Source organism: Lactuca sativa, chromosome 2 (assembly GCF_002870075.4).
Source record: "Lactuca sativa cultivar Salinas chromosome 2, Lsat_Salinas_v11, whole genome shotgun sequence".
NCBI lineage: Eukaryota > Viridiplantae > Streptophyta > Magnoliopsida > Asterales > Asteraceae > Lactuca > Lactuca sativa.
In genome coordinates this window covers 180,815,168-180,887,256 of record NC_056624.2, presented here as the reverse complement: position 1 = coordinate 180,887,256, position 72,089 = coordinate 180,815,168, and the positions used below count along the sequence as shown (strand labels likewise).

Sequence of the window (72,089 nt, the reverse complement as noted above, 5' to 3'; positions counted from 1 at the left end):
GTGTGATGCCTCAAATGTCTTACAACAAACCAAGAACAAGAGGAGGAACTTGAGAGAGAGGTTCGGAGACACAAAAATCATTTAGGGCTTCTAGGAACACATAGTGCACGATTTTTTACTTTAGAGGAATACATATATAGTGTAGAATTCCAAGAGTCATAAGCAAAACCTAATTCTTACACTTTGGCTTATGTTCCATAATTCATATGGACTAATATTTCATGGAATTTCACATAAGCTTTGTCCATCATGGATCAATAGCCCAAACCATATGTATCACTGATTTACATATATAATCAGTCTCCGTTAATTTAATTAGTCTCTTTTGATCACTAAATTAATTCCAGTTAATTCTTGATCAATAATAATTAAATAGTATGATTTCTCAATTAATATATTATACTTATAATATATTAATAAATCATAGATAACCACTTTCTCAAATATCCATCCTATTAAATTGCTCCATAGAGTTGCAACCCAAATAGACCATGCTTATATCGGGTCAAGTACATACCAATCATAGTTAAGGGCTTATACACCTAATCCAACAATCTGAGCCTCCATGTTTTCCTAATAAACCCTTCATGACGAAGTGCATCAAAATTGTCCATATCTCAAGAACTGCAGATTTCTTGAACTCCCTTGGATTTGTAAGCCCCTTTGAACCCGATTTGGTTCAAGAACTCTTGAAACTCTTCTGCAGTTGGTTTAAAGACCGAGATTCTTTTGGATTTGGGGAAAATCCAATGGTTCTTAGGAATGCATCTTTCGTTATACAAAAAAGTAAACTAAGTTTTTTGAGTGAAGAACGTACCTGTAAAATTACTGGGTCGTAGTGTTCGTCTTCTACGTTGGAGATCGAAATGGCGTTGGAAAGTCGGAGCAAGATCCAAAATGAAGTCAAGGGTCTAGATTTTTTCAAAATATATTTTGAATTTTGAAATTCAAATTTCTGATCCGGAACACATACGAAAACTCCGGAATGAGCATTCCGAAGGCAACGAAATGGGCCGACACATCCGAAATAGGTTCCGAAACAGCCCATTCGGCAGAATGTGGTTATTTTGCAAAAAAAAAATGAGTTATATTTTTAAAAACACACAAAAAAATTGATTAGTTTACTCAATTTCCCTATGGCAAAGGGGAGTGGTAACACTCTTAACACCTTGCCACGTCAGATTTTGGAATGCCACCTCATTTTTGACCATTTAGCGCCTAACATTAGCATTTGGTAAGGAGTGGTAACACTTCTAGCACTCCATTTTTTTTTATTTTTTTCTAATTTAATTTAATTACTTTGTTTTAATATAGAAACTTTTTGTGCATAAATATTAAACATTTTTTTTTGAAACCACAAACAATTAATATAATATCAATTATATTTTCTAAAAAAAATATTTCATATTAAATTAAAAAAGTAACTATAAATTAAAACTTAAAATACTGAACACCGACAAACACGATTTAATAATTCACACCAACGAACAATTAACAGACCCTAACTGTAACATCCCAAATTTCGAGTCCAAAATTTCATTTTAATTAACTGAGTATAAAAACATTCATAAGAAAACTACGTAGAAATATATCCTTTCGTAAATCAACATATCATGTCTGAAAACCCAAATCATAAGATAGAAATATGTTAGAGTATAATCCCAGAATATCACAAGTGCGGAAAATCAGTGCGTGTGTGTATGATGTGCTGCTACCGCACCAGCTCCTTCCCCTTCGCTGAAGAGGTACCTGAAACCAAAATTGTAAACTGTAAGCACTAAGCTTAGTGGGTTCCCCTATCATACCACATAACATACAATCACATAACATACATATACTTTTAGGCATATCTGGGTGCCCGACCTACCCCTTCGGTCATGTCGACCGGATACTGCCTAGCATATCTGGGTGTTGGCCTCCCCTTCGGTCCTGTCAACCAGGATACTGCCTAGCACATATGGGTGCTGGCCTACCCCTTCAATCCTGTCGACCGGATACTAGGGACTATTTCACCCCTTTACTACTACCACATAACATGAATCACATAATCATATTTTATCTAGTATGACTGGGTATGACTACCCCTCTTTGGTCCTATCGGCCGAAAATCTTGGGGACTATCTCCCCTACTGCTACTGGCATATAACATCATCTGATACTGACACATAACGTATCAGGTAGTAGCAAACCTAGATGAATATCACAAAGACAATCATCTAACATACAACTCATACTAGTGGGCCGACATTGTGGCCGTAGACCCACTGCTACTAGACGGTAACTCACCTCGAACGAGTAGCTGCTGATAACCTGCGCGGGAAATCTCTGTCTGCGGCTGCTCCGAAAATCCTCCAGCTATAATCCCCACAAAACACTCAGTCAGAACCTAATATATACTCTTAGGGTAAAATGACTATTTTACCCCTGACCAAGTCAAAGTCAACTTCCAGTTGACCCGACTCGTTGAGTTGGGCCGCTAACTCGTCGAGTCCCTATCCTTTCATCTGTCCTTCTTCACGCCTCTACTCTTCGAGTTTGGCAACGACTCGACGAGTTCTCCTTCTAAAACAACCCCGAATGAAACTTCATCCGAATCGCCGAGTTGTATGAACAACTCGTCGAGTTCATCTCCATCCTATGAACAAGTCCTGCCCTCGACTCGTCGAGTTGTATGAACAACTCGTCTAGTTCATCTTCAAGAGTTGGGAGATTGCCTTGTACTCGCCGAGTCTGCTCATGCACTCACCGGGTCCAACGAACTCTAGGACTATGGCTTATCCTAATACATTGGGTCACTCCCCGGGACCCTCTAAAACCTTTCCAGCACTCCACTGGGTCTCTTTGACCCATAACAGAAAAGGGAAGTCTAACCTCGGACTCGTCAAGTCCCAAGAACGACTCGCCGAGTCGACACTGTCCAAGTCTATTTCTTCGATTTTTGGTGTACAACTCTTGTCCAAATGATAGATCTAGGTCCCTAAACTCGATCTAGCACAGAAAGTTACAAACTTTACGTGCATGCATGGGACTTAGAGCCTAAAATGCTCTAAAAGAGACTCTTAAGTTGCATGGGGGCTTCCATGGGTGCAAAAGCATCCCTTTTCTGCCTTGTAACTCCTTCATGGACCTAGATCCGAAGCCTCAACCCCCAACCATGCGTGCAATCATGGTTGGTTACCAAGAATGGCTTATAAAAGCCATAAATCTCCTCAAAAAGGGATCTAGCAAATGAAGAAGCAAGGTGTCGACTTTATACCTTATGGGAACGGCAAATGGCGAACAAACTTGAACTCCCTTGGTCTTCTCTTGATTCCTCTAGGCTTTTCCTTCTTCTTTGAGTTCAAAACCACCAAAAAGCACCACAAATGCCTTAGCTTTTTACACAAACGGTTAGGGTTTGCTATGGGGGGTTTCTGGAAGCAATAGGGACGAAGGGGTGGCTGGATGAGATGCTTAAATAGGGTGCAAACCCTTAGGTTAGGTTTTGTCCAGTCAGAGTCTACTCGTCGAGTCTGGGAGCCGACTCGACGAGTCCGTCATTTAAATCTCGTATCAAATCCGCTTCAACTCGAAGAGTTGGGCCTTCAACTCGCCGAGTCCCATGCCAAAAATTCAAAATACTTAAATAGAATACATACCACGAACCAGGTGCTACAAATCTCCCCCACTTATTTTAGACTTCATCCTCGAAGTCTGCTGCTCGTTCCTGAAAAAAGCTATGGGTAATGCTCCATCATCTCATCCACCGGCTCCCAAGTCCATTTTGAGCTCTTCTGGTGCTGCCATTGCACCTTCACCATCTCGACCCTCTTGTTCCTCAGATCCTTCGATTTTTGGTCAAGGATCGCCACAGGCCGCTCAATGTAATTCAGGTTGTCATCGACCTGAATATCCTCTAAAGGTACCACTGCCGAATCGTCCACCAAACATTTCCAGAGCTGGGAGACGTGAAAAGTGCTATGAATCTGACTGAGTTCGGCTGGCAAGTCCAGCTTATACGCCACTTTGCCCATCGGGGATATAACCTTGAAGGGTCTGATATACCTGGGACCCAACTTAGCCCGTTTCCTAAATCGGATGACGCCCTTCCATGGCGACACCGTCAGGAGAACCATATCTCCGACCTGGAACTCCAGGTCTGATCGGCGCTTGTCAGCATAACTTGTCTGCCGAATCTGAGCAGTTTGAAGCCTGCTCCAGACCTGCTGAATCCTCTATGTCATCTTGAGCACCACTTTGGTGCTCCCCATGACCCTCTTTCCAACCTCACCCCAACATATCGGGGTCCTACACTTCCTCCCGTATAACATCTCGAAGGGAGGACGGTCAATACTCGCGTAGTAGTTGTTGTTGTACGAGAACTCAGCCAATGGGAGGTAAGTATCCCAACTACCACCAAAGTCCAACACGCACGTCCGCAACATATCCTCAAGTGATAGATGGTCCGCTCGCTCTGCCCATCCGTCTGCGGGTGAAAAGCGGTGCTAAAGTGTAGACGAGTTCCCAACTCGTCGTGGAATATCTTCCAAAATCTGGAAATAAACCGCACATCTCTGTCAGAAAATCATGGAGACTGGCACTACATGCCTAGCCACCTCCTCCCGAATGTAGATGTCGGCCAGCTTCTCGGCCGATATACTCTCTTGGATCGGTATGAAATGAGCACTCTTGGTCAATCGATCCACGACTCCCCGCGCGGTCGTGGGAAGTTTGGTGATGAAATCTACGATGACCCATATAGAATCCACTTCCACATGGGAATATCTAACGATTGCATCTTGCCGTGTGGTCTCTGATGCTCGGCCTTGACCTTCCTGCAGGTCAAGCACCACTCCAAGTACCATGCCACATTCCGCTTCATGCAGGGCCACCAATAGTTGAGACGAAGATCCCTATACATCTTCGTCGCCCCGGGATGGATAGAAAACCTGGACTTGTGTGCCACCTCCATCAATGTCTGATGCACGCCTCTATGAAAGGGGACCCACACCCTATGGTGAAGGGTCAACAATCCTCGGCTATCATAGTCGAAAGAGGAAACCTGACCTACAATACACTCATTCTTCTGATGTTCCTCCTTCATAGCTTCCTGCTGGGCCTCTCGGATCTGCTCCAACAGCGGAGTCACCACGGTCATCCGCATGCAGATATCCCTGATCGGCGCTGCCTTGCGGCTAAACGCGTCGGCCACTACATTGGCCTTCCCCGGGTGGTAAAGAATCTCACAATCATAATCCTTCACCACGTCCAACCACCGACGCTGCCTCATGTTCAGATTTGGCTAGTCCATGAGATACCTCAGGCTCTTGTGGTCCTTGTAAATGGTACAACGAACCCCATAGAGGTAATGACGTCAAATCATGAGGGCGAAAACCACCGCCCCCAGCTCCAAATCATGTGTCGGGTAGTTCGCCTTGTGAGGTTTCAGCTGCCTCGAAGCGTAAGCAATAACATGTCCTATCTGTATCAAAACTGCGCCCAAACCCGAGATGGACGCATCGCAATATACGGTAAAATCCTCCATGCCCTCTGGCATAGCTAAAATTGGCGCCTTGCATAATCTTTGTCTCAAATCCTTAAAAGCAGCTTGCTGCTCAAGCCCCTAGCTAAAGACCACGACTTACCTCGTCAGCCTGGTCAGGGGTACGGCTATCTTAGAGAAATCCTAGCTGAATCTCCGACAATAGCCGGCTAATCCTAGGAAACTCTGAATCTCAGATAGAGACCTCGGAACCTCCCATCTCATCACGGCCTCCACTTTGGCCGGATCAACCGATATCACGTTTTGGTTGACAAGGTGCCCAAGAAACTGCACCTCGCGTAACTAGAACTCACACTTGAAGAACTTAGCATACAAGTTCTCCCTCCTCAAAGTCTCTAGAACCACTCGCGGGTGCTCCTCATGCTCCTCCTGCGTCTTGAAGTAAACCAAGATATCATTGATGAAAACTATCACGGACCGATCCAGCATCGATCTACATACGCGGTTCATGAGATCCATGAACGCGGCAGGAGCATTGGTGAGTCCGAAGGGCATCACCACGAACTCGTAGTGGCCATAGTGATTCTGAAACGCAGTCTTCTGCACATCCTCCTCTTGGACCCTCATCTGATGATAACCTGAACGCAAATCGATCTTGGAGAACCAAGATGCTCTCTGTAGCTGGTCGAAGAGGTCGTCAATCCTCGGGAGTGGGTAATGGTTATTCACTGTTACCTTGTTCAGCTCCCAGTAGTCTATGCACATGCGATGCGACCCGTCCTTCTTCTTGACAAACAGAATCAAGGGCTCCCCAAGGCGAGCTACTCGGCCTGATAAATCTCTTGTCTAGCAGCTCCTACAGCTGTGTAGACAACTCCTGCATCTCGGGAGGAGCCAACCGATACGATGCCTTGGCTATCAGAGCTACACCAGGGACTAGGTCAATCCTGATATTTACCACTTGTTTGAACGAGCATTACGCATACCAAACATACATATACGAGTTATCAAACTATTATCTTGAAATCATTTATGTACTGTGTACACTACCATGAGATTTACCACTTGTTTGAACGAGCATTACACATTTTTATGGATTTTCTTATCAAGTATAACAGGTTTTTCATGACAAACTCTAGTTAAGGGCCTTATGAGTGAGACATTATTCATTACCCTAAGTACAAACAAACACTTAGAAGACCCACACCACTATAACCGTTAATCTTCGGAGCTGAGATACGTATGTATAGATCTATACGAGTAGACATCCCCACTCGTGGTTGCTAGCTACAACCTCGACCGATCAATCGAAGCGGGTGATAAATATCTAAAACAGTTTTACGACGTCCAATGAAGCGTCGTAGGGGTAGGTACAGTCACGTAGCTCGGTTATAGGACTCACTATAAGCATTAACTAGATCTCATAATCTAGAAACCACATATCTGGTTTCTCTGGTTATCAAACATTTTGAGTATGGATTTACTCACGGTTTTCTTTAAGCACCAAACATTTTGAGTATGGAATTACTCACGGTTTCTCTGATTACTAAACATTTTGAGTATGGATTTATTCACGATTCTTTGAGTACCAAACATTTTGAGTATGGATTAACTCACGATTTTTCTGATTACTAAACATTTTGGCCATGGATTTAATTATAAATTTCTATTTTATCAAACATTTTCAAACATGGCTTAAACTATAAATGGAATACTTTTTAATATTTTAAAGTATCATTACTGCGGTTAGCAGAAAACCTGTAAACTTTCACCAACCTTGTGTTGACCCTCAAAATTTCATGTATTCTTAGAGTATCACTAAACGAGCTTTCAGTCAGAAGATCAGTCATGGATTTCAGGCGACCTAGATTTATCTAGCTTTTGATAAATCGGCCTATCCGTTAAGGGAACTTTATGAATTTCTTATTATGAACTTTGTATTCAAACCTTAAAGAGTAATGTAATTGCTATTTTGTTTGTAGGGTTTCAAAGCACTCCATGGATGATCGCAATGGGCCCCTTTGATGAATTGTAGGTTAAAAGCTCAACACTTGTCTTTTCCCTATAAATGGTCATGTAATATTCATTATTAGGGTTAAGAGTAAGGCAAAATGTAGTCGCCACGTGAGGTTTCTTATGTATTGTTAGATTCTTTAGTCTATGTTGAAAGTGTAATTTATTCCTCTTGTTTGAATAAATCGAGTGATCATTTGACCTAATCTTCATATTTGTGTTTGTTCTTATTTTCCGCATCTTGTTCATCAAATCTTAATTAGGGTTTTCATCCCAACAAGTGGTATCAGAGCGGGTCTTTGAAGATCTATTGATTTTTGAAGTATCGGTTCTTAATTTGGTGATTTTCTGCACAAGTTATTGAAGATATTGGTGTTTTGACGGTTTGGAATCAAAGTTTTTTTTTTCCACTGTTCATGGAGATTTACAGTGTTCACTATTCATCTGGTATTTTTTTTTAATCTATTCGTTTTACTATTCGTATCCGTTTGTTAATTCGTCAAATATCAACAACGATTCTACGGTTTTAATCTGGCCCAAATAATTGGTCTGTTGCTATTCATGATCCATTCCCTAAACCCATTGTTTCGATTGCTGTTCGTGCGTTTTTGGACCAACCAATATCGATTTCTGTTCATTGATCTTATCATTCCATGAAATCGTTCATCGCTAATCGAATCATCTGTCATCAAAAACGATTCCAATCTTATTAATTGATTTTGTGTTTAAACTAAATCAATTTGTTCATTCATGTTTCTATATCGAATATCGATTTTATATCGTTCTGTGAAGCCAAGAACAGATGAAGATAGTGATGAATTTAATTAGAAAAATCATTTGATCCTGAAATCAATATGAGAAATGTTGATATTGGTATTTGTCGATAATCAATTTGGATGGTCAACCCTGGAAGTCAAAATCAGATCGAAAGGTTTAAAACGGAACTACAAAATCACTTTGTTGAACAGAAATCGGGGTCAAAATCAGATCTTGAATCCTGTTTGGTATTGATTGAAATAGAAAGAATTAGTCGGATCCTACACTGAATCAATCTTTGTAATCGGAAGTGTGATACGATGAATGAAGAGTCACACCTGAATGTCAAAATTTCTTTGAAAGACTTTACCTGCGAATGATCTTAGTTTCAGTGATTGGAAATCTGGGCTTGCATGCTTGTTACCTGCGATTGTTTGGGTTATGGTCAATTGTGTTTCGACTTTAATGGTCAAAATCGTAAAGAATGGTCTCACCTGCGAAGGTAATTGGGAGTATGGCTCGCATTCTTGATTGGAACTCGGTTGAAATAGGTGTGTATCTGTTCGAACGTGGTAGTCAATTAAAAAGTCAAAATTGACTCTGATTTGGGGTGAACTATGAAGGAACATCTAACCTGCAAACGATCGAAGCTCGTTTTTTCTAGGCTCGCACTCATAACGTTCGTCGACGTGGATTTGCATCAGGTTTATAATCGATGGACTTGGAACGAACCTGGAATGAACTTGGGTTCGCATGATTATGCTTGGAACCGAATGGAACCAAACGTTCAGTTGGGTTTGCTTTTTGGGTGTGTAATCAACATGAAACGAACCTTACAATCACAAGCGAAACTCATAGAAGCAAAGGTCACAGACGCGAACATTTGAAGCGAACCTAAGGTCCGCTTCCGGTTGACAATGATTCGCATCTAGCTTCAAATAGGTTTGGAATTGGAATTGGCCTGGATTCCTAACTCCCACAAACATAAGAAATGTGAACGAAAGGTTTGATCGGAATAGGATTTGTGGTTCCATCTGTTTGAAGTCGCCATGCCAGTCGCTTTGGGTGTTGATTCTTTTACACCCTGCTCCTGAGTTCATTAAAGGAAAGAAAAGAAAAGAAAAGAAAAAAAGGAAGAACAAGGAGGGAAAAGAAAAGAAAGGGAACAGAAAGGATAAAGTATTCCATGCTCCCGAGTTCAAAAGAAAGGAAAAGAAAGTATACATTTTAGGTGCTCCCGAGTTGAAAGGAAAAGAAAAAAAAATAAATAAAAGACAATTATACCCTTCATGTTATTAAGTAAATATTTTAAGTGTTTACAACCCCACATCCATTCTAACACCCCCCGCCCCCACCCCCACCCCCCCCCCCAAAAAAATAACCAACTCTCCCCTCCTCCCCGTCTAGTTAAAACATTAACAAAACCTTTTTTGAAAAAGGAAAACCGCATGTTATTCAAAACCGCATGTTATTCAATTGTTTTCAAGATGCAAAACAAAAACCACAAACAACTTTAAAAAAAAAAACCAAAATCATAAACGCATAAGATCAATCCAGTAACAATCACTCAAGGTTATTCAATCACGTGCACCCATCATATCTTTGAGGACACCCATCCGTATCTGAAGGGGACAACTGAACAATGTCCTAGCTTTTGCTTGATTTGCTGCCAAAAAATTTAGAGCCCTCGGTAATTCATGGGGTTCCAAACCCACCAACTCCAATTCTCTATAAATTTCGTCCCCTGTATACTCCCGAGGATAAGCTTTATCAAATATTACATTACCCTCCCTGATAGCACCAGCCACATTATCAACTGATTTCATTATCTTTGAGTTAAAATCTTCTTCTTCTTCGTCTTCTTCTTCAAATTTCCTCTTTTTACTCTTACACTTCTTTGCACCTGAAGACTGCCCTTGTGAAAACGGAGTTGGAATAACACCCTGAATGTCATCATCAAGATCAACATATTCGTTCTCCAAATGAATTTCATTGTTAGCTAACAAGTCGTCAACTTCTTTAATTGTTTCAACTTGAATTTTTACATTTTTATTTAATCGGTCATTTCTTTCTTTCGCCGTTTCAGCATGTGCACCAGATGCCCTATCCCTTGCACATAATATCAACATATCATCAAAGTTTGCGATCTTTTTTGTCCTTAACAACGCAGCCTCAGGTTTTGACTATTTAACAACACAAAAATAATTAATATTGCAAACGATAACATAAAATATTTAAAAAAATAACATATACATAAAAGAAACACTTACATTTATTAAATTATCCCATACTTCTTCCTCTGCTTCTATTAGTTGAGTAGTTGAATTCCAAGCGAACCCGCTCAATGAAATTCCCCTAAACAAATCGTACCATTGCGAAAAATGTTTTTTTTAAGGTTTTGTAGCGATTCTTCAAATGACTTTTGGTAATATCCATTTGATGCTCTGTGTTCAACTCCTCAACCATTTGAGCATATGCAGTTGGTGTGAAACTACCATTCACCCTATTTCCTATCTCTTGTTGTTTAATCATCGCTTTGATGTACGCATAATCCATCTTATCTGACCATTTAACTTGTTCCTTTTCACTACCACTAGCTTCCTGTTTGCTCATGATGACTTTGCACATAGGAATAAAAATTAAAGAATCATACATTGTTAGACCACAATACGAAGCATAATACTAATGAAAAATATGAAGGGTAAAACACATAATTAATCTCAAAAACCAATCCTCAATAAAATGTGAAATTGAAAACAAAATGCATCAATAAGAAACTAGTTTTACATATTAATTTAATTGTTTGAATGTGCCAAATAATTTGCCCACATTTCATTTGCAATTGAATTCCTTAGTTGATCTGCCCTACTATTATCCTCATCTGTTTCTGTTGAATTACGACGATCTTGCTCTTGTGGTTCGTTTAAGATCTCCTGCATCACCTCATCTTCAAGATTTGTGCCGCGGTCTTCATCTAGTAAAAAGTTGTGTAGAATACAACATGCCAAAAATATGGCAGATTGTGTTTCACAAGAGTAAAATGGTTCCGTTGTACTTCGAATGATAGGAAACCTTCTTTTAAGGACACCAAAAGCTCGTTCAATGGCGTTACGTAACGAAGCATGACGAAGATTAAACAACTCTTTAGAATTTTGTGGACCACGCATGGAGTACTCTTTTAAATGATATCTAACACCTCTATATGGCGCCATTAGTTTATTCGTATGAGGCAAACCCCCATCTACTAAACAATATCTACCTATAAAGAGCTTAATCAATATTATTGAAAAATATTAGATATTGAAATTACATTGGTTTAATAAATTACCTGATGGAATTAGTAGTTTATCATCTCTAGTAAATGTGTTCTTTATTATTCTCGAGTCTGATGCAGTACCCTCCCAACCCGTTAACACATACGTAAACTTCAAATCAAATGTGCAAGCAGCTAATACATTTATTGTCGGGTATCCCTTACGACCACGGTATCTAGGGGCATCTCTGTTAGGCACATGGACACGAACATGTGTTCCATCTATTGCCCCTATACAATCCTTGAAAAAAGGATAAAATCTCCTATTTTCTTGAATTTCTCTCGGGACAACATCACCTGTAGGTTGCTGAATATAAAGACCTTCTATTGCTATAATCGATCGTAATACTCTATGGAAGCACCTACTCGTTGTTGATCTAGAGCGACGATACATCCACGAGGTAAACCGAGTTCGCAAATCATTACTTACAATATGCAAAAATCTAGCAACATGTTCCTCAACGGACATGCGTTGCGTACGTCGTAGACCACCTACAGTTTGTAAGATTTCACACAATCTCCTAAAAGCATTTTCACTCATACGAATAAGGTCACGACATTGACCACCTTCTAAAAGATTGTGTAGCAACTCTTCCCGTACAGCTTGTCTTTCTAAAATAACTTTTCTAGTGGGTAACCTAACCCGCTTTTTGTTGGCCATATTACGTTGTGTAATAAAAGTCAACAACAAGCAAATCAAGTTAACGACTTGCAATTGTCGGGCTCTTAAAGCATGAGCAGGGTTGAGTACCGGAGTATCCATAAGGACTAAATATGAACTAATCCCTTTTTCTTATACATGATCAAATAGTTTGAGTTAAATTTAAACAACATTGATAAAAATAACATGTAATTATAAAGAGTTGATTTATTAATTATAATTAATAAACTTTTTTTGTTATAAAAGTTAAATGTAATCTAGGGGCAAAACAGTCATTTTGATAAAAATAACATGTAATTATAAAGAGTTGATTTATTAATTATAATTAATAAACTTTTTTTGTTATAAAAGTTAAATGTAATCTTGGGGCAAAACACTCATTTTGATAAAAATAACATGTAATTAGCTTTAAAAAATAACATGTAATTAGCTTCAAAAAACAATTTTTTCTTTCTTTTCTAAAACGAGAATCTCTATATGCTAATAATCTTGAAAATTTCACTTTTTCATCTTTGTGTGAAGATAAAAAAATGCAACCTGTGGCAGCATATTGCTTGTGAAATTTGTAGACTTGGACATGCAGATCCATAAGTTTACTCCATAAAATTATATATTTTTTTTTCTTAAAATCCATGTAATATATACAAACTATATAATTCATCTTCTGTTTAAAACTTTGTTTAATTTTTTAAAAACTTTATATGCAGATTCTGGGTAACCATGGGACATCCTTTATGTCCTGTGAAACTGAGTATTGCAAATGTCCCTACAGATGGGTTAGTTTATAACCTATTAACTCTATATTATCTTTAAGCAGTTTGAACATTTCAAGTTAAGGGTATTACCTGTTACAGGTAAAATTCTCTGCTATTATAAACAAAAGATGGACAAAATATTATAATTTTTAGGAGGGACAAAATATTACAATTTTTTGTCCCATTGATAAAAAAAATTTGTAAGCAGTTTGATGGGATTAATTAGTGCTATAATACAACACATATACATAGTCTAACCAAAAAAAATGGCAGAAGTCATAACAGAAGCAGAATCCGTAACACAAATAAGAAGAAATTGGGCAACAAACATAAGGCAGAAGCCTAATCAGGTAGAATACAAAAGGATATAAAAAAAAACAGTTGAAGAAGAAATTGGGTACCTGGTGTTTGTAACAGAGAAGAAGACGAGGCAGAAGCTAATCGATTAGTAGAATCAGTGAGCATATCTTTTTATTGTTAGGCTAAAGGGTATTTTCGTCATAATCTACCTTTTTATCTTCCAACCGTTTTCTTTCTCTCCAATTCCGCCCATTTTGGGAGGAAAGTTTGGAACGATACAAATCCTCCCAAATCTGCTCTCTTCATCTCTTCTCTTCAAAAAAAAAAATACTAGGGAGCACCCAAACTTCTCTTCTTTCCTTCCAAATCCTCTCAATTCCATTCTCTTCTTTCATTAAGTGATACTTAGGAGCAGGGTGTTAATCAGTTGATATATGGGGAAGAAGACACAATGTTACATTTTTGGTCCCTGCAACTTCAATGATTTCATACCTTTGGTCCCTGTTGTTTTCACAACTTGGCTATTTTGGTCCATTCCAGAAATTGATATAATTAAAGGGGGAATTGATGTAGAGTTATATTTTCAGTCCCCGACTTTCAGCAGTATGACAGTTTCAGCCCATTTTTCAAAAAATTTGCAAATTTGAAGGCTGGTGAACAGTTTTGGATTTTTCAACGCTCATATTTTTTTGTGAATAGAAAATTATGGATTCCATCAAGTCTTGGCGGTTCGAAAAGTCGTTTTTCGTGATAACGACAAATTTTCATGACTTTTTCGGGTTTTATACTTCATTGTATATATCATTTTGTCGCGGGGGAGCACAGTAATTTTTATCCATTCAAGATCATTCTCATGACCATAAGAAGACTTTATAATTAGGTTTTCGATTATAAATCAGGGGAGAATTTGGTATGGCCATTCGAAATTGGATTTGTGACCTTTCAAAGTTGAAGTTTTTATTATAAAGCTTGTGGTAGAATTATGAAGGTAGCTTTTACAGTGGAAGTTCTTTATCGAGCTCTGCTAAAGCTTTTACAGAGAAGTATCCTTTACAGCGGAAGTTCTTTATCGAGCTCTGCTAAGGACTTGTTATATCTCCGACTTCTAGTATTTTCTCGATCAAGTGGCATTACGAATCTTAAAGTTTGGGTTGTTACATGATATTTTTTGATGGATTATATCATTAGCTTATTTGAAGATCATTGTGACTTGGAGGGGAAGCTCTTCAAAGACAAGAAGTGATTCGGTTTCTTTGTTCTAAAATGGGTTTTTATGGTGGGCTTGGTTTTCATGAAGATTTTATTTGGGATTACATTCGAAAATGAAGTTTAAAGACATTACTTCAGTGCTTGATTTATATATCCTAGCGCCCGTGTTTGAAGACTATTGAAGAATCAAGATTCGTGGATTGTTTCATCTATTCCTTGTTGCATGATCTTTTTATTTGCTAGATGCTTGTTTTGGAAGTTAAAGCATTGTCATCCATTCCATACTTTGAGGGGGAGATTGTAAGGTTTCAAAGCACTCCATTGTCATCCATTCCATACTTTGGAAGTTAAAGCATTGTCATCCATTCCATACTTTGAGGGGGAGATTGTAAGGTTTCAAAGCACTCCATGGATGATCGCAATGGGCCCCTTTGATAAACTGTAGGTTAAAAGCCCAAGACTTGTCTTTTCCCTATAAATAGTAATGTATTATTCATTATTAGGGTTAAGAGTAAGGCAAAATGTAGCCGCCACGTGAGGTTTCTTATGTAGTGTTAGATTCTTTAGTCTATGTTGAAAGTGTAATTTATTCCTCTTGTTTGAATAAATCGAGTGATCATTCGACCTAATCTTCATATTTGTGTTTGTTCATATTTTTCGTATCTTGTTCATCAAATCTCAATTAGGGTTTTCATCCCAACATTGTTATTGTTGTAACTTATGATGTATATTTAATTTGCTTGTGATCCATGACTAAGTCGCACAGCCCAACGTATTCTGCCGCCTCGGTCGGGGGTGTGACAAACGAGATTTTGCGGACGTATTCCCCGAGGAGTTTCCTGGAATACCTCGGTAGCAATAGGTGGAGTTCAGGATCGACCTAGTCCCTGGTGCGGCTCCAATAGCCAAGGCACCGTATCGGTTGGCTCCTCCTGAGATGCAGTTGTCTACACAGCTGCAAGAGCTGTTAGACAAGGGATTCATTAGACCGAGTAGTTCACCCTGGGGAGCCCCGATTTTGTTTGTGAAGAAGAAGGACAAGTCGCATCGGATGTGTATAGATTACCGGGAACTGAATAAGGTAACGGTGAAGAACCGTTACCCACTCCCGAGGATTGATGACCTCTTTGACCAGCTACAGGGAGCATCTTGGTTCTCCAAGATTGATCTGCGTTCAGGGTATCATCACATGAGGGTCAGAGAGGGGGATGTACAGAAGACAGCGTTCCGGACACGCTATGACCATTATGAGTTTGTGGTGATGCCCTTCGGGCCCACCAATGCTCATGTCGCGTTCATGGACCTCACGAATTGCGTGTGTAGACCGATGTTAGACCGGTCTGTGATAGTGTTTATTGATGATATCTTGGTTTATTCCAAGACGCATGTGGAACGTGAGGAACATCTGCGAGAGGTGATGGAGACTTTGAGGAGGGAGAACTTGTATGCTAAGTTCTCCAAGTGTGAGTTCTGGTTGCGCGAGGTGCAATTCCTTGGACACCTCGTCAACCAGAACGAGATTTCGGTGGACCCGGACAAAGTGAAGGTCGTGATGAGAATTTAGGAATGGCAACGGGGCGGGTTCGGGGCGGGGCATGGATTCCCAAACCCGCCCCGATAACTTTCGGGTATCTTATCGGGGCGCCCCATTGGGTTTCGGGTTTCCCCGTCGGGTTTCGGGTATCTTATCGGGTTTACAACAATTGATAACGAAATCTTTATTCTCTTTTAGGGTACCCCAATGTCTTATAAAATATACATGTTCTAGCAACTCTTTTAAATTAAAAACATGGTGCATCACTTTAATAAAATAAATTGGACGTTATATTAAAAATTATTTGATTTAAGTTTTTTTTAATACGTCCAAACACGTAAAAATGATCATTAACACCAGATTGTTAATAACAAAAAAAATTGTCCACGATAAGTATTTTATATTCGAACGCGTACAATTAACAACAAAATTTTTTGAACATATTATATATATATATATATATATATATATATATATATATATATATATATATATATATATATATATATAATCGGGGCGGGTCGGGGCAAGGATAACCCACTCCCTGCCCCAAACCCGATAAAAAACCCGATAACGACCCGTTACCCGACCCGAAATGATCGGGTTTCGGGTTTCCCCGTCGGGTTCGGGTTTTTTTGCCATCCCTAGATGAGATGGGAGGTTCCGAAGTCTCCATCTGAGATTCGGATTTTCCTAGGATTAGCCGGCTACTATCGGAGATTCATCCAGGATTTCTGCAAGATAGTTGTACCCCTGACCAGGCTAACAAGGAAGGTCGTGGTCTTTCGTTGGGGGCCTGAGCAGCAGACCGCATTCAAGACACTGAGACAGAGATTGTGTGAGGCACTAATCTTAGCCCTGCCGGAGCGCATGGAGGATTTTGTGGTGTACTGCGATGTGTCCATCTCAGGTTTGGGCGCAGTACTGATGCAGAGAGGGCATGTCATCGCCTACGAATCGGGGCAGTTGAAGCCTCACGAGGCGAATTACCCGACGCATGATTTTGAGCTGGGGGCTGTTGTATTCGCCCTCAAGATTTGGCGTCATTACCTCTATGGGGTTCGGTGTACCATCTACACAGACCACAAGAGTTTAAGGTACCTCATGGATCAGCCGGATCTAAACATAAGGCAGTGTCGGTGGTTGGACGTGGTGAAGGATTACGATTGCGAAATCCTTTACCATCCAGGGAAGGCCAATATGGTGGCCGACGCGCTTAGCCGCAAGGCAGCGACGATTGGGGATATTTGTCAGAGGATGACAGTGGTGACTCCGTTGTTGGAGCGGATTTAGGAGGCCCAGCAGGAGGCTATGAAGGAAGAACATCGGAAGAGCAAGCGGATAGTGGGGCAGGTCTCCTCCTTCGACTATGACAGTCGAGGATTACTGACACTACACCGTAAGGTGTGGGTACCGTACCACGGGGGTGTGCGCCAGGTTCTGATGGAGGAGGCGCACAAATCCCGATTTTCCATTCATCCCAGGGAGACAAAGATGTATAGGGACCTTCGTCTCAACTATTGGTGGCCCTGCATGAAGCGGGATGTTGCATGGTACGTGGAGCGGTGCTTGATCTGCAGGAAGGTCAAGGCCAAGCATCAGAGACCTCATGACAAGATGCATCCGTTGGATATTATGATGTGGAAATGGGAAGACATTACAATGGATTTTATCACAAATCTTCCCAGGACCGCGCGGGGAGTGGATTCGATTTGGGTCATCGTCGATCGATTGACCAAGAGTGACCATTTTATCCCGATTCAGGAGAGCATTTCGGCCGAAAAGTTGGCCAACATCTATATCAGGGTGGTGGTGGCGCGACACGGGGTGCCGGTTTCGGTGATTTTAGACATGGGTGTGCGGTTTACTTCCAGGTTTTGGAAGAAGTTTCATGATGAGCTAGGTACTCGTCTGCACTTTAGCACCGCCTTTCACCTGCAGACGGATGGTCAGAGTGAGCAGACCATCCAGACTCTTTAGGATATGCTGCAAGCATGCGTGTTAGACTTCGGAGGTAGTTAGGATACCTACCTTCCATTGGCAGAGTTCTCCTATAACAATAGTTATCATGCAAGCATTGATTGCCCTCTTTTCGAGATGTTGTATGGGAGGAGGTGCAGGACCCCGATATGTTGGGGCGAGGTTGGACAGAGGGTAATTGGGAGCACTGAAGTAGTGCTTAAGACGACAGAGAGGATTCAGCAGGTCCGGAGTAGGCTTCAGATTGCTCAGAGTCGGCAGAAAAGTTATGCCGATACCCGTCGATCAGACCTGGAGTTCCAGGTCGGGGATATGGTTCTCCTGAAGGTGTCGCCATGGAAGGGCGTTATCCGATACACGAAACGGGGCAAATTGGGCCCCAGGTACATTAGACCGTTCAGGGTTATAGCCCGGGTGGGCAAGGTGGCGTATAGGCTGGATTTGCCATCCGAACTCAGTCAGATCCACAACACTTTCCACGTTTCCCAGTTGCAAAAGTGTCTGGTGGACGACTCAGCAGTGGTGCCCTTGGAGGACATTTAGGTTGATGAAAGCCTGAATTACATCCAGAGACCTGTGGCGATCCTCGACCGGAAGACGAAGGATCTGAGGAACAAGAGGGTGGAGCTCGTGAAGGTGCAATGGCAGCACCGGAAGGGCTCGGAATAGACTTGGGAGCCGGTGGACGAGATGATGGAGCATTACCCAGAGCTGTTTCAGGAACAAGTAGCAGACTTCGAGGACGAAGTCTAAAATAAGTGGGGGAGATTTGTAGCACCTGGTTGTTGGTACGCCTTTCTTTTTATTTTTGTCTAAGTGTTTTGCATTTTTGGCCTTGGACTCGGCGAGTTGAAGGACCAACTCGTCGAGTAGAAGCGGGACGGAACGCGGGACTTAAGTGATGGACTTGGCGAGTCGGGTCCCGGATTCGACGAGTAGGCCCTAGCTGGACAAAAACCCTAATATGAGGGTTTGCACCCTATTTAAACATCTCATTCAGTCACCCATCCCCCCATTTGCTCCCACAAGACCCCCATAGCGAAACCCAATCGTGTGAGTGAAGATCTAAGGCCTTTTAAGTGATTTTGGTGCTTTTGTGATCTAAGAAAGGAAGGAAAAGCTTGAAGAAACAAGAAGAGGTTAGAGGGATCCGAGATTGAGCATCTTCCTCGGTGCGTTTGAGGTATAAAGCTTATACCTTGCTCATTATTATTATAGATCTATTCTTGAAGGAAGTTAGGGCTTCTAAGAGTCATTTTAGCTACCAACCATGATTTCAAGCATGGTTGAGGGCTAGGGTTTTGGATCCAAGGTTCTTGAGGGACCCTAAGGCAGAAAGCAACTGTTTTAGAACCCATGGAAAGCCTCATGCATGTTGGGAGTTCCTTTTTGAGCCATTTGGGCTCATTCTTCCATGCATGCACGTAAAGTTTGTAACTTTACGTGCTAGATCGAGTCTAGGGGCTTGGATCTGCCTTTTGATCAAAGGTTGTACATTAAAAATCGAGGATTTAGAGTGTGGACATGACCGACTCGGCGAGTCCGTTCCTAGGACTCGACGAGTCCAAGGCTTTGAGTCCCATATCTGTTGAGGGTCAAAAGAACCCAGTTGGGTGTTAGAAGGGTTGTAGCAGGAAAAAAAGAGTGACCCAACGCATTGAACTTAGTTTTAGACCTGGAATTCATGGGACTCGACGACTGCTAGAACAGACTCGGCGAGTCCAAGGCAATCTCCTTAAGATTGAAGATGAACTCGGCGAGTTGTTCATACAACTCGACGAGTCAAGGTAAGACTTGTTCATCGGATGAAGGTGAACTCGACGAGTTGTTCATATAACTCGGCGATCGGATGAAGGAACATTCGATGTTCTTATAGAAGAGGAACTCGTCGAGTCATCGCCAAACTCGACAAGTCGATTCATGGATAAGGATTAGGGACTCGACGAGTTGACGGATCAACTCGGCGAGTCGGGTCAACTTGAAGTTGACTTTGACTTGGCCTGGATTGGAGGTAAAATAGTCATTTTACCCTAAGAGTAGATGTCAGTTTCTGACTAAGTGTTTTGTGGGGATTGTAGCCGGAGGATTTCCGGAGCAGCAGCAGACAGAGACTTCCCACACGAATTATCAGCAGCTACTTGCTTGAGGTGAGTTACCTTCCAGTAGAGGTGGGTCTACGGCCATAATTCCGGCCCACCAGTAGGAGTTGTATGTTAGATGATTGTCTTTGTGATATCATCTAGGTTTGCTACTACCTGATATGTTATATGTCGGCATGATATGCGATAGTAGTAGAGTTCGGTTGTTAGGACCAAAGGGTAGGTCAGACACCCCAGATATGTCTGATAATATGTGCTGATATGTTTATATGCTGACATGATATGTTATATGTGATAGTGGTAGTAGGAGGGGAATAGTCCCCAAGTTCGATTGTTTGGACCGAAGGGTAGGTCAGCACCCCAGAATGGCTTGACATGGGTAGGTCAGCACCCCGAAATGGTTTGACATGGGTAGGACGGCACCCTAGGATGGCCGCATGGGTAGGTCGGCACCCCAGAATGGCCGTACCGGGTAGGTCGGGCACCCCATAATTTCCCAACAGTATGTATGCTATGTGATTGTATGGTATGTGGTATAATGGGGGAACTCACTAAGCTTCATGCTTACAGTTTACAGTTTTGGTTTCAGGTACCTCTTCAGCGAAGGGGAAGGAGCTGGCGCGGTAGCGGCACATCATGCACACATTCTTTGGTTTCCGTACTATGGATATTCTGGGATTGTACTCTGACATGTTCTTATTTTATGACTTGGGTTTTCAGACATGATACATTGTTTTATGGGATGATGTGATTTCACAGTATTTTCTTATGAATGTTTTTATGAGTCAGTTAATTAAAAAGAAAATTTTGGTCTTGAAAATTGGGTCGTTACAGTACTAGTATCCAATACTAAGCTCATACTATCAGGCATAACCTAAACAGGCTATCCTACTATTGTCTACTCAATACTAGCATGTAATTCTCATAAGCTGAAACACATAAAACATGCACATAAGGCATCCTTAGTCCTATTCTAGCATGTTGTTCTACTGAAGCTGATAAACATAACATAAACTTGTATGGGTACTTTGGGGAATACGTACTTGATCTCGGCCGGTCGCGCACATCACACACTTTGTTCTTTTTCCAAAACTCTTTTAACTTATCTTTTTGAAAACCATTTCCTTCAAAACAAATCTTTTGATCCCTCGATTTGAGTCCAGACACCCCCGAGGGCATGTCTGAATCCCTCAAACCAGGGCTCTGATACCAACTTGTAACATCCCAAATTTCGAGTCCAAAAATTTCATTTTAATTAACTGAGTATAAAAACATTCATAAGAAAACTACGTAGAAATATATCATTTCATAAATCAACATATCATGCCTGAAATCCCAAATCATAAGATAGCAATATGTCAGAGTACAATCCCAGAATATCACAAGTGCGGAAAATCAGTGCGTGTGTGTATGATGTGCTGCTACCGCGCCAGCTCCTTCCCCTTCGCTGAAGAGGTACCTAAAACCAAAACTGTAAACTGTAAGCACGAAGCTTAGTGAGTTCCCCCATCGTACCACATAACATACAATCACATAACATACATATACTGTCAGGCATATCTGGGTGCCCGACCTACCCCTTCGGTCCTGTCGACTGGATACTGCCTAACATATCTGGGTGCTGGCCTCCCCTTCGGTCCTGTCAACCGGATACTGCCTAGCATATATGGGTGTTGGCCTACCCCTTCGGTCCTATCGACCAGATACTGGGGACTATTTCACCCCTCTACTACTACCACATAACATGAATCACATAATCATATTTTATCTAGTATGACTAGGTATGACTACCCCTCTTTGGCCCTATCGACCGGAAATCTTGGGGACTATCTCCCCTACTGCTACTGGCATATAACATCATCTCATACTGACACATAACGTATCAGGTAGTAGCAAACCTAGATGAATATCAAAAAGACAATCATCTAACATACAACTCATACTAATGGGCCGGCATTGTGGCCGTAGACCCACTGCTACTAGAAGGTAACTCACCTCGAACGAGTAGCTGCTGATAACCTGCGCGAGAAATCTTTGTCTGCGGCTGCTCCGGAAATCATCCGGCTATAATCCCCACAAAACACTCAGTCAGAACCTGATATCTACTCTTAGGGTAAAATGACTATTTTACCCCTGACCAAGTCAAAGTCAAAGTCAAAGTCAACTTCCAGTTGACCCGACTCGTTGAGTTGGGCCGCTAACTCGTCGAGTCCCTATCCTTTCATCTGTCCTTCTTCACGCCTCTACTCGTCGAGTTTGGCAACGACTCGACGAGTTCTCCTTCTAAAACAACCTCGAATGAACCTTCATCCGACTTGCCGAGTTTTATGAACAACTCGTCGAGTTCATCTCCATCCTATGAACAAGTCCTGCCCTCGACTCACCGAGTTATATGAACAACTCGTTTAGTTCATCTTCAAGAGTTGGGAGATTGCCTTGGACTCGCCGAGTCTGCTCATGCACTCGCCGGGTCCAACGAACTCTAGGACTATGGCTTATCCCAATACGTTGGGTCACTCCTCGGGACCCTCTAAAACCTTTCCAGCACTCCACTGGGTCTCTTTGACCCATAACAGAAAAGGGAAGTCTAACCTCGGACTCGCCGAGTCCCAAGAACGACTCGCCGAGTCGATACTGTCCAAGTCTATTTCTTCGATTTTTGGTGTACAACTCTTGTCCAAATGATAGATCTAGGTCCCTAAACTCGATCTAGCACAGAAAGTTACGAACTTTACGTGCATGCATGGGACTTAGAGCCTAAAAGGCTCTAAAAGAGACTCTTAAGTTGCATGGGGGCTTCCATGGGTGCAAAAGCATCCCTTTTCTGCCTTGTAACTCCTTCATGGACCTAGATCCGAAGCCTCAACCCCCAACCATGCGTGCAATCATGGTTGGTTACCAAGAATGGCTAATAAAAGCCATAAATCTCCCCAAAAAGGGATCTAGCAAATGAAGAAGCAAAGTGTCGACTTTATACCTTATGGGAACTGCAAATGGCGCACAAGCTTGAACTCCCTTGGTCTTCTCTTGATTCCTCTAGGCTTTTCCTTCTTCTTTGAGTTCAAAACCACCAAAAAGCACCACAAATGCCTTAGCTTTTTAAACAAACGGTTAGGGTTTGCTATGGGGGGTTTCTGGAAGCAATAGGGACGAAGGGGTGGCTGGATGAGATGCTTAAATAGGGTGCAAACCCTTAGGTTAGGTTTTGTCCAGTCAGAGTCTACTCGTCGAGTCTGGGAGCCGACTCGACGAGTCCGTCATTTAATCCCGTATCAAATCCGCTTCAACTCGAAGAGTTGGGCCTTCAACTCGCCGAGTCCTATGCCAAAAATTCAAAATACTTAAATAGAATACATACCAGGAACCAGATGCTGCAAATCTTCCCTACTTATTTTAGACTTCATCCTCGAAGTCTGCTGCTCGTTCCTGGAAAAGCTATGGGTAATGCTCCATCATCTCATCCACCGGCTCCCAAGTCCATTCTGAGCCATTCCGGTGGCGACGCTCCTAGCGAGAGCTAAGGAGCGGTGTTCCTTGATTGCTGGCGAGTGTAGCAAACCCGGTGGCGACCCCCACTCCTATTAGTCTAAAAATAATATTTTTTCACCTATATACTTTGTAAAATGTTATTTTTATCTGTTTAATTTCGAGCTTTCAAAATATGGCTTATTCTACCTCTATATATATATATATATATATATATATATATATATATATATATATATATATATATATATATATATATATATATATATATATATATATATATATATATATATATATATATATATATTTAAATATCACTTTTATTCTTAAATGTTGTTTTAAAATCCTAGTTAATATTTAAATACAATATAAAACATTAGAACTTATCAAAGTTGTTAGAATTAGAAAAGAATGAAATGAAACGCCCCACTGGTTCCTACCTTCCTGTACAGACGTGAAACTTCGATAACTACGGCCCAAATTTCATTTTTGCAAAATCAGATTTTTCTGTACATGGAAATGAAAACTACGTTTGAAGATTAGGGCATGAAATTTATGCATCGTCGGTCATCACCATCAAATCGGCCTCGTAGCTCCTTCACGGATCGTCTTGATTAAATTAACCTAAAGGTAATTTCCACTTCCTTCTAGGGTTTCAATCCAACTGTGGTTTTCCAACATAATTTGACTTCTCTGAGAAATTCGATTTCCCCCATTTTGCATTTAAGCCATCTTGTTACCGAGTGAAGCAGTGTAAACTTATTTCTCATCTCCAATATCATTATTGCCCTAAAGTTGCATCTGTTAAAGTCTGTAAATTGTTGAGTTCGGAGGAAAACGAGTTGTTGATTGTGTTTTAGGAAGACCGCGAAAATGGAGTTAATTAACCATCAGGTTATATATGTTGATGAATTAAAACATGGTTAAGAGACTTAATCATCAGCCTGTTTGCAAGCACATGTGATTCCTGGAAGATCTTCTGTATGGAAGTGTAGATAATTACTGCACTGATACTGATTATTCATTTTGGTCTCCTCTCAGTTTCATCTATTTTACCATTTATCACCATGGGAAGCAAAGGTAGACTTCCTCCTCCTCATCATTTAAGGCGTCCACTACCTGGCCCTGGAATCGGACATCATGATTCCATTCCTCCTGAAATCCATCCTCAACATGGTCGTTTTCCTCCATATGATATGTTACCACATCCAGAAATCATGGAACAAAAGCTTGCTGCACAGCACATGGAAATGCAGAAACTTGCAACAGAAAACCAAAGGTTAGCTGCTACTCATGGAACCTTGAGGCATGATGTTGCAGCCATACAACATGAGCTACAAATGTTACATAACCACATAGGAGGTGTAAAATCAGAAAGAGAACATCAAATAATGGGGATCTTAGACAAAATCGGGAAAATGGAAGCAGATCTCCAAGGTGCAGAGCCACTTAAACTAGAACTGCATCAGGCACGAACAGAGGCACAGAGCTTGGTTTCAGCTAGGGAAGAACTCGTTACAAGAGTACAGAAACTAACAGAAGATCATCAGAGAGTTCACATGGATTTGCAACAGGTTCCTGCTTTGATGTCAGAACTTGATATGCTTAGACAAGAGTATCAGCATTGTAGGGCAACTTATGAGTATGAGAAGAAAGTTTACAACGATCATTTAGAGTCTCTTCAGGTGATGGAAAAGAACTATATGACAATGGCAAGCGAAGTGGAAAAGCTTCGAGCTGAATTAAAGAAACACGCTGAAAACGACAGGAGGGCGGGTACGTCATTTGTGATATGATATTTCTGCTTTTAAATTTGTTGATTTTTTTTTTCTTCCAAATTACATTGCAGGTGGGCCCTATGCTGGTTACAATGAGAAAGAAGCTTCTGGACATAATCCTGTAGGACAACACACTTTTGAATCAGCCTATGGTGTTGCGGGTGCTGCTCCAGGTTATGGACCTGGACCAGTGGTTCCAGGTTATGGTCTTCATAAAGGACCGGGTCCTGGTGCACCACCTTATGAACCACAAAGAGGACCAGGGTATGAGCCACAGAGATATGATCCGCATAGAGTAGGACCTGGTTATGATTTGTACAGAGGACCTGGTTATGATATGCAACGTGGGTCCGGTTATGATGCACGGAGAGGATCTAATTCTGATGCACAAGATGCGGCTAATGTTTCGTATGGTTCAGTGGCGGTGACTGGTCATGGTGGAAGTGGGTTTCAGGGAATACAGCCGCCACCGCCGCCAGTGGTGGATGGTAACCACCCTGCCCGGAGATAGAGTAGCTTGTGTTTGGAAAATGAACTAATCTTGATTTTGTTTTTTTTATTTGATGTGATATTCTGGGTTGATTTGAAAGTTACAGTGATGAGGTTGCTTTCTTGGAAGTTATTTGGCAAATACTACATAACTTTATTTTTTCGAGCAGTTATATGGGGGACGAAAATACTAATGGAAATAAATAAAGATATATAATGGTTATAATGTATTTTTGACAAAACTGCAAAAATGGTCCCTATGGTTTGTATTTTTTCCAGTATTCAGTCCAAACCTTATGACATTTGTAAAATTAGTCTTTTTCAGCATATTTCTTTATGTATTTTGTCCCTTCCGAAATTAAATTTACTAAATTGCCTTATTTAATTTATAAATTAAAATTACTAAATTGCCTTAAATAATGTATGTATTTCCTTCATTTTATTTCTTTATAAGATTGATGATTAAAGTTTCATTTGTAACATAGATGACGTTGGTAAGAGTATATTAGAATTACAAGGTGTAAGACCTATATATTACATAGGTTGATTAAAAAAATTAAATATGAAGGTCTAAATAGACAAAATTGCAAAAATGGTCCCTGTGGTATATATTTTTTTGGGGTTTTAGTCTAAACCACGACTTTTTTGGATTGGTGGTCCTTTTGACCTAGTTTCGTTGCGTTTTTGGTCCCCCGCTAAACTGAAAAGACTATTATGCCCTTCTGATATATTTTTTTTATGCGTTTTCTATTTAATTTAAATGAAAAATAAATTAATTAACTAATTTGGCCCACATCTCTCTCTCTCTCTCTCCAAAAAACCCAAACCACCGTCTCTGTCAAAGTGGTATAAAATGCAGAAAACCGCATCATCTTCAACCTTGGATCAAGAAGGTTTAGACATAGCTCAATCATTCTTCAAGCTCGTTCAAGGCGTTTGACCACGACACATAATTCAAAAGCTTCTCGCCGTCACCCACAAACTGATTCAGAACAAGTTCTTCCGCACGGTCACACACTTTGGGATCCTTGGTCGCAAATGGCTGGTATCCGAATAACATATTCCCTTCTTTCACTTTGAAAATGGCGTCATGTGATTCGATTGTAAGACTATAGGTGATTCGATTCGAAGAGACTCGTAGACCACAGATTTCATCAAGGGCATCTGCTCCATTGCCGCCATCGTCACCTTCCCACCATCGTGGGTTTTGATCGCACCTATGATCTCCTTCGCTAACTGGGTATGTAAATTAGTTCCGGCACGGCCGAGCCATTTCAGTATATTGGGAAACAAAATCTTGATCCCCCAAAAGTATTGAAACAAAACTGTGAATAAGATGTTATGAATCGCCTCATCTTTTGAAATCCCTAAAGCTTATTCTAGTTCGGTGAGAAAGGGGTGAGACGATAAAGGGGGAAGAAATCTAGAGGGGTTGTTGTAGGGAACTGCTCCGGTGGCCGATAAGGGGGGAGAAATTGACATGTGAGATACGAGGGGAGGAAGGAGTAAGGGTCGGGGATGTTTGGGGCTCCTGTACTAAGCAAAATAAACCCAGTAGTGGTGGGTTTTTACCATGGCAACAGGGAGTGCCGGAGGGAGCTGTTCCGGTGGGGTATTCCAGCGAAGATTGGAGATGAGGTGTTGGGGTCGAGTTCAGGTGGGATAAATCCCATCGGAGCTTCTTTGGTGGGGACCTCCCCTGTCACCGCAACCTTGATGGTGGTGAAAGGGGTGGTGGGTTTGGATGGTTTGACGTTGTTGAAGGAGGTGAGTTGCGATTATTTCCATGGGGAGGTTTGATTGGGGATTACGAATGCAAAGAGGGAAGCTTGGGTAGCCATGCCATCAGTGTTGGTGGATGATTGGAATCAAGAAGATGAAGATATGGGAAAATATTTTTCATACAGTAGAATACACACTCAAAGAGAGAGAGAGAGAGAGAGAGAGAGAGAGAGAGAGAGAGGAGGGAGAGAGAAGGATGGGTGGATAAGTGGGCCCACTTTTATATTTAATAATAATATTATTAAAAAGTGAAAGAAAAATGAAAAATAAATTCATTAAGGATATAATTGTCTTTTTAGTTTGGACAGAGACCAAAACTGCGAGCAAAATAGCTCAAAATGATCACCAATCCAAAAAAGTCGGGGTTTGGACTAAAACCCCAACAAAATACATACCACATGGACCACTTTTGCAATTTTGTCGTCTAAATATTTAAAAACTTTGAATTTATAAGAAAATAAAAAAAATAATAAATTATTAAAATTGATTTTTTTATCTTTTAAATTTAAATAAATAAACAAAATAAACTAATGTGCTTTAATTTGAAAATTTCGAAATAAAAAGGTAAGTCAATTAATGAAATTGATATTTATTTATTACTATATTTATTGTAATTATTACATTAAAATGTTATACGAAATTCATTAAAATAGGAAACCTATAAAATGACATGTGAAAGAAAAATTAATTCAAAATAACCATAAAATGACATTTGAGAAATTGAATGAAAGTATGATATATGGCAAACACACCTTCATTTATTAGAGTAGATCATTTAAAATAAAAATAAAAATAATATTAATAATGCACGTGTGATTATTTAATCACAAAGTGATCTACGAAACTCACTTGATGTTTTTTTTCTTTTATTCCATAATTTTTATACAACTTGTTGATTTTATTGATTTTTTTTTTTATTCATGTTGATTGGATATTTTTTAACAAAATATAGTTGTTGTTACTAGTATATCTATTGGGATTCACTTGGTGTTGTTTTTTTTTTCAAAGTGAAAATTTATGAAGCATGCGGATCACCTCTGCAACCCTCTGAAGCAGAATAGGTGGATCAAACGGCTGCAGCCTGTAATAAAAACATGTTTGTTTTTTAACATCTGCAGTATTGAACTAAACTAATTTTATAAACTGAAAATAGTTCTCAACATTGAAATGTTAATAATCTTAGTCTTAAAACATTGAAAGAATACTAAAAAGAACATGTAAAAAAACAAAAATATAAAATTTCGAAAAAAAATATAAAAAATGTAAAAGAAGCTATCAGTTTTATTTAAAAAAAATAATTTATAAAAAAACATAAAAGAAGAAAATAATAAAAAAATTAAGAACATATTGCAAACGATGTCAACAAAGTTCATAAAAAAATACACATGTTAAAAAAGATACAACCAGAACTGAAAATATTATTAACATAAACGATAAAAAAAATCAAGTTATAAAAAAAGTGTGGAAACTATAAAAAGAAAATGTATCAAATCCATAAATCAAAGTTAAAAAAAAATATCAAAGTAAAAAAAGGTTATACCAAAACTCTGAAAAAATTCACTTGAAAAAAAATGAAAGTTGAAGATGTTTGAATTGACAAGTCAAGTGTTGCGCCGTGCAGAACACACGCAAAAGTTTTGTACTCTGAAGTCTTCTAGAAAAATAAATTGCTGCGAAAGGGCAAATGCTACGTCACGCAACAAAAAATGGTCTGAAAATGTTTTTGTTTTTAGAAAAAAACATCACCTTACTAATTCTTTTAAAGATGACTATGATAATCACATTGAAACACTTAAAAGATATGTATGAAATTATATGGATGCTTACTCTTATGTTTATTCATGTATTAGGCATCATAATAGATATTAACTTGTTCAAGTTGAATTCAATATCAATAATGTTTTTGGATTGCTATTCCAAAAAAAAAAAACTTATAAAATTATAGAAAAACCTCATTATTGTAATTATAGTATCTCTAACTACAAAAAGGTTATTTGGTTCTCTAGCAAGGCATATGTAGAGATGTTATTCGGGTCGGAACCGAACCGAACTGACCCGAACCCGAGTAATCCGAAAAACGAATAAGGGTAATTGTATGAACCGAAAACCGAACTGATTAACCAATACGGGTTCGGGTCGGTTCGAGTATTAATCGGTTCGGTTATCACCCAAATAAGCCGAATAACATGTACAAGATGATCAAGGACCTAATATAAGCGAAAAAAAAAACGAATAAACCGTATTAGGATTCTATAACCCGAATAATAGAATAACAATGTACTTTTATACATCAAGGTAATTAGGTAAAACATTCAAAGACTATCATAACACAATAACACATTGAAATAATGACATTTACATAGTAGATTAAGATGATACTTAATTTCTTACTTGAGTTTCTTGAGATGGAGCCTAATTTTCAATGACTAGACAAAGTAGGAATTCATGAATCCTTAGAGACAATAGGAATGGTCGAATTTTGAAAGTCCAAAACAAGAATTAGGAACGACAGAAGTTTTTCGAGTTTCAAAATAGTTGAGAATATTGGTCGATTTTGAAATGACGAGAACGAGCGTAGGGTTTTTTTTTCTGTTTATGAACGACGACGACTAAAGTGTGAATCGTGATATTGATTTCTGTCGATAAGAGAAAGGGGACGAGAAATGCTTATTCGGGTCAGGTATTTACAACCGAATAAGCTCTTATTTGGGTAACCCGAATATAATAAGCATAATATAGATACATAAAACCCGAATCGAATTGCTTATTCGAGCCTAATTCGGTTCGGGTTGGGTTTCGTTTCGGTTCAGGTTTCCGAGTCAAATTCTCATCCCTAAGGCCTTATGGTATACTTATAACGAGCATGTTCGTGGTCTATGTGGCCACGAACAAAAAATGTGAACACCATCCCATACTCTTAGTGGTGGCTAGTGGTGGAAAAATTCGTGGTCAAATGTGGTGGGGAGAACGGACAACAACATCCAATCAATTTTTTTCTCTCTCCATGTCTCTCTATCTCTCTCTACCTCTCTCTACATTTTAATTAATTAAAAAAAATATATTTTTAATTTAAAAATAAAAAAATAAGAAGCATATAGTGGTGGGTATCCCATAGGTTTAGTGGTTGAATGTGGTGATGAGGTGGCACCCACCACTATAGTGGTTAGTGGTGGATATAACGGATGACCTAATATCTATTACATATGATAGGTCATGAGTTCGAACCCGCTTGTTAGCATTCTTTTAATTTCTCTTTATAGTCCTGTTAAAAAAAGAAAAAAACTAATAAAAATGGGAGGAATTTTTTGGAGTAAACCTAAAAACGGATAAAGAAATAAAAAAAAAAAATGATAAAACTAGAAAGTAGAACCGAAATTACGAGATAAAAAAAAACCTTACTAAAACCAATAAAATTATGTAAAAGATTTTTATGTTATTTTTCCAACAATATTTTTGTGCACACGTTAAGGTAAATTTATAAAGAAATCTTTTATCGGAAACGTTCAGGGGACATTACAAGATTCAAATTTTCAACCTTCCCGCTAAGCCTCTGCGCCACCGTCATCGGCAGCTACACAGACGATCTTTGCTCGGCGGTAATCCTAAAAGGTCTCTCTATCTCTCTATTAACTAAGTGTGACTTAGACTTTGGAATGTCCTTTTGATTTATAAACAATGCATTGTATTAGGCTGTGCACTTTTCTAGCCCTAAACCTCTAATTTTAGGGCTGCGTCTAGGTCTTTGTTCGAATTATGGATTCAGTTGTCGCTACGGTTAGTGGATACCACGGATCTGAGCGATTTAAACTTATCAAATTAGTATCTCAATCTGGTGCAAGTTATGTTGGAGCAATGAATCCCTCTACCACGCATTTGGTATGTTTTTCCTTTTCGAAGCTTTGCATATTTTTAGATCATTTTTAGTAATTCATGTAATCATAGTGATACTAAACCTAAAAGATTGTATATTTCCGGTTGCTTGTTTAGGTGTGTCGCAAATTTGAGGGGAAGAAATATGAACTTGCCAGGAAATTTAAGATAATCGTGGTGAATCATCGATGGATTGAGGACTGTATAAACCAAGGCAGGCGAGTTTCTGAGCGTCCCTATATGAAACACTGGTATGATTGCCATTTACCAAAGCCTTTTTTTTTTTTTTTTTTTCTGTTGTGAAGCTTGTAAAAGAAGTTTAATTGTTTGATTGCACTAATAGAGTGTGTTCCTAATTCTAGTTTCACCAGTGTAACCTTGGGTAGAACAAGCTCATCATCCACTTTACTAATGTGCAACTCATAAGTTATACCCTCAATGAAAATGAAATGTGTAATCCCACTTGTCCTTCATCTGATTTCATAATTTTGCAGTGGGTTTGAGGTGGGGCCCTTGCTGTTGGAGGCCCCAGTTGTTGCTAATGAAGTAAGAAGTGTATTTGGAGAGGTACCTACCACCAGCAACTTCTCGGAAAATCCTGTGATTAACATTGAAGATGGTGAAAGTGGCGATGATGATTGGAAAGATTCTTGGTTGTTGAAAGAGGTTAGATGTGATCTCTTATACTCACTATGAATCTATTGCCAAAGCTTAATTACCTCATATGGTGTTTTAAGTCATGAAACTTTTTACTAGGATATGCATCTTATCTTGTCTTTCCTACTTTCTGCCATCATGTGGCTAACAATTTCTGCATGTTGTTTTCTATGTAGAATCTGCTTCCTGATGTGAGACAAAATAAGATCCGTTCCAATAGATTAAAGAGAAAATGTACTAACAGACAAAATAAGGACTGTTCTGAATCCTCCAAAGGAGGTCATAGGCTGATTCTTAAGAATATATGTAACGAGCTCAAGTCTTGTTCAGATTCAGAGGAAAATTCCCAACACACAGAAATTCACCACAATGTTGTTGACATTGGCGAGCCTTCTAATTCTTCTGGGAGGCAAAAAAGCAGAAGACTTTTCAGAAAAAGCTTTCAAGATCATGAGAAAAGACCTTTAATCTTGGAGGATCTTGAAAAGATTGAAGATTTAGGGACTTGTTGTAATCTTCAAGATCCAGACTCTAACACAAGGAATCCTGTAAATAACTCTTCAGAAGTTGATGATGATAAATGTAATGGAAGGAAATTATCTACAACACCACATCAGTTATCATGTGTTATATGCTGGACAGATTTTAGTTCAACTAGAGGAGTTCTTCCATGTGGACATCGCTTCTGTTTTTCATGCATTCAGAATTGGGCAGATCATATGGTATCTATAATTTTATCCTTTTTACCATATTTTACATAAATTATGTTTATATTCAGTTATTCACTCACTCCAAACTTATTGCTTACAGGCTTCTATGAAAAAGGTTTCCACATGTCCTTTGTGTAAGGCCAGTTTTTACAGCATAAAGAAGATGGAAGATGCTTTATCTTCTGATCAGAAAATATACTCTCAAACAGTTCCTAATGAGAATGCCTCCATGGATGTATACATTCTTCCGCATGCAGAAGCATCCACATTTCATACCTTGGTAAATCTTCATCATAAAATTCAGGTCATATTGTTTATAAAGTCTTGTTCATTATTGAATTTGGTTTTTTGTTTTTAATTTTTGTTGAACAGGGATCAATACCATCAACACCAGTTTGCTACCAGTGTGGTTGTGTTGAACCTGAGGAGCTTCTAGTGAGATGTGATAGTTGTCAGATACGTTGTGTTCATTCTTATTGCTTGGATCCTCCACAATTTCCATGGGTATGCATTCAGTGTAAGGATCTTCGTATGCGATATTTCCGTTAAATTTTAGGAATTGTTACTTTAAAATTGAAAGTCAAAACATAAAGAAAGCAAAGTGGGTTCTCTGTTTTTATACGATTCGTTTAAGTCTTTCTCTTGTTAAGGAAAGGTGGTGGGGATACTTGTTTTTAAAAAAACGAAGCTGTAATGGGGTAACTTTGAAGTTTTCTACATATTTAAAAGATAGCTATATATGTAATCAATCATTTGAAGTATATTTAATATGCTATATATAAAACCGAATCCACCTATTATTATGATATATATAGTAGTAATTAATTTTCAATGACGTGTTTTAAACTCAGAAAATTCGAATCCAAAGGAGTAATCGTCAATTTAACCTTTTGCTTTTTTGAGACGATAAAATTATGCTATATTCACATGTTTTTAATACTTTATTATACAACATTTGGGCATGAGATTCACATGTCAGATATTATAGGTTATTTTTTATAACTATACAATCTTTATCCACATTTTTATATTCAGAAAATTTAAAAGTGTAATATGCAATAAGTCCTCTATTTATTTATTTATATACACAAAAATCAAAATGCTTAAGCTAACGTCGCATCTTAAGGCACTATTGTTCTGATATTATTTTAGTACGATCTCAAGTCCAAAATTACAGATTTGGCTAAATAATATTTGGAATAAATTAAAACCAAGTTGTCCTCTACTTATTTATATATTTTGCTTTGTTTATATGAGAGAGACAAGTTGTTATAAACCCATCCGCTTATTTTCTCGTTATGTTATTAATTAATATGGTAAGAAAGGCTACAGTCTTTCCGCTTTGTGCATATGATACACCGACTCACATTCACTCACCGGTGGGCAAGGGGAAGTTCCGTCTAAAGATCTTCCAGGTTGTCCACTTAGGCGGTGTTTATTTTCTTAAAAAAAATCTTTTTCTGTGGGCGGAAACATTTATATTAAAAGGAAATCAAATATTGTTATATATATTTTTTGGGCCTATTTTTTCTATTATCTTCCTATGCATTTACGATTATGACATCAGTAATATTTAATCAAATTAATAACATTTTATTATATTTGTCAACATTTAAAAATGATAAGATGATGGATAAAAAAAATGGAAGCATAATTTATTTCTCTTATCAAAACTTGTTTGTTTTTCGGAATAAAAACATATATTTTGTCTTCTTTTTGCACAATATATAAAAAAAAGCTTTTAAAATTAAAAGACACTTCTAACCTTAAGTTTTTAAAGTTTGTCCTCTATTTCTATTTGTTATATATATATATATATATATATATATATATATATATATATATATATATATATATATATATATATATATATATATTTTGTCTTTTCCCATTTTGTTTGTTTTTTTCTTGTTTCCCATTGTTTAACTAATAATTAATTCAAATGATTTAAAACATGTAAATTTATTGTAGTTGTTTCTCATCTATTTTATCACCGGTTCTAAAATCCAAAGAACTACGTGTGATTCCTATATTCCAAGAACCATCATTTTTGGTTGATTTCGTAAATTTTAGTTGGTGTCTATCGGTGCCTAGTCTATTAGTAAAAAAATCAAATTAATATTGTAAAAGATAAATATTTATTTTAAACTATAATGATTTAATGTCATCAATTATAAAATATATATCGATATATAGACTTTGAGCATTATTAGATCTATCTCTAAAACTATATATGGCTACTTAAAAAATTACAGAAAGAAATTAATGTGTGTAAAACGTAAATATAATACCAAATTACACTTGTAATAGAACTATCCTATACATTATATGTAGCCTTTGATGCGACCAAATGTAGCCACATCTATAAGTTGAACAAAGTCAACCCCAAGTTGACCAAACTGATTTAATTTACCCCTAAGTTGTTCATCTAATCTCACGACACCCATGGTCCGAAATTCTTCGTAACCAAGTTATCCATATACAAATATACAATATATGTCGCCTAACTTGTATTTTATCACAGTCTAAGTCCTTTTAACATTCGTATAAATTCTAACTGCTTAAATGTTTAAGAGACACTAAAATCACCGGTATGTTTAATATTAAACTGTGTTTTTCAAACCGGTAACCACATTTCAATGAAATTATAGTTTTGTATGGTTAATTTGATTTGTCCATTAGATAACTCCCTAGAAAATTGGTCAATGTGGTTGTCAAAAAATGCTTTTTCAATCCAAAACATTTTTTGGTCAAAATTTTGTCTATAATTTTGGGCTTTTTAATGATTTTGGTCCAAGGCCAGCGTAAAGTGATTAAGGGCGTGTTCGGCAAAAATAGCTGGTAGCAGGTAGCTTGTAGTGGATAATTTTTAGCTAGTAGAGTTTTGTTAAATGCTACGTGAAATATCACTTGAATTTCGAGCGTTTCGTTCAAACTAAACGCTAGAAGCTTGTAGTGCCAAACGAGACCTTTTGTTCAAAACGGAGTGTTTTGTCAAACACTAGAAGCTAGAAACTCTAAATGCTCTGTGCCAAATACGCTTTAAATCATACTTTGTTGGATTATATTTATTGATATTAGTTATCTAAATTAATTATAAAAGAAAATTAAATACATGGGCCCACCAAAACTTACCATATCCCACCACACCTTTCCTATCTCCTTCCTGTTCACTTGTAAGCCAAAAAGTGAAAACCCCTTCCCTCCCTCCCTGCCATCCTAATCCATCATTCACAAAATCAACATTTGATATGTTATTTATAAACTAGTAGTTTTAAATTTGTAAAGTCTTATCGAATCTCAATTACTTTTGAAATCACAAATAGACAATGTACTTAGTCGTAAAGTAATATAGTTTAAGGTAAGAATGGTTGTCGAACTCGTAAGGAACGGTTATGATTTTCATTCAAACAAATAAGATAATAGTTAAACTAAAGACATAAAAGTAAAGAGGGAGGTTTTTGTTTAAATTATAAACTTGTTTTAAACACTCAAATTAAGCAAACAAAAACAAAAAACTAGTTCAGATTTGAAATATTTCCACTAGAATACGAATCCCTTAGTTTTTTATGTTTGGCTCGTTAGTATGTAATGGATCAATGAGTATGTTACCGAATTTTATGACTAATTATCTTGGTCGGAATTCCTAGTATCAATGATTAATGAACATCTAATCTCAATGATCAAACAATTAGTGGACACGAAATCATTTAAATAAATTCAACTATGAACGTTATGATCTAACGATTTCTTATCAATTATCATAAATAAATCAAGCATAGTGTGGATATCTATTATTCTATAACACAATCAAAATTAATAATTTATATTACCTAACTTTAGGATTAAATAAATATCTACTCTTAACAATTTAATGATCATAAAGAGTTAAGAATCAAACTAATGTAACTAGATTGATCATTTAAACTACACATAACTCACATGTAGGTAATAAAAATCATAACTTTAACATGAAAGATAAACAGTCAATCGAACACAAGTTTAAATCCATCGAACACAAGTTTAAATCCAACTCACATAATCCTACTAACAAAATCAAAACATATTAACTATGATTCATCTACATCTAGTGAAAGTAGTAAGATTTTTAGCCTTGCATCATAACTAAAAAACAAAACTTAACGAATTCGAAATTGGGATGCATGATATAACACAAACCGAAACGATAAAATCGATGAATTCTCTCTTGATCTTCAAATACACACTTCAATGGTGTTCTTCATCTCTAAAAAACGGTTGTAATCATCTAATAACTAGCTTTCCAAGTTAGTATAAGTTGGCATTCGAATTAGGGTTGCAAAACCTATATATTTATAAAATTATGATGCCACGGCGTGGTACAGGTCTCACCACTTTGCGGTGTCGGGCTTCCTTGTTGCACATGAACACATATATTGAGACGGGCATTATTCGAGAAGTTTTGGAATTTTCTTAAGGGTGCGGTGCGTCTATCAGTTCTTTTCCGGATTTCTTCGTTTTTTTGTCCCTTTTAGCTTCTTTCTCTTCCTTTTGCATCTTAACTCTGATTGTAACTGTAGTTGAACATTTTAAAGCATATTAAGTATCATATATCTTAAATATAACATTTTAATCAACTATATTAAGAAAATAGCTTAAAATATATAGTTAAATAAGGTCATATCAACATTCATGTTTTTGGCATATGTGTGAGTGTTATATTGTTTGTTTGTTGTTTTAGTGAATGTGATAATGATTTGAATCCATAATTAGTACAAGAAAGTTAGTATGCACCTCATTATGTTGACCTACTTATTTTGTTTACATGATGAGGAAGTGCTCTCTTATTTATAAATTCCCTGATCAATATTTGAGCTCTCCATGGTAGATAGTAAACATGGGATCTTATGTCTTACAAATTTGATTAATGTCTTCACATAAGTACTAGATTTAAACAACATGCTTTGGTTTTGTATCACCTTTTTTGAACGACTAAATATATAAAATAAAAAGGCATTAACAAAAAGCTATGATAAAGAAAACGTTATATCAAAGTGTTTAAATTTGGGTTTTGAAGCGATAAGTTCTAGTCTGTATGAAAATTTTGTTTCTATGTACAACCCGACAAAAAGAACTCGCAATAATATCACCCATAAGCCTATCCTTTTTCGGTCAACAACTATCAAAAACACACTTAATAAAATATTCCATAAATACCACCAATCCGTCAAGATAATCGCATCTAACACCATTTGTGAGGCACAAATAAACAAGAAGAAGCTACTACTTGTTCCATATCATACACTAAGGCAAAAGAAGAAAGATCCACTTTACACAAGATCTTTCGTCTCACAATAACAAAATACTATTAAAGATAATGTTCAAACCCTAGACACCTCATGTTCATATGTCCCACGCCTTAACCGACTCACTCATGATGCTAGTTATGTCGGAGTCACTCAACTATATATATATATATATATATATATATATATATATATATATATATATATATATATATAACGCCCCGATTCTTAGGTATTGATGTAAATAAGAATTTCTTTGGTTTTAAGTCCTGCTTGACGAGTTGGTTGCACTACTCGTCGAGTAGCAGCAGGGTGGGATCACATGTTTAGTGACCTACTCGCCTAGTCCATGAAGGGACTCGACGAGTAGGAGTTCGCAGATGAAACCCTAAATCCTTGGGGTTTGCACCCTATTTAAAGAGGCTTAAGCTTCCTTTGGCCTCTTTGTAGTCCTTGAGAGCTCATAGAAACCCTAATTCGTGTGGTGCTTCATTGTTATGTGTCTTGAGCTTTAGAAAGAATGTTTTTGGAAAGGAAGAGCTTGGAGGGCAAGAGACTAGGAGCAAGGAAGGTGTGGGAATCAAAAATCTACCTCAGTTAGCATCATTTGGAGGTATCAAGACGCCACCTTTACCTCATTTTTCTTTCTAGACCTCATTTGGTTGAGATCTAGGGTTTTTATGGTTTGAATGTGATGATATTGTGGGATATGAGCTAGATCTGAAGTTGTAACTTCAGATCGGGACCCTTCTTGGGTCCTAGAGTCATAAAGCTCCGAGTTTGACCATGTATGAAGCTTTCCTTGAGTATGAAACCCCACTGTGAGCTTGGATTTGACATTTAGAGCCTTTTTAGCTATGCATGCACGTAAAGTTTGCAACTTTACATGAAAAGCATGCCTTAAGAGCTTGGATTTGTAATTTGGAGCCATTGCATGGCTTAAAAGAGCCTGTATGGCTTAAGGACTGAAGGAACTCGATGAGTCGCAAGGTCGACTCGACGAGTCATATGAAGATAGGTCTGGACCTGACGAGTTGGATGAACAACTTGACGAGTCCGATGAAGATTGCCATAGAACTCGACGAGTTGTATGAACAACTTGGCGAGTCGGTTGAGGTTTCCCCAATTTATGTATGCGTGTGTAACCGTCGAGTGGTGTAACGCCCGTAGATCAGGGCTAGTCAATTTAGAGACGATAGGCGTCAAAAATGAATTTTTGATGAAAGATTATTTAGAATGAATAATCTTAACTAAGTTGTAGTATATGTTACAAGGATTCCGTACATATAAAGAACGCCGAAATCCGAGTTATAACGAAGAAGTTATGACCTGTCGAAGTTTCGCGACAGAACCGACACGACACAGCGCGACGTAAAAAGTGAATTTAAGTTAGAGCGATATTTAGCCTTAGCAATCTAAATGAAAGTCGTAGAATACGTTAAACTGTGAGCGTGCATAAAAAGAACGCCCAAATTTGACTTCGTATGGGGAAGTTATGATTTTTTGAAGTTTCGACTTAGCGGTATGCAGCCCGAATACTCGATTTGAGACCGAGCGGTTTTTAGCCGAAACAATCTAAATTATAATTGAAGGTCTCGTTAATAGGAGTAAAACTATAAAAAGATAGGCGAAAACGGACGTCGGATGAAGAAGTTATGAATTTATAATGGAATTTTCCTGTCCCGGCCTACTAAAAATAAATAATAAAAATAAAGTCAAAATTAGTAGATGGAGTCCAAATGAAAGTTGTAGATCGTAGTCTCACCTACGCGTGAATATAAAGAACGTCGAAAACGGAGTTCGTATGAGGAAGATATGAATTTTTGAAGTTTATTAAATATTTTCGATATTTTATATATATATATATATATATATATATATATATATATATATATATATATATATATATATATATATATATATATATATATATATATATATATATATATATATATATATATTCCGACAGTATCCGAAGGGGGGGGGGGGAGTCAGCGATCTTATCGTCGTTACGCCCAGCGTAATCTCAAGTTACGCCCAGCGTAATTCGACCTTCCAGCCCCTATAAAAGGACGTCGATGGCAGCCGATTCTTTTGCTCATTTCTTCCCTTTCTCTCGCGTTTTTGCATCGTTTTTCGTGCAAGAATTATCTCGAAGCCCCGGTATCATTCCCGAGGCCCGAAGCAAGTCCCGAGACCCCGAAGATCCCGAGAAGTGCAATTCCCGAGCCGAAGCTCTGCCCGCGAGGAGTCCGGTTTTTGTGAAGATATTCCAGATCTGCCGAAGAATACTACTTCTACAAGCCGTAGTGCTGTCCGATCATCTTCTAATCAAGTGAGTGTGTAGTCACTTTCTTCTAACACATAAATATTAAGTATTTGCTATGAAATACGTGCTATGTGTATAATATAAAGTTGTTTATATGTGTGGGTGTATAGTCCCTTTCATAAACACGGGTATAATACAAGTATTGTTTGAATGTATTAAGTATATGTTTGGGTGAGTGTGTAGTTACTTTCATCTTACACATAGATATGACGTATTTTATAAAATACATGCTATGTGTATATATATTGTTGTTTATATGTGTGAGTGTGTGGTTATTTTCTTCTAACATAAATATATGAAGTATTTGCTATGAAATACATGTTATGTGTTTATATATTGTTGTTTATTTGAGATGAGTGTGGAATGGATGTTTTACATAGGTGTTAAATGAGTTAATCTGTATATGTATTTTATATCTACAAATATGTTGGGCAGAACATGGGCAGATGAATTAGATGATGTGTGATGATAATTAGGTGATGAGAAATAGGTGATGATAATTAGGTGATGATAATTAGGTGATGAGAGATAGGTGATGATAGATAGGTGATGATAAATAGGTGATGTGATATGAGAGGAGATACCATAACCTTGACCCGCGATGTGGAAATTTGGTGATGTAGTCATCTACCAGAGTATAGATGGCGACCATGGACTATTCTAGATGACCCCGTGGAAACACCAGCATGCTCATAACCTGTAGGTGATGAATTACGAGTCCATGCGATGTTGTGTCTACGTATTCATGCGATGATACTCTAACCCCTAGGTGATGAATTACGAGTCCAGGCGATGTTGTGGTTGCGTATTCATGCGATGATAGTCTAACCCTTACTATGAATTACTAGTCCAGGCGATGTTGTGACTACCTATTCATGCGATGATCCTTAGAAATAAACATATAAGGAAATGTGATGTAAGGAGATGAGAGGTAAATACGATGTAGGAGATGACCCTTAGGATAATCCCTTAGGGAAGGTACTTAAGAGATAAACGAAGATAATGAGGATGGGTAATTGGGTTGATTGTTTGATGATTGAATATAATAATTATATTATTGTGGGTTGAAAACCCTATATGCTCACCAGGCTCCCAAGCCTGACCCACTCAATTTAATTGTATCACAGGTATCGATACGAAGCTGCTTTGCACTGAGAGATTAAAGGAGATGTAAATCACTAGAGTAAATGAATGTATGTTCTGTTTATGCTTATATGTTTGTATCGGAACATGACATCCTGAGGTTCTATTATTAAATGAAAATACATTCTCTTTGAGAAATGTTTTGATAAGTTATTATCATATCTTGTTTTGGGAACAAATTCCGCAACCGTTTTCTTTAAACGATTACGCTGATTTTAAAAACAAAGCATAAACAAATCGGTCTTTTCTGGCCGTGAAAATGGGGATGTCACAAGTGGCAAGAAGGAAACTCGACGAGTGGCCTTAGGGTTCAATCGTAAACCAAAGGAACTCGACGAGTCACTCCGGTGACTCGGCGAGTGGGCAAGTACTTCAAGAAACTCGGCGAGTAGCCGAGGGTACTCGTCGAGTAAGGGTCAATATGGACTGTTGACCTTGACTGAGGACTTTGACTTTGACTAAGGGTTGACTAGTTTGTTTATGGAGTACCTTGAAAGGTTGAGAACTGATGGGTATGATTGTATTGTTGTAATAGGTGGTGGAGTTTTTGGCAGTGATTCGAGAGTTGGAGTTCATCTACCGAGTCGACGTCTGCAAGGTGAGTCATCCTCACTGTATCAAAAGGGTCTAAGGCACCAATGCCGACCCTTTAGTTGTTATGGTTATGATATGATATGTATGAGATTATGATCTGATAGATCGGAATCAGGATAGACAGTATGTTATGTTTTTATGATCCTTAGGGATTGGTATGTTAGTGACTTGCTGGGTCGGTGCTCTAGTTATGAAAGATTTCTATGATTGATGATCAGTAAGATATATATATATATATATATATATATATATATATATATATATATATATATATATATATATATATATATATATATATATATATGATGTCTGTATATGCCAATATATGTTAGTTATGTGCTAGGGGTGAGCAGCAAAACCAGTTACCCGCCTTTGGAACCGAAACCGTCTAAGAACCGCCGGTTCCAAAACCGGAACCGCCTAAGTGGTTCCGGTTTCGGTTCGCAAGATATGGAACCGATTGGAACCGGTTCCGGTTTTCATATTTACGGAACTGTTACCCGCTGGATACCCGTTAGAACCGCCTTGATATATGCATTTTTATATATAACTTCCGATACTATTTCGTTTTAACTTAAAACTATGCGCTTTAGATAATCCTATATTTTCCATATAACTATTTTCCTGCTTTAATTCTCGGTCACATTGATTTTCGTCTTTTCCTCCATTTACATCTTTAATAAAATCACTTTTCTATTTTATTCATTTTAAATTTGCCGTTATAACATAATCGTTAGTCGATTTCGATAATAATAGACAATTTGACATGAGTATTTTTAGTCCTCGTAATTCAAGTATATCAACAACTGTTCGATATCACAATGAAAAAACAACACATATAAATTTGTGTTTCGATAAATGCTTTCTTTTTATTGTCATCTAATTTTTGAATGATTAGCGACTAAGTTTTTGTCATTTAAGACACTCAATTTTTTGTCATTTGTAATGAATAAATTTCATATGTCGTATTTAAAAAAAAAATAAACATAACCAGGTTACCCGACATCAGAACCGGAACCGCCGGTTCCGGGACCGGTTTTAAAAATTTAAGAACCGCTTAGACCGGTTCCGGTTCCAGTCAAATTAGGCGGGTACCCGCTTATGCTCACCCCTATTATGCGCACATGATTATTTGCTCGTTGGTTGGGTTGAGGCGGTCCTGCTTTGTGCTGAAGGTCAACATACCCTATGAGCGGTCCGGGGAGACTGTAGGCCCACGTGGCGGTCCAGTCATGCCGAATGCTCGGTATAGATTCAGTTAAACTGTAGGCCCTGTAGGGCGGACCAGTCAGGCCGATGGCCCAGTATGCATGTTGATTGATTGATTATTACTGATATGATATTATCAGTGTGGTATTGGTATTTTGGGGGTAGCTCACTAAGCCCTCAGACTTACAATTTACAATTATTATTTCAGGTACTTCAGGAGATCATGGCAAAACAAAGGCGTGACCGTACCGCTCCTCATCCTTATGACCTGGCTTTTGGGACACTCTGATTGAATAATAATTTGAAAACATTTTCTGTAAACAATACCATTGGGTTTTATATATGATTGGAAAAGTTTAAATTTGGCGTAAAATTTATGGATGTTATAATATATATATATATATATATATATATATATATATATATATATAGTTATTTCGATTCAATAAATAAGTAAATAAATAAGAATTGGGTTGCGCCATATATATATATATGAAAGAGTATACAATAATGATGTATTTGCTGAATCAAATACCATGGTCTAATAATCAAGCATTCTGATTAGTTGATAATTTTACTATTAGTTGGGAATTTTGTGAAAGGTTCCTATAAAAAGTTTCATTAACGCCTAATTCATGTCGACTAGACATTGTTGTTGTGAGAATTCTTAATTCATGAGTTGTAGGGAGGGATTTATGTCACCACAAACAGAGACTAAAGCAAGTGTTGGATTCAAATTATAAATTGACTTATTATACTCCTGGGTATGAAACCAAGGATACTGATATTTTGGTAGCATTTCGAGTAACTCCTCAACCTAGAGTTCCGCCTGAAGAAGCAGGGTCGCAGTAGCTGCCAAATCTTCTACTGGTACATGGACAACTGTGTGGACCGATGGGCTTACGAGCCTTGATCGTTACAAAGGGCGATGCTATGGAATCGAGCCTGTTCTTGGAGAAGAAAATCAATATATTGTTTACGTAGCTTACCCATTAAACCTTTTTGAAGAAGGTTATGTTACTAACATGTTTACTACCATTGTAGGTAATGTATTTGGGTTCAAAGACCTGCGTTCTCTACGTCTGGAAGATTTGCGAATCTCTACTGCGTATGTTAAAACTTTTCAAGGTTCGCCTCACGACATCCAAGTTGAGAGAGATAAATTGAACAAGTATGGTCGTCCCATGTTGGGATGTACTATTAAACCTAAATTGAGGTTATCCGCTAAAAACTATAGTAGAGTTGTTTATGAATGTCTTCATGGTGGCCTTGATTTTACTAAAGATGACGAAAACGTGAACTCCCAACCATTTATGCGTTGGAGAGAGATTTTCTTATTTTGTGCGGAAGCTATTTTTAAATCACAAGCTGATGTGGTTGAGTTTTTTTGTGGTTTTTACAAAACTAGAAACTAAATCGCAACGAAAACTTCGGTTTTTTCAAACTAGAAATCATACTTGTTTTGGTTTACACGATTTTTCTTTGAATTTTTTTCCTGCGATTTAGTTTTTGCTTACCATTAATCCAACCTAAATCAACACAAAATTAGAACCACCCAACTTCCAAATCAAATATTTGCCCCTTAACTATTTTTTTTCAAATTTATTTTTTTATACATTTTGGCCCATATTTTAATTTTTTTTTACAAACTTTATCTATTTTTTTTTTACAAATTTCCTCTAACTTTTTTTGCAACACTTTGTCCGATTTTATACAAATTTTGTCTAACCTTTTTTGCAACACTGATATTGGCCCATTTTCACTTCTTCTTCTTCTTCGCTTTTTAATAAATATGGTCCACTTATTTTTATAATTTTCTAACTTTCTTCTTTGTATTTTAGAAAATAGGTTCTTAAGAAATTTTGTTTTACAAATATATATATATATATATATATATATATATATATATATATATATATATATATATATATATATATATATATATATATATATATATATATACCCTTTTAACCATTGGTTTTGACGAATTATTTTTTTACCACTATTTTACATCTTTATTTTTATGCATGATCTTTTAATATTTTCCGTTTTTACATCTTTGATTTTATACGTGTTGTTTTTAAAGATTTTTTGTTTTTAAAGGTTACTTATTTGTCACATAATTGGTTTTCATTTTACTACATATTCCTTTTCATTCATGTAGCTTTGTAAAAACATAACTTTTTTTACATAATCGTATTCACAAACCAAAAGTGCATTGTTATATACATAAATTTTCCTCAGCAATAGATCCCCAATTAAGTTTCAAACAACATGCAAACGCTAAATCACTAGATTCCAAGATTTTTTGAACCAAAGGTAGCTAAAATTTTCCAAGATGAGGAAGTTCTGGATAAAACATTCATCTACAATGTATGGCATTGATTTGCCAAAAGGGAACATGTGGAATGAAGTTGCATATCGGAAACTAATAGCATGAATGCATGATTGACCACATGGACCTCCCCAAACTAATATTAAAATTACATGCCCTTTTGAAACACAAAGATTCTTTCTTTCATTAATTTCTTTTATGCAAGTCTCCTTGTCAGCCTGTCAGTCCTTTATTAAACCCCCAACACGAACGCCCAGTAATTAATCAAATTTGTTGTCAATGATGTTGTGTAAAAAAAATCAACCTATAGAATAACATGATACAAGAACTTGTGTTCATTATTTAATTTTGGAGTACACAAAGCGATGCACAGAGTACAATGAGCACATGAAAACAAACCATTTTACTCTGGCAAGAACATATGTCGAGGTACAAACTGTCTTGACCATGTGAGGGTTAGTAGTTGGTAACCTTACATAAGTTGCTCTTCCAGATGCCATGTCTGCTAAGACTTGTGTCGTCCAATACATAATTAAAATTACTACATTACCCTTTTCGCCATCAACAAAAATAATCCACTCTTATCATGTTGTGGTGGGGAAAAAAGGAAAACAAGATTATTCTCCAAGTTTGTCCTTAAAAGGCTAATGATTTGCTAGCCAGCTCATATATATATTTAGAGTGCTCTTCAATATTAATCATTATAATATATTTAGTGATTTAATCTTTTAAATTCATGAAATTAAAGGGTATATGGTTTGCTTATACTTGTCACCATCAACAGCACTTTGAGTCTGTATATATAAACCCCTTCAAACTTCAAACTCAATCCTGACCTTATTATTTTCAACCAATGAAGCCCAATCCGATTGATCAGCTTTCTATTCCCACCACCAACGGAAACCTCCACAAACCACTCATCACCACCAACCACTTCATCCTCCCCGTCATAACTCTAGCTCTCCTAATCACCGTCCATCTCTACATCGGAAACTTTTCCGACCTCCGGCTACTCAACACCGCCACACCCGCCGGAAACTCAACCGAGGATCTCAAGTGTAACATCTTTCAAGGGAGTTGGGTGTTTGATGACGAGAGGGAAACTTATTATACAAATGAAACGAAATGCATTATTGATGATCGACAAAATTGTATGAAGTATGGAAGACCAGACACTGATTTCATGAAGTGGAGATGGAAGCCGGATAAATGCGAGTTACCTGAATTTGATGCGGCTGAGTTTTTGGAGGTTGTCAGAGGGAAAAGCTTGGCGTTTATCGGAGACTCGGTGGGAAGAAACCAAATGCAATCATTGGTTTGCATGTTAGCTAGTGTAAGTTCTCTTCAAAATTAACCTCAACTCAATTCATATACTTCTTCATGCATAGCCAGTTTATCTTTATCATTCAAAAATGGCGGTTTAAGAATATAATTTGTTTAAGTACTTAATACTGAAAATGATTAAAGATAATAAGTACATATACACGTATATATATAGTTATATACGCATATTTATAAAATGACAAATAGAGTTGCTTTGTACAGTTGTAGTGGTGGGACAGATTATTTTAGTTTGAAAGCAAAAGCAAGTGGTGGTACATTGATAATAAGTATTATTCTTGTTATCTAGTATTTTGTCTATTTTAAAGGAGCATCCACACCATACGCTTGATGGTCCATCTTTTTTAAACACTGTTTATAATTATAGAAGTGTAACTGTTAGTATTTTTCTTGTAGACGTATGAATAAAGGTAAGAGCCAAACACACACAAACATAGATAAGAGAGTGACGTGCCAACAGAAATAGAAAGGGTAATAATGAATACTGACAACAAACGGCATTATCAACAGTGTTAATGTCAATTATTATGTTGATTAATTATTGATAATTATACAAAAAAGCCAAACTTATGTCCCTTGAAGACGACATAATGTGGGCTTGATCAGTAGTTGGGAGATGGAAGTATATATCCGTTTTAATGTTTGAAAAGAAGTGTGTGTATGAGGACAAATGCGTAAGTTACAACTTAATATTGGATGCTTTATTTCAAAAAGAAAATGACAAGAAAAAGGTAAAGTACGGCAGATTAACGTCTCTTGTTTCAAGTAAAAAAAAAAACAAACAGAAAGATTCAACAGATAGAAGTTAAAAAATTAAAAAGTAGGCTAGAAAAATGATTTTTTTTTTTTTACTAACAATTGTAAATAATTTACAGGAAGCTTATCCTATTGATGTTTCGTATACCAATGATACAAGATTCCGACGATGGGAATTTCCCAGCTACAACTTCACATTAATAGCAATATGGTCTCCTTTATTGGTGAAAACTCGAGATCCAAATCCAACAAACTTCACTCGCGACAGTATAATGAATCTTTACTTAGATGAACCAGATGACGCGTGGACATCCGAGATAGAAAACATAGATGTGATCATATTTTCAGCAGGACAGTGGTTTTTCCGACCATTTATGTATTATGAAAAGGGTGAAATCGTAGGTTGTCATTTCTGCAATAAAGACAACATCACAGACCTCACAGTCTACTACGCATACCAGATGGCATTCAAAACAGCATTCACCACGCTTCTAAACCATCAAAACTTTACAGGGTTAGCGTTTTTAAGGACGTTTTCACCACAACATTTTGAGAATGGAGATTATAACAATGGTGGGAATTGTGTGAGAACGAGACCTTTCTCAAAGGAAGAGATGAAGTTGGATGGGTATAAGTTACAGATGTATTTAACTCAAGTGAATGAGTTCAAGCTTGCACAGAGTGAAGGGGAATTGAGGAATAAGGAGATGAAACTCAGGCTGTTGGATACTAGTGACGCTATGATAATGAGGGGAGATGGACATCCGAACCATTTTGGGCATCCGGCTAGTGATAATAAAAGCTACCCGGATTGTGTTCATTGGTGCATGCCTGGCCCTGTTGACACGTGGAATGAGTTCTTGCTTGAAATGTTGAAGATGGAAGAAGGAGAAGGGTTTATTGAAAGGGCACCTCAGAGGAACATCACCAAACTCAACCTCAGATGAATCCATCTCTTATTTAATTGAAGATGTAATTACAGTATTTTAGAATTTGTATGTAGTCCATAATATTTTTACGCAGTGTTTCAAGAGTGCTTATAATTATAAATATACGATTATACATGCAAGTAGCAATTGCAGAGGAATTTGGCATTTAATTCGTAAAAGGAATTTAGTGCAATCATGCAGTGGCCCATCATGTTATTCTTTCTCCATTATTTTATTACAAGTCTTCGTCTCCACTCGACCTATGAATATGATCACTACGACAATTATTCTTTATGAAAAATAAAACAGGGAATATCGAAAGGAAGAAATGAAAGTGTCGGTTAGGCTTTTGGGATAAAAACTACAGGAAAATTATATAAATATGGATTTCATTTTTACCAATTTAGGGGTTTCTGATGGACCGGTTCATGATCAGATCGACTCGTCTTCCTGCTCCGTTTGCCTCGTTACAATTTTTGGTTTATCACATTAAATTCTCCCAGACACTAATCCTGCCATTTTTCCCGATTAAACATCGATCACTCAACAGTTTCAGATGAACATTTCCGTTGACAAGCCGTTTCAACTAATTGGGCTTCAGCTCGTCTTGGAAAAAACTGAGCCTGGCGTGGCTGCTTTGATCGGCCCATTTATCGTTGGATTATTACAAAGTTACATAAATGGTCTCTGTATTTTTGTTACAAAAAGTCACAGATTTAATCTTTAACATTTTTTTTTTGGTGAATATGATTTTTATGGTTCTAATTTATTGTGTGGATGGTCTGAGACCAATGTAAACTGATTTTTTTATATATTTATCATTATTTTTTTATTTATTTTTGTTTGTTTAATCATAATTTATATTAGTATTAATCACAAGTACCCACCATACTTTTTTATTATCTTTTATCTTTTTTTTTTTTTTTTTTCATTTTATTATCTTTTATCTTATATAATTTTTGACGTATTTGTTTGTTTCTTGAGTCATTTCATGCCAAAATGTATTTTGATTGTTTCTTGAGTTTTGGCAATTTTCTTAGTTTTTTGGCACACAAGCAGATAAATCATGCCGTCATCCAACATAAAAGACATGTATTCTTGCAACATCATTACATTGATTTTTGAAAAATATTTTAATTATGGCTTGTATAGCGTTATCAACTTACCTAAACGTGATAAGGGTTCATATTGAATTGTAAATCACGTAAGTCTTCGTATTTCTAAATCACGTAAGTTCATATTTCAAATCACTTCATAATACACATCATCAAGTAGGCATGTTCATTAAAGTTGAAATTTCAGTAATTTAGAAGAGTTGGTGATTTTAAAGGATCAAATTTAGACAACATATCCAATTATCCATATCAATTTTTTCTAAAAGAAAATAAAATAAAATACACATGAGCAACATTTACGCCTTCAAAATATACAAAATTACAAATCGATTATGCAGAAATCTAAAGTTGTTGATGGTGATTCATGTGACGCCAATGTCGCATGCGATGAAGATGTATGGCACTAACAACAAATGGGTAATCAATAACACTAAGGATTAGGAGAGGGAGGCAGTGAAGATGTATGGCACCAACTGGAAAATAAATTATGCTATTTTGAGTTGTTTATTTTTGTTAAATGATAAAGGGAAATCTTTGATTCTTGTTGATTATCTTCTTCAAATGCAAATGGAATAAGATGAAGATTAGAAGACAATGATTCATGTAACATCCCAAAATTCACGAATAAATTTTTTTATTTTTCAATTTAAGTAAAATCATTATTTCCAATCAAAACCCAAGTCATCGACCAAATATCAAACACAAATATCCCATAATCAAGTATCATAAAATCTCCAAAACATATCATCGAAAGATGTGTACGATCAGCTTTCGTTTTGTCCCGATCATCAGAAGTACCTGAAACATAACACTTAAACTATAAGTCAAAGCTTAGTGATTTCCCCCAAAATACCCCACATAAAAGAACATATACAAACATTCATGTTGGGTTCACAGTCATCATACTTGTAACATCCGTTTTGTAAGGTAATATATTTCTTGGCATTTTGTTTGAGTGTCGATTATTAAAGTCAGAAAGAGGCTTATTACGCTTGATTCTTGTTGATTATCTTCTTCAAATGCAAGCGGAATAAGATGAAGATTAGAAGACAATGATTCATGTAACATCCCAAACTTCACGAATAATTTTTTTATTTTCAATTTAAGTAAAATCATTGTTTCCAGTCAAAACCCAAGTCATAGACCAAATATCAAACACAAATATCCCATAATCAAGTATCACAAAATCTCCAAAACATATCATCGAAAGATGTGTACGATCACACTTTCGTTTTGTCTTGATCATTAGTAGTACCTGAAACATAACACTTAAACTATAAGTCAAAGCTTAGTGATTTCCCCCAAAATACCCCACATAAAAGAACATATACAAACATTCATGTTGGGTTCACAGTCATCATACTTGTCACATCCGTTTTGTAAGGTAATATATTTCTTGGCATTTTGTTTGAGTGTCGATTATTAAAGTCAGAAAGAGGCTTATTACGTTGGGCGTAATGTGAGTATGCACGGCGTACGACGTACTCACTGGACTTGGACACAGGGGGAAGGACCATCGTACGTTGGGAATCAACAAACCCTAAATTTCAGGGTTTAACCCCTATATAATCCCTATTATGAGGCTTGAGGCTACCTCCTCATCAGCCCTCCCACGAAACCCTAACTGCCATTTGAGTGTTTTGAGCTTAGAAGTGAACTTTGTTGGTGTTTTGGTGATTGTGAAGAAGGAAGGATCTCTTAGAAGTTGCACTTGTGGTTTAGTTAGGCTCTTGCTTTGTTGAGTTTTAGCCTTAGACCTTTTATGGTATTGGATCATTTATGGGCCTTAGGCCATCTTGGAGCTCTTTGGCCCATAGTGGGAATGGAATATCTTTTGGGATTTGGGTTAGTTTGGATTTAGGTCTTGGCGTGTTAGGCCCAATAAGGAAAGGATTAAGCAGCCTTTGTACCCTTAAAGTAAGGGTTTAGGATTTAGACTCTCGGGTAGGGTTATTGACCCAATTTCTAATTAGGGTTCTTTTATTTGTGATTTAGTGAGAGGACTTCATGATTCGGAAGCCCGATTGTGATTTGATATCTTCATTCTGATGTGAGTTTCCTCCACTGTACGGTCGAAGGAACCAATGTCGGCTCACTAGATTATGTTAGTAGGATGATAGTTATCTTCATGACAATTTCATGTTATGTCTGTTTATGCCTGTTGTCTTTGTGACTTTCGTTGATATGATTGTATGTTTAGTTGTAGGGGTGAAATAGACATAGTATCGGTTGAAAGATGTCGAAGGGGTGAAATAGACCCAATGTCAGTTGAAAGATATCGAAAGGGGTAAAATAGACGCAATGCCGGTTGAAAGATACCAAAGGGGTGAAATAGACCCAATACCGGTTGAAAGATACTAAAGGGGGGGGGGGGGGGTGAAATAGACCCAATTATGTTTGACTGTTATACATGTATGGTATGTGGTATTTTGGGGGAGCTCACTAAGCTTTGTGCTTACAGTTTTATGTTTCATGTACTTCCAGCTCAAAAAGGAAGGGTCCGACTTAATCACACCGCATTCACCCATGTTTTACGCATTATGTGATTTGGGATTTATACTATGATATTATGTCACTATGATACACTTTTGGTTGTTTTATCACAATTACTGGATGTTTTGGAATGAATTAAAAATGAAATTCTTTGTCTGCAATTTTTTGGATATTACTAATTGGTATCAGAGCCTTGGTTTAAGGGATTCGGGCATACTCTCAAGTGTGTTTGAACTCAAACTTAGGATTTGGTAGATTTTAATAAAAAAAGTATTTTGTTTATAATAAAAGAAGGGGATGCGATGCGTGCAATCAGTGGATCTCAAGTAAGTTTTCCCAAAATACTCATACATGTTAAATGTTTTATGTTATGATATGAGAATCGCATGATAGATTAGGACCGAGGATCTGCTCAGGATTGCATGATAGAATGCGAGGAGGGATGCCTTTATGTGCATATTGTATGAGCTTATAGATTACAAGCTAGTATGATATCAATTATCTGATAGGATGGCATGTTTAGGTTATGTTCTGATTCGAATTGCTTTATGCTAGAATGTTGTGTGCTTTGTGCTTTTAGGATTTCTCATTAGTACCAGTTGACTAGTTTACGAATGCATCTGGTTACATATTGTTGAGATTAGATAATTTTAAGAGGTTAGGTTTAACTCTATTGCGCAGCTCTTGTTTGAGTCCAACTGTTGTAGTGTGGGACCTTTCATTCAATGAATTATCTAGTATTGATAATATGTAATTGTATTTGTGTAGTAGTTAGGTGGTATTAGAGGGAGTTCCTTCTATAGTTGATAGCAGAGAGTGGTGAGGAAAGGAACCCTAGGAAGTTCCTGGAATATTTCTTGGCGCGCAGACAGTCTATGGTATGAGAAGGGTAATAAATGATGGGTTTTGAGCATTCTAACACCCCTAAGTGTACATGCAACCCTAGAAAACCGTGGATCTATGTTTGTCTAAAATACATGCAAAATATGATTTCCAAGGTTCATAATCCTATCTAGCGTACATGGGGAACTTTTAATCTAAAAGATGGCTAGAATTACATACCTTGTAGTTGATTTGATTCCTTGAAAACCTTGAGAGCCTAGCACCCCAAGTGTGATACCTCAGATGCTTCACACAACACCAAATGCTTTGGAATAACTTTGAGAATGTATAACACTTGTATAAATCGGCCTAGACCTCTTGCAACCACTTGTGTAGTCGATTTTGGTAGATGACATGCTCTTTATATAGTGTGTCACATCTAGGGTTACACCATGTAAACCCTAATATGACATGACTCTTCATTTCCATGACCCATGGGTTTGTAACTCCCATTGAGCATCCATGGAGCATCTTATGGGTTTTACCCAACTTGATAATCCATGGAGCCTTTTAGCCCACCATATAAGTTATGGATGATTTACATAATCAACCCATATATTTAATTAGTTATCTTTTGATCACTTAATAAATTCCAAATTAATCTTTGATCAATACTAATTAAATAATATTATTAATATATTAGAGCTTATAATATATTAATAAACCACAAGTGTTATTTCTCTCATTTAGTTTATCCAAATGCATGATGCCATGCAACCCTAATGGACCATGCCGGATCGAGTCAAATACATACCAGATATAGTTATGGACTTAGACACCTTATCCAACAGTCTCCCACTTGGATAAGTCTAATAACTATAACTGCAAGTATGACTTCAGGAACCGACCAATAATCGTAACTCTTTTCAAGGTCTCTCATAACTGAGAAGATGATGATGCGCCATTTAAGATAAGTGATCATATAATCCTCTGTTCTAGATATCATCTGGATAAATACATGGAACAATGTCTTACTTATTGTCCAACAGTTTGTTTCCCGATTTCCGATTTGTTTGACATAGAACTTAACTGAACACATCAATTTAGTTCTGACCGGGCCCGATGCATATGTCAAAACAAAATCATCGAGGGGCCCAGATATCGCTTCTAATCCAAGAAGGAACAAATAAACTTCGACTCATTTGCTTGTTCTACTACTTGTTAAATTACACACAAAGGTACGTTTTATAACATCGAGTTACCAATGCGGTTTCGTATGATCAATGCATAACCAACTCATAGAGTCATAGGCAACAAGACATATCTCCAGGTTTGAAGACTTATATGATATTACCGTCTCGCGATCACTCGAGATAAATTCCATGAAGTGATACCAGCGAGCGTGGGTTGAATCCAATACTCAGAACTTATGAGCACTAATACCAAGAGTATATCCGAATCCCTCAAACCAAGGCTCTGATACCAGCTTGTAACATCCCAAAAATACAGGCCGAAAATTTCATTTTTAAATATGTCATTATAAAACCAACAGTGTAATAAAACATCCGTAATACCATGTCATGTCAAAACCAAAGTAGAAATAATCAAACATGTTATCATAAATTAATATCAGAGTGTAATCCCAAAGATCTCATGTGCGGAAAACCATAGTGTGATGCGCTGCGATCAAGCCGGCTCCTTTCCTTTAAACATGAAGTACCTGAAACGAAAACTGAAAACCGTAAGCACGAAGCTTAGTGAGTTCCCCCATCATACCGCATACCATACAATCACATAACATACATATATTATCAGGCATATATGGGTGCCCGACTTACCCCTTCGGTCCTCTCGACCGGATACAGACTAGTCTATCTGGGAGCTGGCCTCCCCTTCGGTCCTCTCGACCGGATACTGACTAGCATATATGGGTGCTGGTCTCCCCTTCGGTCCTCTTGACCGGATACTGACTAGCATGTCTGGGAGTTGGCCTCCCCTTCGGTCCTCTCGATCGGATACTGACTAGCATATTTGGGAGCTGGCCTCCCCTTCGGTCCTCTCGACCGGATACCAGGGACTATTTCATCCCTACTACTACCACATAACACATATATCACATAATCTATCTAGCATGGCTGGGCATGACCGCCCCTTCGGCCCTATCGACCGGTATTCTGGGGGACTATCTCCCCCTACTGTCACTAGCACATAGCATCATATCATACTAGCATAATCACATATCACAGGTAGTAGCAACTCTAGATGAACATCACAGAGACAAACAGCTATCATACAATTCCTACTGGTGGGCCGACATTGTGGCCGTAGACCCACCGCTACTGGAAGGTAACTCACCTCACATTGCTGAAGTCCCGTAGACACAATCCCACACTGCTGAAGTCCCGCAGGCTGAACCCCAACTATTAGTTGACAGATTCCCGAACTGTCAACACCAAAATAACACCCAATTAATAATTGGGTCCCAACACATAACCATAATACATACTTGGATAATTACTACATTACCCCAGGCTTGGCTTATTTAAGCCCAAGGCCCAATCCGTAGGCCCAAAGTCAATTAGGAATCAAAGCCCAACACATGGCCCAATTTTCCAAATTAGGCCTAGGCCTATACATGGTCTCATTCTAAGGCCCAACATCATATAATCATTAAGGCCCAAACTATGGCCCATCTATGGCCCAATTTTCCAAATTGGGCTCAAGCCCCTTACATGGGCCTTACCCTAGTCCCATTAAATTACTCTAGATCATTTGCTTGATCTTGGATAGTCCATTCAATAACCCAATCATCAAGGCTCAATAGAAAGGCCCAACAATAAACCCAAGTGAAATCAGGGTTTCACATAAAATGATGATTAGGGTTAAGTTTCCTACTTAACCCATTAAGGAATTAATCCATTAAGTCCAATATTGCTTAGATTAATTTCCGCCAATGATTATTATTCAATATTCCAAGTTATTAAATAATTCTTGTGTGTGTGACCCGATTAATTCTTAAAGTTAGGTTTTCATTGACATTAGGGTTTTCCAATCCAAATATTAGCCCACTTATCAATTTGTTGGCCTTTTATGTCAGTTAGGGCTTTATTGGGCCTATTAAGCCCACTAAAATCTTAATAAGCTCATTAGGGTTTTATTGGGTCCATTAGAGTCCATTAAGCTTCATTGGGCCCATTAGAGCTCCTTTGAGCCCATTAGGGTTTCAAGCATCCCCAATCGAGTCGACTCACAAGACAAGCACACCGCCACCCGACACGGCGGCCGGTGGCGGCAGCCACCACCCTATGGTGGTGGTTTGATTTTTCCTTTCATTATTCTAATTGCTTTACAATTTACAATGAACTCACAAATAAACACACACACTACACTAATTAAACATGCACAGCCACCCTATGGTGGCCGGCGGCGGCGAATGGTGGCAGCCACCACCTCAAAGTGGTGGTGGTGGTGGGGTTTTCTTCGAATCTCCAGCCAGAAAACGCTTCTGTAGCTCTAAACCATCCCAATACTCGTGCACAACATCGCAACACACTCACAACTTCACGAGACCACCAACCCAGCCACCATTTCACGGTGGCAGGTGGCTTATAGAGGCGTCGGCGGGGTGTAGTGATTTCCGAACGACAGCAGCAAACGATGACAACAAAATGTGCCTAGCCTCCGACTAGAACCCAACAGCAGCAATGTCGTGGTTCCTCGGTGACAAAGGAGTACCGACAGCAGGATCTGACGGCCATGGGCGGCGGCTGCGACGATCTCGGCCTCTCTCAGCGACTTTACGGCTTCCCATTCGCTTCCAGCAACAGCGATGTGGCGGCACCTAGCAACGATTGGGTTGATGTGGCGAAGGGAGGATGGGAACGGGAGGTGGCGGCGACCGGAGGTGAAGAAATGGGAGTGGCGGCCGGCGAGGAAGGCATAAGGAGGGTGACGGCTGAATCTTTTCTTTAGGGTTAGGGTTCATTCTCGGTGACGTTGGGGTTATATACCCGGATTTACAAACTTTCTCCCATAACGACATATATAGTCCCTCCTTTCAGAAATATTTTTGAAATAAACCCCATATTTACCTTTTTAGCCCTCAGCCTTAAAATTCCTTACAATTTGACTATAATACTTACTAAACAGCCCCCTTCTCTTCAAGATCTTTTAAAATAAGGTCCATATGTTACTCTTTTTACCCCCACTCTCTTAAAGTGTGTCAATTAGCTCCTCGAGACCAGCCTTTGACATATAATTATTTATTTTAGGGCTTCTATTCATTCATTAATTAATTTATTTATTTAATAAATAAACGGGGTTTTACAGATTGTACGTAAATGCATTGGTAACTCGATGTTATAAAACATGCTTTTGTGTATAATTCAACGAGTAGTAGAACAAACATATGAGTCGAAGTTTATCTGTTCCTTCTTGGATTAGAAGCTGATATCTGGTCCCCTCGATGATTTTGTTTTGACTTATGTACCGGGCCCGGTCAGAACTAAATTGATGTGTTTAATTAAGTTCTTTGTCAAACAAATCGGAAATCGGGAAACAAACTGCTGGACAATAAGTAAGACATTGTTCCATGTATTTGTTCGGCTGATATCTAGAACAGAGGATTATGTGATCACTTATCTTAAATGGCGTATCAATATTTTTTTAGTTCCGAGAAACCTTGAAAGAGCTACGATTACTGATCGGTTCCTAAAGTATTACAGTTATAGTTATTAGACTTATCCAAGTGGGAGACTGTTGGATAAGGTGTCTAAGTCCATAACTATTTCTAGTATGTACTTGACCCGACTCGGCATGGTCCATTTAGGTTGCATGGCATCATGCAATTGAATAAACTAAATGAGAGAAATAACATTTATGGTTTATTAATATATTATAAGTTCTAATATATTAATAATATTATTTAATTAGTTTTGATCAAGAAATAATTTAGAATTAATTAAGTGATCAAAAGATAACTAATTAGATATATGGGTAGCTTATGTAAATCTTCCATATCTTATATAGTGGGCTAAGAGGCTTCATGGATTGTCAAGTTGGGTTCCACCCATAGGATGCTCCATGGATGCTCCATGGAGTTAACCCATGGATCAAGAAATAAAGAGTCATGTTACATTAGGGTTTACCTAATGCAACACACTATATAAGCAATGTGTTTCTCCCCAAAATCGGCTACACTAACTAGAAGAAGAGGGCTTGGCCGATTTTGCAAGTGTTAGAGTTTTCTCTCAAGTCTGTTCATTGCATTTGGTGTTGTGTGAAGCATCTGAGGCATCACACTTGAGGTGCTAGGCTCACAAGGTTTTAAGGAACACTTTCAACAACAAGGTATGTAGTTCTATCTTTCATTCAAAGAAAAATTGTTCCCCATGTATGCTAGATAGGAACATAACCTTGGAAATCAACTTTGCATGATAATTAGACAAACATAGATCCAAGGTTATTAGGGTTGCATGTACACTTAGGAAGTGTTAGAATGCTCAAAACCCATCATCTTAATCATTAAGACGATCATAAACATGATACAAAAGTACTATCCCTTCTTCTTAGATTGGAGATACCTTTTATCTTTCTGCCTTCATTGATTCTTCTTATTCGTTCTATCATTCATTAACACTTTTTCAATGACTCAGAACCATGCTTAATCCTATAAGCATGATCATATTCACTAATCTTTTAATAAATATGATGAATAATCTTGTTGATATTTATGATGGACTAAACTAAGATTTCCATACATCACATGACTTAAATCATATGATTCCAAGCTTCTGTCCAATTGAAATTTGGGTGATGGGAATCTTTCCTTACTTAGAGAAATTCGACACTTTCATAACTAAGAATCACATCCATTTGTAGAAATACACAAACATCAATTTTTCACAACGATTTAATTGCAAGGATATATATATATATATATATATATATATATATATATATATATATATATATATATATATATATATAAGACAAACCAAATAAATTATTCTATTCATAAAAGCAACGGAATACATGTCCCTACAATGCAAAATCAACTGAAAAACTATGTAATCAAATATTTCTAACAAATCTATCATAACTTCCTAAGCTCAAAATCTGATCTTCGAATCCATGTGATCGTAATCCATTTCTCCGTGATCAGACTCATCTCGCTCTTTCATCAAGCTTCCTCTTTTTTCTCCGATCCCGTAAAAACATCTAAATGTAATCTTATCACATCATGTATTAAGAATCAATGAATAAGAACTTAATGGAGTTAGATAGTGGATTTTACCTGAAGTAGAGCCATACTCCTTGACTCTACCATCTCTTGGATTCCTCAGGTGATTGCGGGAGCTTCGTATCCAACGCCCCTTCTTTTGGCAGATGAAACATGTGGCTTCTTCTGGAGCGATCACGAAAGCATGGTTGGTTGAATTACCAGACAAATATGCTCCATTACTTTGCCAAATCATTTCTGATTCAGTAACAATAAGCATGTAAGTTAGGTCAATGAGGGTTGCGTCAAGATCCATCATATAATACTCTCTTATGAACTTATTATATGATTCAGGGAGTGACTGAAGAAACTCAGTCTACAACCAACTTCTTTGGGAAAGTTGCACCCAACATTATCAACCTATCGATGTGTGATTTCATCCCTAGGGCGTGAGCACACACGGGTTTTCCATCTTCATGTTTCATCGCCAACAGGGCTTGAGTGAGCTTGAACTTTTCAAGCCTTTGAACTTATGGGTTAGGGAGAACAATAGGAGGAGGTGGAGGAAGTGAAGCATGATCTCGTGTTCCTCGATCGAATCGTGGAATATCATCTTCATGTGGAAAGCTTGTTCCAAGGGATTTGGGAAGACCATAATTGTCATACTTTGACATCTACAAAACGGGAGAAAATTCAAGTTAGTTGATTGATTGAGTCCTTAATAAAACACTCATATGAGATATTAAGGCTAGGACCCAACACAATACTCTACAACTTGGGAGAGGGACGTCGTAACCCAAATTGCAGAACATTTGAAGGTAAGTGAATGACGATTCACTAATTTTCCACCATGAAAAACGAAAAAGAGATTAAGTTTTAAATGTATTGAAAACTCCAAGATCCTTTGAGATTCATTGAACTTTTCAATGGCATGTTTAAATCTCGATATGCCCCTCGATTTGACTGGGATGCCGAGCGTCACAAAACAGGGTGTGAATAACCATGCAAATATACATGGTGCCCTCAATGTTACAGTCACCTATTCGATGTGTCGGTTAACCACACACGTTCCACCGAACTATGACAAACATCGAGTCACCCTTCGCTACCTTTGCTTAGAAACCATTTAGTGTGCCGGTTAACCACACACGCTCCACTAACGTCTCACCAAAGGTACAAAGTGTAATTTCATGGAATTGCATCAAATTCATTTTTGCCTAAAGTAACAAAGATTTGGGAATTTTATAAAACATTTAGTTACTTTATAATTCATTATACTTTTAATGGAAATGGTTTGCCCTATCCTACCCATTCGACTAACGACCCTCCACCAATCAAGGAAGCAGTGGGTGAGAGTGGACACCCATTAAACAACCATTTTATAGGCCATAACCTTATACCCCCTTCATTGATCGCCTTCGTGAATGAGGCCTACTAACGGTAAGACTAGCTCTTAAGTAATACATATATAATATTAGACTTTTTAATTTTATATGTAGTATAATGGTGTATTTTACACTTTTTAAAATACTATGTGGTCTAATTTAATAAATTGCACTTTTAATTTAATTAAATGTAAACCATATCACTATGGACTTATTAACTCTCTTTTAATTATATACTTAATTAATTAAATAAAACCATAAGGGTGCAATTTGAACTTTTCAAAATCAGGGTTTTAGAATTTAACATTTTAAAATTAAACTTTTAATTAAAATTTAAATTCCAAAACTTAAGGGCAGGTTTTGAAACATTTCAAATCATTAGGGTTTTAATCAAATTTAAAATTTCTGAAAATTAAAAACTTTTAATTTCAAATTTTAAATATTAAAAATTTGATTTAATAATTATCCCACAATTAAACAACTAATTTGAATTATCAAATCTTGAAGGATTATCTATTAAATTAACAATTAATTTAACCTAATCCCTGAAATCCCCAAAAATTCAAAAATTAGGATGAGATAATTCAAAATCTTTAATTACCATATTAAACAATTAAAGGGATAATTACAAGATATAACATTATCCAAATCCTTAAAATTTAGGAATCTTATCTTGGGGAGGAGGCAATTTCGAAAACCCTAGGGCTGGATAACCCTCAAATTCGAAATCTTGGAGGCTAAGGAAAGGGTTTCGGAAACCCTATCAAAATTTCGAAATCTAGGGTTTAGGAACTCTAATTTCAAAAATCAAGCCCTTAGGGTTTATTTTCTATAAACCCTAATATGTCAAATTCATACTTTTGTATAAAATCTAATTAAAAATAAAGCCAAACACTCTGATACCACTGATGGGTTTTATACAAACAATCCTATGTGTGCATGCAACCCTAGATACGGATCTATATTTTCACTATTATTCATACAACATTATGAACACAAAATAAACCTAGCATGCTTCTAGTAATTTCAAAAATCATAAAGAAGAATGGAATACATACCTCTTGTTGTTATGTTGTAATAACAACTTGTATCTTGAATCTTCTTGTCTTTGAAAGCGGGTACCACAAGTGTAGTAATTCTAGTGGCTCGCAAACATCAAGAGCAAATGGAGAGGCAAGAGAGAGAGAAAGAGAGGGGAGGTATGAAATTCGGCTCTAGGAACCCTAGGTATCAAGTTGTCGAATTTCTTATGCCAAGGGGTCTTTTTTAGGTGTAGGAATTAGGGTTTCAGTCATTATTCTTATCTGGTTGCTTAGCCACCAAGCAGCCCAAAGGATAACTCTAGAAGCCCTATCTTTGGACGAATTCTAAGGCCTTTAACCCCTTGAATTCGTCCACCTTATCCCATAGGGCTTCCTTGCCCAACTTTGTAACTATCACATAATTACAGTTCAGTCCCCTAAGTTCAATTAACTTCTTTTGATCACAAAAATTAATTCTTAATTAATTATTAACCAATGTTAATTAAATAAATATGATTTCTCTTTTAATATATTATTCTTATAATATATTAATAAACCATAATAACCTCCTTCTCTATTATTTCTCTAGTCAAGTTGCTTTGGTGAAGGCAACCTAAAATGACCATGCACAATCGGGTCAAGTACTTACCAAATATGGTTACGGGCTTAGACACTAATCCAAAACAAAGTACATTCCTTTGAACATCCTTCTTGCATGAAGTTTCCTAATCTTACACAGATGTAAAGAATAACTTCCACTTATGGAAACAATTCCATGCTCCCATTTTGACTATCACTTCTGAACAAGAGTTACCTCTTCTCAGAGTGTGTCAATATGGTCCATCCATTTTTATACTTCCAACTACAGGCGACCAATCATTGGCGAACCTTAGACTGTCCTTAACAGTTGTTAACCATTTTAATCATATCCGGTTCTAGTCCTTTTTCCCTCTTAATGCCCTAGGCATTTGGAAAATTTAGAACGAATGGATATTATAGTACATGTAATTGATCCTATACCCGAAACATATTGGACACGATTCATAATGACATGATACTTGACCAGTCTTTTGCTATAATATTTCTATTTGTCATGTTCTCATAATTCGAATTATGAAGAGGGATGTCGTAATCATAATCAAATTTTGAGAACGCAATTAACATTTCCATATATAGAATTTCCTTATGTTGAACCATTCCAACATAACATTCATATATATATATATATATATATATATATATATATATATATATATATATATATATATATATATATATATATATGTATGTATGTATATATGACTAAATTTGATTAAAAGCTCATTCTAAGCTTTTAGATTTTGAAATGAAGTATAATTTCCTATCCCTTAATTATAGCAAAACAATTTTTCAAACCCTACAACTTTGCGATTTGAAACCTTTTTGTTTTTCTATAATTAACATTGCTAACTTGCAACACTTACCATAATAAGTATGCTTCCACTAGCATAATAATTATTATCTAACTAGCATAACACTTATGCTCCCACTCACTTTGACATGTATTCAGAAATCAGGTGGACTTCTAGAAATCAATACCTATTGACCTCCTTTCCAAAGTTCAGATTTCTGATACGAGATGCTTCGATAAGACTTTATCTAGGCTTCTCAAACTCATACACCTTTCCTTAGATAGCTCGCATGTGTGTCTTACATCAATAAGTCCCAAATGTTTAGACCTTTTCCATTTCTCACAATTCAAACTATGAAGAGGGATGTCGTAATCATAATCGAATTAGAGAATGCAGATGTCACAATTGCTAACTATTTAAAATCTACTTAGTGAAAGCGTTTCCTCATAATCATTTTCATGAATTGCAGAGAAACCTTATGACACTTAGATTTTGTGGTGTATGTGTTCCTATCCATGTGAATTTGTCAAACCATAATCATAAGACAAGGTTAGTGACAAATCCAAACTCATATAGACTGAACTTGTTCCTGGTAGCACAAGGGCCTACCATGTCTTCCAAGGTGTTAAGCAGCGCACCCATACTGATCAATGAAACTTTCATTGATCCAGGTGTTTTGCTTTATGCAAACAACTGAGAACTCATAGAACTCACATGCGTAGTCAACTTTTAACTCGAATGAGCACAGAAATAAGAATATGTCATCACGATAGGTTACAACCTCAAGTTGTGTGCTAGTGATTAACAATAGGTTTATTCTTGATTAGTTTTTGAAACTTGTCAAGATCTTTAAGACTCTCATTGACCTCTTGGCATATAAGATTCTCTTGTCATGAATCATTCCTTGACAAACAATATTCAAGAGTCAGTGCAGATTCTTATCAGGATAAACACTTCACACAATTGGTCTTAGTTGGTCTTTGTCCTTACCAAGACATCACAACTTACCAATTTTAAATGTACAAGAGTAGGAAACATTTTACTCTACATTTGACAAGTGTTATAAACCTTTCTTAAGATTATGTCACTCAAGTTACTATCTTGGAGTATGACTCTAAGGCTTGTTCTTGGAACAAAGTATGACTCATCTTCTTGATTTAACCATTTCAACAATTCACGATTCCTCTTCTTAGCAATACAATTGCACTAAGATATCCTTAGAGGATCAATTGTGATATGGTTTTGCATAATCATTAATATGATTATAAAACACGATACTAAACTACTCTCTCATCTTTTCAGATTGAAGAAACTTTTATCTTTCTGCCTAATTTGATTCTTCTCATTCGTTCTGCTATACATTGAAACTTTTCCAATGTGTCAGAATTATACTTAAACTTGTAAGCATAACCATATTTACTTACTTTAGTAAATCATAACGAATAGTCTTATCGTTCTTTGTGGTGGGCCTGACCAGCGCACAACCAATTGTACCCAATCCCTTAGTCCTTCACTTGACTCAGATATTCATGTGAAAGAGGAGTTAGTCTTAATTTCCTAAAGACAAAAATTATCATTCATCACACAATACAAGTTGCATGATCTCAAGTTTCTGTCCAATTGAAACTTGGAGGATGAGAATCTTTCCTTATTTGGTAAATTATGACACTACCACAAACGAAAGAATCAAATCCATATTGAACATTGCTAGAATATATAAACATCGATTTTCACAAATGCCATTGTAAGGAGATATAAAATAAAACAAAATCAAATTTTTATTTATTTATAATACGCGGAAAACTTTTTCTTACAATGCAATTACAAGTGAAAACTATGTTTCTAGATATTTCTAAGCAATCTATCATAACTCTTAAGCAGCAACTCAAGAATCTGATCATCAAATCATGCGATCGAAATCCATTTCTTCGCGGTCAGACTCGGCCTACTCTTCTTTTAAGCTTCCTTTGATTCTACAAAAAATACTTTCGTTTCGTATCACCTTCTTATGCCTTTTGTGATAGAACAGTAGCACACCATATTCTGTTTGATCACAACACTCCAGCTACAACCCCCTTTCCAATATCATAGGTGATCCGATCATAATTTAGATCATTTATTTGTTGCTAGTGAATATGTTAACTTGCACACACAGTTTCATGAAGTTTGATTATACATATTTCATATTTTCAGTTTATATAATTGTTTAAATTTCTATTTGAGCAGTTTCATTAGGTTTGATTATCCATATTTCAGTTTTTAAGTTTATATTCTATGAATAGAGAGACTAGTGTGCCTGTAATACTTACACTTCGAACTAAATTTCCAAATGCAATATTCATTAAGCCCACATCTTAGTTTTAGCAACAATTTGTCAAATCTGTTGAAGAACAACGCTCACATATAAAAAAAACCTCCTATGAACGAGAAACAAGGGGAATCCTATGATGTATATGATTTAGGAGGGATTAGCGGATGTGCCATTTTAAGGGGAATCCTACGGTTAATCAATAAGACGTTGGGGCTGAATTTTCTACCAATGTAAGAAGGGAAGGGTAGGTCATCAAACCCTTGAAGAAAGTAAGAAAAAGAAAAATGCAATTTTAAATTTTGAGACACCAAAATCATAACGAATTATTGATAACGAATCTCATTTTAAAAGTCTCAAATGTTAATAAAAGCATTTTACACTGAAACCAAGAAATTTAATCTATTTTTTATTTTGCCATGTGTTTTAAGTTAGAAATTTACTTTATTTTTTATTTTGTTCTGTGTTTTAAGTTAAACAATTAATAGTCAAATCTTACTAAACTTTCTCCCGCATTCTATCAATACCATCATGGGGTTGCTTAACAATAAAAACTTGATAACTGTTTTAGTTGTTATATTTTATTCAAATTGATTACATAATTATCATTTGCTTAACAAAAAAGACTTGAAGGCTTTTTTAATTGTTATATTTGATTCAATTTGATTACTTAATTATCATTGCTTAACAAAAAAATAAAAAATACTTGATAGTCGTTTTAATTGTTATATTTGATTCAATTTGACTACTTCATTATCCTATTTTTAATAGGTGTTTTATAATTGATTGATTTATTGTGGTTTGATACATAGCATAATGAGTTTTAAGTGTTGGTAAGAAAGATTTTATAAGTATTTATTGACTTAAATAATGAGTTTTTCATAAGTTAGTTATTTCTTACTTGTCAACCTATTTAAAGAGTTTTCGATAAGATTTCTTTATCACACCTACAAATACAATTTGCTAAACACTAAAAATTAATTTATTAACTTATTATGTTTACGTTTTGGTGCAGGATAAACTAATCAAAATATTTTTTTGAAATTTTGTTTTAACACCATTTAAACTGAAAAAAACTTATTATTTTTTTAAAATCGATTTATATAAACAATCTCAATTAACAAGTACTCTTTTAAATGTTTTATAAAACATTCTAGATAATATGAGTGAAAAAGCATAGAGTTAACAAATGAAAAAATATGATTGCCAAGTTTTCATATTCTTGTCAATTACAACGATTACTGTTTATCAATTACATAATTTCGTCATCTAACATATTTAATCCATGTTTTTAGCCATAATTTACCACGTTTTGGATCAAATATGTCAATTATAGATGATATTCGCAATAACAATTGCTAGAATGTTTGATTAAAGATTAATATATTGAAATCTAATTTATCCTACAATTCTGTAATTGTTTTATGAAGAAAAATACTCGTAAGAACAAATTATTTTACAAAATTGTAAAGTTATATAATTCTGTAACTGTTTCCTACCATTATTTTTAGAGACTCTTATTTTTATGATTTATATTTATTTAATGTCATGGTTACAGCAGGTCGCTTGTAGGGAGCTGAGATATATTAAATTATTAAACTATACGTGTTCTAAAAGTATCTATAAAAGCGGACAACTTTCTTTGTAAATGTCTTTTTGATAAGTCGTAAATTTTGATACAATGGTATTTATTTCCATCAATTTTCTTTATTTTTATGTGTTTTATTTAATTCTTTTAGTTGGAAACTTAGCCCACTCTGATATGGCGTTGAAAGTTCAGCGAAGTAAAAATGGTCATCAAACCCTTGAAGAAAACTTATATAAAACCCACACCACACGACATTTTAATTCATCTCTTCCACCTGAACCACCACCCGCCGCCATGAACCGCCACTCGAACCACCCTTTCACATTCCCGGAAACCTTGTCCACCGTCCTACCTGACCCCTCCTCTTTCTTCTCGCCTCACCTCCTCTCATCCCCTCTCCCCACAAACTCATTTTTTCAAAACTTTGTCCTCAAAAATGGCGATCAACCCGAATACATCCACCCGTATCTTATCAAGTCCTCTCTATCCTCACTTTCTCTCTCTTACCCATCGCTGTTTTCCAACTCTGCTTTCACATATCAAATTTTTACAGCTGATCTTACCATATCGGTTTTGAATAACCCGAATCCGAATCAAACCCATACCATATCTTCCTTCAATGATCTCAGCGTCACTTTGGACATTCAACCCAGTTTGAGATTCTTTCTCGTTAGAGGCAGCCCCTTCTTGACATGCCAAGTATTGCAAAATGTCGCATTATCCATTTCGACTATCCACGCAATTCTTGATGTTGTTCCCAATTCTTCTAAAACCAAGTTCAAGATCAATCTGAATAATGGTCAAACATGGGTTCTGTATTCGTCAACGCCCATCAGTTTGACCCATGATTTGTCCACCATTTCATCCGATAAGTTTTGTGGTATAATACGCATCGCTATATTGCCAAACCTGGATTCTGAATTCGAATCCGTTCTTGATAGATTCAGTTCTTGTTATCCGGTTTCTGGCCATGCCGTGTTTACAAAACCATTTTGCGTTGAATATAAATTTGAGAAGAAAGGTTGGGGGGATCTGTTAATGTTAGCAAACCCTCTCCATCTTCGTCTTCTTGACAACTGTTCAGTTAAAGTTGTTGATGATCTTAAATACAGGAGTATGGATGGTGATCTTGTGGGTGTTATTGGAGATTCATGGGTGTTGGAAACTGACCCCGTTTCTATAACCTGGCATTCAATCAAAGGAGTTAAACAAGAATCATATCCTCAAATCATTGATGCTCTTGTGAAAGATGTCGAGGGTTTGAATTCAACTGCTATAGAGACCACATCATCATACTTTTTTGGGAAATTGGTGGCAAGGGCAGCCAGGTTAGCATTGATAGCTGAAGAAGTCTGTTATCTTGATGTAATCCCCAAAATCCGAAAGTATTTGAAGGATACAATTGAACCATGGTTAAATGGAACCTTTGGTAGCAATGCGTTTCTGTATGATAAATCTTGGGGTGGAATTATAACCAAACAAGGATCCACAGATACAGGTGCAGATTTTGGTTTCGGTGTTTACAACGATCACCATTTTCACATCGGGTACTTTCTTTATGGAATTGCTGTTCTAGCGAAGATAGATCCAATTTGGGGAAGAAAATATAGAGCTCAAGCATACTCTTTAATGGCAGATTTCATGACACTGGGTAGAGGTGGAAATTCAAAGTATCCCCGTTTGAGATGCTTTGATTTGTGGAAGCTACACTCATGGGCGTCTGGATTGACCGAATTTGCAGACGGAAGGAATCAAGAAAGCACAAGTGAAGCTGTAAACGCATATTACTCAGCTGCTTTAATGGGTCTAGCTTATGGAGACACGCATCTTGTTGCAGTTGGATCTTTGCTTACAGCCATGGAGATTCATGCTTCTCAAACATGGTGGCATGTAAGAGAAGACGACACAATTTACGCTGCAGATTTCACAAAGGAGAACAGAGTTGTGGGAGTTCTTTGGGCAAACAAAAGAGACAGTGGGCTATGGTTTGCTCCAGCTGAGTGGAAAGAATGTAGGCTAGGGATTCAAGTTCTGCCATTGTTGCCGATCACAGAGGTTTTGTTCTCTGATGTGAGATTTGTGAGGCAGCTTGTGGAGTGGACTCTGCCTGCTTTGGAGAGGGAGGGTGTTGGAGAAGGGTGGAAGGGATTTGTGTATGCGTTGGAAGGGGTTTATGAGAAGCAGATTGCTCTTGAAAAGATGAGGAGTTTGACTGGATATGATGATGGGAATTCACTGACTAATTTGTTGTGGTGGATCTTCAGCAGGGATGATGATGATGATGATGCTGGTGAAGATGGTGGTAGACATTGTTGGTTCGGTCGTTATTGTCATTGAAAGGGTTGGGCGATGCATACACGTCTAATGTCTCTATATCAAATGTTTTTTTTTTTCTTGCGATCCATAGTAATATTTGTTCTCAAGCTCAATATGTGATATCTTTTTCATTGTATTTTCATTAGAGAAAGTCAATGTAGAGTGTATACATACATTTTCATGAATAAAATTGAACAATTGATGTTCTTACTTGTCTATTTAGGCGTGCTTTAGTGAAAATCATCATGTTACATGAAATAATCTGAATGACATAACCAACTGTTGATGTTCCTACTTGCAATAGTAGAGGTGTATGGATGTGTTTTTAAAATCATTATGTGGAATATTAAATATTAAATAATAACATAATCAAAGGTAACCATTTTTTTTATTTGAACCACTAAACATTTTATTCAACAAGTTAGCAAAAAGAAAAAAAGAAAAAAAAAATTATGCGGAATGCTAATCTATATCTATTTATATTTCTATCTACATCTATACTATCTAATAAATAAAATGTGAGCATTTTCTAATATGTGTTCTAAAGGCACATATAACAATCATTGATTATCACAAATATTATCATAACTAGATTATAACCCGCGTAAAATGCGGAGAATATATAAAAAAATACATATAAATATATAAAATATCAAATTAAAACTGTGGAAACCACGATTATAAAGAAAAACACTATTAATGTGTTCAAGTACAGTTTTCACAAACAAAAACATAGACCGAATAGTTTTAAAACTCATGTAACATACAATTAATAAATTATAAAAACAAATTCTAATTTTTAAAATATTAATTATAATATCTAAATTAGCTGATAAATTATTCGTATACGATTTATCTCATCAAAGGTAAGAACTTTTATTAGACATATTGATGGCTTTGAAAATAGTTTTGTATTTGAATGAAAATGTTATTTCTAGACACTTTCTAAAGTATAATGTGGTAAAAGGAAGAAAAGAAAATAAAAAAGATAGTTTGTTGCTATTTAGATTGTAATGGAATTTTACTAATAATCACATTTATAATTGCTAATATATCAAGTGATTATATCTTAATTTTCTAACACGCTTTGGTTCACAATATTTGATATAACTAATATATATATATATATATATATATATATATATATATATATATATATATATATATATATATATGAAAATTTTGACTTTTGAGAGTGTAAACCCATGTTCAATAGTTAAAAAATAGAATTATAAAAATAATATAAGTTTTATATTAAGGAAAATGATTGGACAATAAACAATACAAAAAGAAATTACAAAGCCGGTGAAACTTACAACAAATTATGGAATAAATGATCTAAGTGGAAACATATATTGTGGAAGAAACCAATAATAACAACAAAGTTTGTAGACTCTAAGGGTAAAATGTCATACTTTATAAACATCAAGATATAAATTCCAATAAAAGCAATCTTTTTTCTTTGACAATGACTAGGGGCTTCAACATCACATTGATATCAACGTGATAGGTACAACACCTTCAAGGGTATAATTGACCAAATGCGATAAAACAATGAATTTGTTACGGCATGTCCATTTTCCAAACCATGACCAGGTGCTTCAAAGTCACATAAAAAAATCCTAATTTTATTTTTATAATTTCACAACTCTTATTAAAATTATATATATATATATATATATATATATATATATATATATATATATATATATATATATATATATATATATATATATATATATATATATATATATATATATATATATATTATTTCTGGCAGAAGCATGGGAGCTTCATGAAGATGTTATTTGGTGGTTGTTATGTACTTCTTTTGATGTCATTTTTTTCCATATATTGTGGTCTGATTTACAACAAATATACTCCCACAGACGGGATGTTTGATCTTTGACCTAAATGAATATACTCCTATAGTTTTTTTTTTCAAATGTTTTTTTTATTTTTTAATTAATTAATTAATTTTTTCACTTCAGCAAATTCATTTTTTTTACCAATCGACTTTTAGTTGCATCTCAATACATATATGACTTTCTTATCTTTTATTTTTGCTCTTATTATTATCATTTACGTTGGAAAATTTTGTTGGGGAGATGTGAAGATCGGAACAACAGAAACAAAGTGGACTGAAACTGAACACATGCAATTAGCTCCGTCTCCCCAATCATCTTTGACCGCCTAAGCTATGTAAGTAAAATTCCAAAATTGCCCTTCTCCATTGTGTATTTTCCTGCTTTTCTGATTAATATGATACAAAAATTAAAAACAACCTCTTAGGTCAATTCCAACATAATTTTCACTTACGCCATATCTTGAAATAGCATTGTACTTTTGTTTATTTGAAATTGTTAGCGTCCTACTTCGATTTCCTTTAAACAGGGCAAAAAAATGAAAAAGCAATAGTTTAGCATAGTAGTTCAATAACTTATAACATTATACTTTCATTTTTTTGGCAAATTGTATAAATGCCTTAAATACCCTTTTCAAAAACCGTGTTATTAACATTTTTAGTATCTAATTGAGATATTAACATGTAATTACCTACTTTCATCTTTGTGTTAAATTGATAAGTAGAGGAAAAATACTCAGGCCTCTCATCACAAGCCCTCTTGAATGTTT

The 72,089-nt window shown here is 36.7% G+C and overlaps 5 protein-coding genes, 1 long non-coding RNA gene and 2 pseudogenes across 9 annotated transcripts; 6 read left to right on the top strand and 2 right to left on the bottom strand.

The window, feature by feature from the left end:
* Positions 1–9,828: 9,828 nt before the first annotated feature.
* On the bottom strand, positions 9,829–10,864 carry LOC111876633 (uncharacterized protein At2g29880-like; annotated as a pseudogene).
* Positions 10,865–11,046: 182 nt separating this feature from the next.
* Positions 11,047–12,225, bottom strand: LOC111876634 (uncharacterized). The gene is made up of 2 exons (XM_023873179.2): positions 11,580–12,225; positions 11,047–11,510 (listed from the first exon to the last, which is right to left on the bottom strand). Exons 1-2 carry the CDS (start codon positions 12,223–12,225, stop codon positions 11,047–11,049), a joined length of 1,110 nt encoding a protein of 369 aa, XP_023728947.2.
* Positions 12,226–23,987: 11,762 nt separating this feature from the next.
* Positions 23,988–25,984, top strand: LOC111876672 (protein FLX-like 2). 2 transcript variants are annotated; one of them, XM_023873232.3, is made up of 3 exons: positions 23,988–24,218; positions 24,630–25,364; positions 25,438–25,984. In XM_023873232.3, exons 2-3 carry the CDS (start codon positions 24,656–24,658, stop codon positions 25,875–25,877), a joined length of 1,149 nt encoding a protein of 382 aa, XP_023729000.1. In that variant the 5' UTR covers positions 23,988–24,218; positions 24,630–24,655; the 3' UTR covers positions 25,878–25,984. The 2 variants fall into 2 exon arrangements, with proteins under 2 accessions (XP_023729000.1, XP_023728998.1); XM_023873230.3 differs by having other exon boundaries at positions 23,988–25,364.
* A 5,122-nt stretch (positions 25,985–31,106) lies between these two features.
* LOC111876673 (uncharacterized) lies at positions 31,107–33,623 on the top strand. Of its 3 annotated transcripts, none has more exons than XM_023873233.3 (7): positions 31,107–31,246; positions 31,327–31,513; positions 31,625–31,758; positions 32,002–32,173; positions 32,341–32,886; positions 32,975–33,154; positions 33,247–33,623. In XM_023873233.3, the coding sequence occupies exons 2-7, from the start codon at positions 31,391–31,393 to the stop codon at positions 33,421–33,423; spliced, it is 1,332 nt and encodes a 443-aa protein (XP_023729001.1). In that variant the 5' UTR covers positions 31,107–31,246; positions 31,327–31,390; the 3' UTR covers positions 33,424–33,623. The 3 variants fall into 3 exon arrangements, with proteins under 3 accessions (XP_023729001.1, XP_042755228.1, XP_023729003.1); XM_042899294.2 differs by having other exon boundaries at positions 31,114–31,246; positions 31,364–31,513; XM_023873235.3 differs by having other exon boundaries at positions 31,118–31,246; positions 31,376–31,513.
* A 7,991-nt stretch (positions 33,624–41,614) lies between these two features.
* Positions 41,615–43,795, top strand: LOC128132096 (uncharacterized). Its single transcript, XR_008230022.1, has 3 exons — positions 41,615–41,681; positions 42,167–42,229; positions 43,643–43,795. It is a non-coding gene; the product is annotated as an uncharacterized LOC128132096 (long non-coding RNA).
* Positions 43,796–44,108: 313 nt separating this feature from the next.
* LOC122196630 (ribulose bisphosphate carboxylase large chain-like) lies at positions 44,109–44,849 on the top strand (annotated as a pseudogene).
* Positions 44,850–46,469: 1,620 nt separating this feature from the next.
* Positions 46,470–48,953, top strand: LOC111876674 (protein trichome birefringence-like 19). The gene is made up of 2 exons (XM_023873236.3): positions 46,470–47,102; positions 47,986–48,953. The coding sequence occupies exons 1-2, from the start codon at positions 46,623–46,625 to the stop codon at positions 48,811–48,813; spliced, it is 1,308 nt and encodes a 435-aa protein (XP_023729004.1). The 5' UTR covers positions 46,470–46,622; the 3' UTR covers positions 48,814–48,953.
* An 18,256-nt stretch (positions 48,954–67,209) lies between these two features.
* On the top strand, positions 67,210–69,661 carry LOC111876675 (probable endo-1,3(4)-beta-glucanase ARB_01444). The gene has a single exon (XM_023873237.3). It carries the CDS (start codon positions 67,233–67,235, stop codon positions 69,474–69,476), a length of 2,244 nt encoding a protein of 747 aa, XP_023729005.2. The 5' UTR covers positions 67,210–67,232; the 3' UTR covers positions 69,477–69,661.
* Positions 69,662–72,089: the final 2,428 nt, after the last annotated feature.

Coding starts and splice junctions, on each gene's coding strand:
- LOC111876634 (XM_023873179.2), bottom strand. CDS start 12,225: ATGGCCAACAAAAAGCGGGTTAGGTTACCCACTAGAAAAGTTATTTTA. Junction 11,511..11,579: donor TAAACTACTAATTCCATCAG/GTAATTTATTAA, acceptor AGCTCTTTATAG/GTAGATATTGTTTAGTAGAT.
- LOC111876672 (XM_023873232.3), top strand. CDS start 24,656: ATGGGAAGCAAAGGTAGACTTCCTCCTCCTCATCATTTAAGGCGTCCA. Junction 25,365..25,437: donor TGAAAACGACAGGAGGGCGG/GTACGTCATTTG, acceptor ATTACATTGCAG/GTGGGCCCTATGCTGGTTAC.
- LOC111876673 (XM_023873233.3), top strand. CDS start 31,391: ATGGATTCAGTTGTCGCTACGGTTAGTGGATACCACGGATCTGAGCGA. Junction 31,759..32,001: donor CGTCCCTATATGAAACACTG/GTATGATTGCCA, acceptor ATAATTTTGCAG/TGGGTTTGAGGTGGGGCCCT. Junction 32,887..32,974: donor AGAATTGGGCAGATCATATG/GTATCTATAATT, acceptor TATTGCTTACAG/GCTTCTATGAAAAAGGTTTC.
- LOC111876674 (XM_023873236.3), top strand. CDS start 46,623: ATGAAGCCCAATCCGATTGATCAGCTTTCTATTCCCACCACCAACGGA. Junction 47,103..47,985: donor TGGTTTGCATGTTAGCTAGT/GTAAGTTCTCTT, acceptor AATAATTTACAG/GAAGCTTATCCTATTGATGT.
- LOC111876675 (XM_023873237.3), top strand. CDS start 67,233: ATGGTATTTATTTCCATCAATTTTCTTTATTTTTATGTGTTTTATTTA.